The sequence below is a fragment of the Balaenoptera physalus genome (genome assembly GCF_965194825.1).
Source record: "Balaenoptera physalus genome assembly, chromosome: 16".
NCBI lineage: Eukaryota > Metazoa > Chordata > Mammalia > Artiodactyla > Balaenopteridae > Balaenoptera > Balaenoptera physalus.
Window position 1 is genome coordinate 86,234,342 of NC_138898.1, and position 56,941 is coordinate 86,291,282.

A 56,941-nucleotide genomic window follows, 5' to 3' on the forward strand; every position below is an offset into this window, starting at 1 on the left:
AGTGTCCATCAACAGATAAACAGATAAAGATGATGTGGGGTGTGTACGTGTATATACACACACACACAAAATGGTATACTAGTCAGTCATAAAAAAGAGTGAAATTTTGCCATCTGCAACAACATGTATGGACTTGGAGGATATTGTTTAGTGAAAAGTCAGACAGAGAAAGACAAATACTGTATATTATCACTTATATGCAAAATCTAAAAAATAAAAAAAACTAGTGAATATAATAAAAAAGAAACAGACTCACAGACACAGAGAACAAACCAGTGGTTACCAGTAGGGTGAGAGAAGGGGGGAGGGGTGATACAGGGCTGGAAATTAAGAGGTACAACCCACTATGTATAAAAGAAATAAGCTACAAGGATATACTGTACAGCAGAGGAGATATAGCCAATATTTTATAATAACTATAAATGGAGTATAATCTTTAAAAATTGTGTATCACTATGTTGTACACTTGTAACTTATATAATATTGTACATCAAATATACCTCGATTTGGAAAAAAAAAAAAAAAAAGAAAAGCACTGTGGCGTAAGCTTAAAACTAAATTTAAATTAACTTTGCTCCAAAAACTGTTTCAGAATCTTACAACTCCTGAGATCTCAACAGGCCATCTACTGGCCAAATGAAGTCTGTCTAAACCTACAACTTTTAGCTTCAGCATTAAAAATTTACTAGTTGAATGACAGGGCTAGTTAGCAATACCAGGAATCATGTTAGAAGCCTGGAATTAACTAGCATATTTTTAAATGATTGAGCATAGTTAGTGATGTAATTTGAGCTTCACTTGACCCATTTTAAGCAGGGCGTACTCTTGTTTTAAAATGCCATTTAGGGGCTTCCCTGGTGGCGCAGTGGTTGAGAGTCTGCCTGCCAATGCAGGGGACACGGGTTTGAGCCCTGGTCCGGGAGGATCCGACATGCCGCGGAGCAACTGGGCCCGTGAGCCACAACTACTGAGCCTGCGCGTCTGGAGCCTGTGCTCCGCAACAGGAGAGGCTGCGATAGTAAGAGGCCCGCGCACCGCGATGAAGAGTGGCCCCCGCTCGCTGCAACTAGAGAAAGCCCTCGCACAGAAACGAAGACCCAACACAGCCAAAAATAAAAAAATAAATTTAAAAAAGATCATCATGTCCAATATAGTAGTAAAAGCACAGGTTTTAAAAATAAAATAAAATGCCATTTATGTTTAGCTTTCACAGAAAGACAAGTGGAATGACAAGAGATTAGACTAAAAGCAACCTATATTCTTTCAGAGGTATTTCTTTTGATGAGACACATACTGCTGAGAGGAAACTGAGGGGAGAAATTAAACCACAATAGACAGCACAAACAAAAGATGTTTAAGAGTATTTTTTCTTTTAAATTTTAAATATTCTATATATTTGTCAGTTGATACATTAGAATACTGAAAACATCTATAGTAAATATAATTACTTCCATTTTCTTCATATGCCAAAAAAGTGAAATCCATTCACTCAACATTTGCTGAATACCTGCCATGGGCTCGACGCTAGGACTGCAGGGATGCCTAAGACAGATACACGTCTACCCTCACACAGCTTTCAAGTCGTGGGGGAGATGGAAAAGAAGTGAGTAAACAGACAACAGAATCAGTCTATCATTATTGGCATTCATTAAATATAGTACTCTGAAAGAAAACTACGTAAGTTAACTAATTTTACACACGTGTGACTGGCCCTCCTGATGAACATATTTTCAAACTCTAAGCAGCACCTTTCCTGTCACACAGGGGTTCCCGTACTGGATTCGAATAATCTAGACCAGGAAAACGCCAGCGGTCTCAAGAAAGAGCCAAACACGTAAAAAGTCTATGTGGGTGTTCATTACATGAAATTATATTGACAACAATGGTAGAGACCATAAAAAGGATGTATAAATGGCTTATAAAAGCTGAAGACGAGGGAACAGGAGTTGCAGATAATCTAAAGCTAAGGCATTTAAAAAGTTGAGTATGCTGATTTCTAACATGCGTGTCCATCTCCGTGGATCTGGCTTGACAGCACTTGCAATACCATCTCGCACACACACTCATAATATACACACAATCACAATGAAGGAAAAAGATAAAAACACGAACAGTGATATTTCTGGGTTACAGAATTATGAATGATTTCAATTTTTTAAAGTCTTTTTTTTTATTTCCTAAATTTTCTATAATGGGTATTATTACTTTTGTAGCCAGAAAAATCATAAAATCTCCAAACGGATCATAAGCAGTTTTTAACAATTAAAACAGATTTTACTTCTAATGCCCAAATTCCATGCCCTTCAAAAAAAGAAACCCAGGAAAACAAAAAAGCAGCAATTCCAGCCCATGCAGAACCTTCCAAAAAAGGTACATTTATGTTACAGTTTTTATATCAGACATTTAGTTTCACACATTTAGTAAATATGTATTAAAAACATGTATTTTATATGACTCTCCCCCTTTATTTTTGTAATCAATTTTGGTAATTAAAAAAATATAGGAAGTGGGGTTCTAGGAATAAAACCTCAATATGTGACCTTGCCTTTAGGAGAAAGTCAATAATTACCAGCTGCTAATTAGTTCAGAACTCTCGGGACGCTAGCTGGGACTCCCCTCTACTGTACCCAAATTCTGAAGCATCCTATGAGGCGCCAACAGCTATTCCCACACAGTGGACCAGCATCAGCACTGAACACCTGTTTATGCTTTCCTCTGCACCCAGTACACTACTGAAGCTCCCAAGTTCAGGATTACTTGAAAACTGAGTGGGGGTTGGGGGTGGTGGTGGGAAGCACTGCCATCTAGTCTCTTAAAATAAAGGCATTAGCACCAAAGGCTAAAATAACCTAAATATAGATGTAGCAGCGCAGGGAGCATTCCTTAGAAATCCTTTCAAGTGGACCTCCTAAGTGTTGGAATAACTTTGTAACATAACTGGTTACAAAATTTCCCACTCTCTTCAGAGGAGGGCACCCCAAGAACAGGAAAGACTGCTCAGCTTCTGGGATCCAGCCTGGGAAACTCTGCAAGACACTAGGAGTTATAACCCAGCACAGGAGGCATTAAATAGGGAGTGTCCTATATCACGTTCACATGGGATCTGTTCCCAGAAGTTGGCGAGTTCAAACTCACAGATGCTACTATATCACACAATCGCCTTTGCAAAACACATACATAGTCATAATTAAAGAAGAAAGTTTCCCTAGATGTTGCTGCTGGGCAACTGGCTGGGCTGGCTCAATAGCTCAGTGGTTTATTCTAGCACACCAGTTTTGCAGTGCCCACAATTCAAATTCATGCCTCAGCAAGGCCACAAACAAGTGGAGGGCTGGGTGCTTGGAGCCTTCTTCCTAACTGTACTCACTCTTTGGAGAGTTCATCCAGTTGCGTGGCTTTAAGTACGATCTATATACTCAACAGCCGCCAATTTATCTGCAGCCTGGACCTCTCTTCTGAACTCCAGACTCACACAACAAACTACCCACTTGACGTTGCCACCAGCATGTTCAGTGGCACCTCAAGCTTAACACGCCCGAAACTGTACTTCCCATCTTTCCCCCAAAGCTGCTCATCTTAGTTAATGGCAACTCCACCGTTTTTTCCGGACCAAAAAAACCTGGGCAACTCCATTGTTCTGTTTTTCAGACCAAAAAAACCTGGTCACCCAACTCCTCCTTCACATTCTGCACACAATTCATGAGCAAATCTCTACATCTAAGAGATTCAGAGTTCGCTACCTCCAACACTGCTGTCCCACCAGCCCATCATCTGTTGCCTGTTAAATACAAGTCAGATCACATCATTCCTCTGCTCACACCTTTCAAGGCTTTGTGTGTCATACAGAGTAAAAGCCAAAATCATCACAAGGCCAACAAGGTCTCAAAGATTTCAGCCCCTGTTGCCTCTCAGATCTCCTTGTCTCTTGTCTGCCTCTAGCAAAGCCAGTATTGGTCATGACCACATTGGTCATGTTTAGTTTGTCTAAAGGTTCATTAGGGATGCCCTCAAGGTCTTAGCTTTCGAATTTTTCTTAATAAGGTGTTTATAAAATAAAAAAGCATGTGAATAGAAAACAGAGGCTTCATTACTCACACTGTCTTCAACCACAGTGAACTATTTTAAGCTCGCTAGAAAGTTTAGCACAAGAGGCCCATCAAGGAAAAGTTCATGGTCTACTACAAGCAGAGGCCTCTGTTCTGTTCCGAGGTTTCCCCCCCCTCTTTTATGCCGATTTCCCAAAGCTTATATGCCCTTATCAAAGTGCCCCAAATCCATTCTAGAACAAGATGAGGCATAAATAAACCAAATTATTACAGTCTAACAATTTAACACGACTTACCAATTAATGCTAGAATGCTTTTGACATACTCATTCTGTACCTGAAAACTCCTACGCAGGCAAACTTGATAATTCATGAGGCACAGATTTCTACTGCTGGACAGTTCTAATTGTTACAGGTTTTCTTTAAACTGCACCAAATTCTGCATCACTTTTTATCTTCTTTCTTCACTGATCCTAGTTTGGTCCTAGACCAAAACTTACTTTCTCCGTTGTAGGCTTCCAATACCTGAAAACAGTTGTCTTTTCTTCACAGTTCTTTCAACTGCTCCTTATATAAGAGGTTTCCAAGTACCTCACTCACCAGACCACCTTTCTCTTGACAAACTATTTATAAATAAATGGCCCTCTAAAAATGTGTTTCCAAACTGGAGCATATCCCTGTTACGTGCTTTCTAACCTGAACAAAGCCCTCCCTATTCCCTCCCTTGGAACAGACACTACCCAGGACTTCTGAGGCCCAGTTTCTCACACGAGGTCCCCAACCCCCTCGGGCGAATTCTTATCAATTAGCCTTGAATTCGGACCCGCCTACTGAGAGCCAGGGAAAAAGAGAAAGCAGCCCCACTCAGACTGACGGGCCGTTCGGCTCAGGGAGTGCAGAGAAAAACTGCTCTGGAACACGAAAGAGACCAACTTTCCCTCTTTAAACCCCTGGCGGGGTGCGTGGGAGACGGGGGGAATGCTTTCAAGGGAGCAAATGCCTCCGCCGTCTGGGGCTGGGCAGGGACTGGGGGCTCCTCCCACCACCCTCCCAGGACCGGTCTGGGGAGTCCCCACAGGCCACAGCTGCCTAACCCACCCGTCCCTCCCCGCACCCTTCGGCGGACACTCCCGCTTCCGCCCGCCACGCGAACCGGAGACCGGGAGGCTCACCGTGAGTCAAAGCCGCCCGGGCCGCTGAACACCTCGACGCTCACCGCCGCCGACGCAGCCGGAAGTGCGTCATAGCCCCGCCCGCGGAGAGCTGTGCGGGGCCGCAGTGTCCCCTCTAGGAAGTTGGGAGGTCTTTTTGGCATCTCGTTGTCTCGGGTACTCGGGAGGTCGAGGAGCGAAAGCGACTAGCGGAGGCGCCCTCGCAATGTGAACAGGCGGGGACCTCTTTCCCATTCCTTTTTTTTTTTTCTAACCAAGGAGGGACCAACCAGATGAAGTCTTGGCGGTTTTCGCACCCCGCCCCCGACGCCCCGGGCCAAGGACAGGCGTGGGCTCGGCGCGGCGGCCTCGGTCCTCCTCGTGGACTTAAGAGGCCGGTTCCCCTGTGACCCTCAGGCCGGTCACCGCGTGAGAACTCGGCCCCCGTTTATGGACACGGAGCCCCACGCTTAGCCCACGAAGCCCGAGATTCAGTTATCACACTCAGATGCCCGGCGGCATCCACCTGAAGTAGCTGTGCCCTTGGGGCTTTGCGGGTTCGAAACTTCCTGGGCAGAAATCTCTGAGGCCGCCTTCCAGAGGCTCCTGATGCTGCAGGACTTGGTACAGAGGTCCTTGCCTACATTTTCCCCCGCCGCTGTTGCTCAACTGCAGGTTACGGGACTGTAGATTCTCAATGTTTTCGATCTCAGCCCCACCCCATCCGGCCCTCACTGAGTTTGCTTTCGCCTGGTCCCTCAAAAGGCACACATGTTGAGGGACAGCAACGTGCCTGCGCAGGGAATACCGTGTCTGAATGCACCATAAATTTGTAGAGATGAGACGTTTTTCCCTGATGTTTTCTATGATCATTTAAATTAAAAAAAAAAAATTCAAAGACATACAAAAGATCAACAGTGAGTCCCCTATGTACCAACTGACCAGTTTCAACAGTTATCACACAGTCAGTCTTGTTTCATTCATTCCCCCACGCACTGGTCAGACGTCTAAGATGGGCCCCTTCTGGGTGGCACACGTTAAGAGGAGTGTTCAAAACCCAGTGATCATCCAGAAATGACGAAATCATCGGGAGGTGTGAGCTCTGAACACCATGCCGTTCCACCTAGGAGAATCTGGAGAATTTTTCTTGCCTTAGGTAGGAGAGGACAAGGGGAGAATGAGAGACAAAGCAGTCTTAGTTTTCAAGTTTGTGAAGTGTCATCACTTGAAAATGAAGTTTGTCTTCTGGGGCCCAGAGGACAGAACTAAGAGCAATGAATGGAAATGATAGAAAAGTTCAATACAAGGAAGGACTTTCTAAGAGAGTTGCTCAAAAACGGCCACTTCCTGCATCATCTTGTGCTGCTTTGAAGTGGGAGAGCCCTGGGAATGGGGAGGACAGGAGTTTTGCAGAGTGAATTTTGGGGCTGGATGACCTACAGCTTGCCCCAGACTCCTGTTAGTTTTTCCCTTCACCTCCAGCCCCAATGGCATTCATTCACCATTACCACTCCCTCCACACACTTCCTCTGAGTACTTACTGTGGGCCGGTACTGTGTTAAGCACTTGGTTTCAATTCTTTATTGCCGCATAAAAAACTACCCCAAAACTTAGTGCCTTAAACACAACAATTATCCTGACTTCTTCTAACTTAGAGGCAGTAAGGGGCTTAAACTCTGAAGAAAGAGCCAAGTTTGAATCTTTTTTTTTTTTTTTTTTAAAGTTTTTTTCTTTTTTTAATTATTATTTATTTATTTATTTTTGGCTGTGTTGGGTCTTCGTTTCTGTGCGAGGGCTTCCTCTAGCTGTGGCAAGTGGGGGCCACTCTTCATCGCGGTGCGCGGGCCTCACTATCGTGGCCTTTCGTTGCGGAGCACAAGCTCCAGACGCGCAGGCTCAGTAGTTGTGGCTCACGGGCCTAGTTGCTCTGCGGCATGTGGGATCTTCCCAGACCAGGGCTCGAACCCGTGTCCCCTGCATTAGCAGGCAGATTCTCAACCACTGCGCCACCAGGGAAGCCCCCAAGTTTGAATCTTGACTTTCCCACATCTCACTTGTATGACACTGGAGAAGTTACTTCCTTTCCTGAGCCCACGTTTCCTGATCTACAAAACAGAGATTTTAATATTTCACAGGGGTAAGTATTCTCAGGATTATAATGTTTCAAAGGATTGATAAATTGAAGATAAATGTGTGTAGCAGATTGTTTCTAAAAATAGTCACAATATTATCTCCCACCCCACATGCTCTTTTGCAATGTGGCCAAGAGCTAGATATAACAGAATCACTCGGGCTGAGGGGGAAACCAGAAACCTCAGAAACCTGCATAGTTCCATGAGCCACACGTGTTTTGTTGTTGTTGTTGTTGTTGTTTGGTTTTTTGGCCGCACTGTGAGGCTTGCAGGATTGAACCCGTGCCCTCTGCAATGAAAACTCAGAGTCCTAACCACTGGACCGCCAGGGAATTCCTGAGCCACACATGTATTGATGCCTTGGCAGTGCTCTGTCCAACCTCTTAGACAAAAGGATCTTTGCCGAGTCATGCAACCAGTAAGTTGTGATGTTGAGGCTTAAAGGAAATCCTTCCCGTTCCAAGCCCATCGTTCTTTCTACAGCAAAGGGCCTAGAGTTGCAAAATACTGATGGCAAAAGAGACCTTAGGGAAAAGCTGGTTAAACTCTTGTTTTCAGATGAAGAAACCCACCTGTGGCTGAAGAGGTCAGCTCGGAGGCACACTAGTGAGCTAATTAGTAGCAGAGCTGAGAGTAGAACCCAGATGCTCTAATTCAATCCTGTGTCCTTACTATATCTCAGCAGATTAAAAAGATCAATATGCTCCCATCCAAACCAGACTGTGGTAAAATAAGTTAACTTACGTGATCCATTATCACCTATTGATATAACCACGGCCATATGACAAAACCACAAGAGAGCAGACGAAGGAAAAGTTAGCCATTGCGGCTGGTGGCTCTGCATTTCTTCTTCAGAACAGTTTTGACTTCCAAGAGCCTCATACTCTTCCAATGAACTCATTCCGCAAACACTTACCAAGAACCTACAGTGTGTCAGCCATTGGCTTCAGGCACAAGGAGAAAATGAAAAATGAAAAATACACGTAGTTCTTGGCAGATACGTAAACAAATAACTATGGACATGGTCCATAATAATACGTGGTCCATGATAATACAGACGAGAGCACTAAATGGTGACTAAGTGACGTGTCATCTTGGGGATGCACAGTGTGATGTCTCCTAACATGCAAAGCTCTGTGGCAGGGAGTTTACTAGAGGACAGTTCCCGCCTTTTGGAGAATTCTACTTGCTAAAAGTTCTTTCAATTAAAGCAAACATCTAGGGGACTTCCCTGGTGGCGCAGTGGTTAAGAATCTGCCTGCCAATGCAGGGGACACGGGTTCGAGCCCTGGTTCAGGGGGAATCCCACATGCCGCAAAGCAACTAAGCCTGTGCACCACAACTACTGAGCCTGCGAGCCACAGCTACTGAAGCCCGTGCACCTAGAGCCCGTGCTCCGCAACAAGAGAAGCCACCGCACTGAGAAGCCCGTGCACCGCAACAAAGGGTAGCCCCCGCTCGCTGCGACTAGAGAAAGCCCGCGCGCAGCAACGAAGACCCAACACAGCCAAAAATAAATAAAATAAATAAATTAAAACAAACAAACAAAAAGCAAACATCTGCTTTCTTGTAATTTCAACTCATTGATCCTAGTCTTTTTTTTTTGGCTGCACCACAAGGCTTGTGGAATCTTAGGTCCCCGACCAGGGATTGAGCCCAGGCCCTCGGCAGTGAAAGCACGGAGTCTTAACCACTGGACCGCCAAGGAAGTCCCACATTAATCCTAGTCTTGATTGATCTTTTTCTCTCACAAAATGCATGTAGTTGTTCTTGTCAGCCCTTCAAAATATTTGGAAACTACCATGTGTGACTGTCCCAAAGACCACCTACAACAGTTCTATGATCTTGTCTGAAAGTTGCTTCTGAATCTTGGAATGTGAAGTGTATAATGACCCTCTGAGGGTCCACGGTTCCTCATTTAAATGACCTCCATACTCTCCCACTTAACTTTCTCTGCATTACTCGGTTTTCTTTTGTCTTCTTTTTTTTTAATTGGAGTATAATTGCTTTACAATGTTGTGTTAGTTTCTGCAGTACAACGAAGTCTTTTGTCTTGAAAGATTATTTGGTTTGAAAAAGAAAAACACCTCGCTTTGTAGCAGAGGTCTGGAAGGGGAAAAGCTACGCTGGTTACTGCAGGTCTGGGGTCCCTCCCTCCTCTTCCAGCAGGGAGGTCGTCGTTCTCTCTAAAAAGGTTGCTTTCTGGATCTTCCTGGCTCAGTCTCGCCATCACTTACTTTTGCTGCCATCACTATGCTTGGCCAGCAGAGGGTGATCAAACCTTGGTTTCTTTTAGAACAAGGCAAGCTCCTCACCCATCACAGCTCTGAAAACTTCTTTTTTCTTCCCAGAGGGAGTCCACCTGTACAGCCTGTTGGGAAGCTGCAAAGACATTCATTCAGCTAAAGAAAATGAAAAGAGAATAAAGGTGATGTAGTTGCACAACCCCATAGCTTAGAGCTGGAGTGCTGTTGCTAATGAGCCTTAGAGGACTTGAAGATGCAGCTTAATTATCTGGAAAATGGGCATAATAATAACCTGCTCTGACAACTTCAAAGCGTTTGGATCACATGAGAGTGAACTAGCTTTGTAATTACCTGTACCAATAGTAAGGACATTTTCATCTTCAAAACTCTTGGCTACCATTTTATTTCTGATCTCTGTTTTAATGTCAGTGCACTGCCCTCCCCCCCGCCCTGCCCTAGGATGTGGCTCTGCCCATCACAGATCCTTTTTTGCTGTTGTTGTCCTACCCCCTCTGGAGAGGGCCACTTGCCTTCTTAACAAGAGACGGTAAAGTTTCCCGCCAAGGCTTTTACAAGAGCAGGTTGCCGGCTTGTTCCCCATTGTTGGTGGAAGATCCCAGAAAAAAATTGCATAATCTCTGAGTAGGAGATCACCAAGGGCATCCAGCCCAGCCCTCCCCCCTTGCAAACTCCCTTCCTGCCCAGGACCCCTGGGTGTCATACCTGACCTGATTCGATGCAGACACCTGCTCTGGCTGGCTCTGCAATGAGGTTCCTTCTCCCAGGGTTTTCCACTAGGGCCATTCCTTCTGGATGTGCACCTTGGGCCCTGCAGAACCCTGGGGCCACCAGTCATCTTCTTATCAGGAGTTGTACGGTTATCACAACTCGCTAGCACAAGGCAGGCAAGTGTCTTGAGGAAGGGGTGCCTTTTTCTAATTTGCCCAAAGTCCTGGTAGCAGCTGGGAAGAGCTGGCTTTACTTATCTGCCTTACTCACTGCAGGACCTCTTTCTTTTTTATTATTCCTGACACCCAGCACATGGCCTGACAATAATGCTTGTTGAAAGGGATTTAGATTGATTTCTTGGAGGCATGCAGAACAAACTGAATGCCTCTTCTACATGACAGGCCTTTAGATACTTGAGGGCAGAGACCAAGTTCTCATGTGTTTTCTCCTCACCAAGCAAAACCCTTTATTGCACACCTGAGGTGGTTTTGGTTTTACCATCCTGCGGTTGGTCTGCCTCTCTTTTAAAATGTGGAGTCCAGAACCAAATGCAGGGCGCACGATGACAGAAAATCCAGGCAGGGGGGAGTCGTGCTAGCACATGTGTGTTCAAGCATCTGGAGTGGAGGCCGTGCCAAAGACACCTGAGACTTAGAGGCAGTGGTGGTGACTACTGGTGAAGGGACGTGCATAGTTTGGGACAAGAAAGGCCTCTTAAACCTGTGCAGTAATGCCCATGACTCCAGAGGAAATACCATTCCCTGGAGGATTTGGAATTGCAAGAGCTGAAGAAGGATTGGGGTATGGGAAAGAATTGAGTAGGGATTGGTGCAGCTTGAGAGACTCAGAGGCCATGTGAAGTTCTGTCCATAACATAGGGGACTGTCACGGGTCCCAAATTTTCACAAAGACCTGATTTCAAGGTAACCTCTTTTAGGGACTCATGGGATGGAGGACACTGCCAGCATGTTTCACTTAAAGAAGGGAGACTTTTGTGAGGGGTAAATTAATATTCAGGAAAGAGTGAGAGGACCATGGAGGAAATAATAGCTAGTATTTCTGGAACACATAGGTCAGGCACTGCTGTAGCTGCCTTACATGTAACGGCTCATTTAATGCTTATAACACTATGTCCATTTTGCAGATGAGGAAACTAAGACACAGCACGTAAGTGGTAGATGAAGGATTTGATCCTGGGCACACTGGCTCCAGTGCCTGCGTGTGTAACCACTATGCTAGGCTGCTCCATAAACGTAGTTGTGGGATCACAGAGGTGGCGTATGTAGGTGGGAGAATAACTGAGCTCAGAAAGGACATGAAGCAGTGGATAGAACCTGATTGCTGGAGTCAGACACACCTCGCTTTAAATCCAGCTCTGCCACTCATGGGGTCAGCTGCTTCACGTTACGGGCCTCAGTGTCCACATCTGTATAATGGGGCAACTGTCTCTGCAAAGTTGATGTATGGATTAGAGAAACCTCATGGTTGTTATTATTCAGGAGTGAAGGAGGAAGAGAGAGAGGAGTTGATGGGCAGTGCAATGCAAACAACTGACAAGGTTTCAAGGAAATGTCAAATGCTCTAGAAAAGTAAGGGAGAATGAAGACGAGAGAAAGGGCTCTGTCAAGAACACTGGTGACCTCTAATGGTGCCATCTAAGTGGCTGGGATGAGAGCTGAGTTACAAGGGAATTCCCTGGCTGTGCAGTGGTTAGGACTCTGTGCTTCCACTGCAGGGGGCAGATCCCTGGGGAACTAAGATCCTGCATGCCGTGCAATGTGGCCAAAAAATAAAAAAACACACAAAAAAAGAATGTTAAAAAAAAAAAGAGCTGAGTTACAGGGGCTTTAAGAGGGAGGAGATCAGTGGTGAAGAGATGAAAACAGCAGTTCTGGTCCACGTGGCAGAGGAATTTGGTAGCTAAAAGGAAGGGTCAAAGTCAAACCAAAGATTTTTAAAATTTGCTTTTGCTCCTTAAAGCTACAAGTTTGTGCTTATTTAAATGGAGAACAGGTACTGAGGGGTGAGGAGGAGGCTGGAGGCACTCGAGAGCAAGGCCACATCCCTCGGCAGGCAGCAAGGGAGGGGCTCCAGGGAGCAGGGAGGACCAGACGGCGAGGCATCGGGATGGCCTGAGGCCCCTGGAAGAGCATATCAAGGGGGGTCTGCTGAGAAAGGGTGAGGTAAGGCCATGGTGGGCCTGGGAGCTTGGGGAGCAGGGGACACCAGGACAGCGGCCCCAAGATTACGGCAGAGAGGAGGGTAGGCTAGCAGGGGCGAGGGTCGTGGAGGGGCCACATCTGCGGATTTTCCCCGGGGCAGCTTTCTGTAACTAAGGCACAGGAATGGAGGGAGAAGGAAGCTACCAGCGTTTGAACTGGACACAGTGTACGGCTGAGATGCTCTTGGAAGGTAACCTTGACCCTTACGACTCCTGGGGCTCTTGTCTACACTGGGGACGCTGGAGTCTCTGGTCCTCTCCACACCCAGCCGTTAATGAACTCAGGACCAGAATCTCTCACAGGGCCCGTTGTCCACAGCAGTGACCAAGTTCAATAATGCACTGGATTTCTTCCAGCTTCTGTCTACCCTGCTGTTCTCTGGAATCATCTCCTAAAATAAATCATCTGCACACGAGCCCTGACCTCAGGTTCTGCTCTCAGGGAACCTAGGCTAAGACAGTTGGACAGGATAGGGTTTAGTACCCCGGAATTAAGATTTGGTTGTGATACCTAAGTAAAAATACATTGCTTTTTCACATGTGCCACCTTTTACTTTTTAAAAAATTTGTTTATCTCACCATAGCCCTGAAAAGCAAGTGAGGCAGGGGTTAGTATTCCTTTAGGATAAGGAAACTAAGAGCAGAGGAAAACAGAACACTCTGCACTTCTCTCTGGTTTCTAAATAGGGTGAAAAAAAATCAATTATTTAAATGAGACAAAGTGAAAAAAATCACATTGAGTTTGTTTCAGTAAGCTATGCAAAAACAAGGTTATTAGGTTAGAGTTCATAGTTTGAAGGTCTAAAATATCAACTTCACATGTTGCTCCTACTATTAGGATGTTCAATTTTTTAAGTCTCATAAAGTGGTCAAAGGTTTTGTTTTTGTTATTGGAGTAGAGTTGATTTACAATGTTGTGTTAGTTTCTGCTGTACAGCAAAGTGAATCAGTTATACATATATCAACTCTTTTTTTAGCTTCCTTCCCCCTATAGGCCATTGAGTTCCCTGTGCTATACGGTAGGTACTTATCAGTTACCTGTTTTATATACAGAAGTGTGTATATGTCAATCCCAGTCTCCAAAGGTTATTTTAATGGTTCCATCCTATGAAAAAATTATGTTTTGGGGGATCGTTAAAAAGCAACTTTATTCCATGGTTTTTCATTCTGTTGCCAAGAAGCTGCCTCAGCGCTTGTGAAATTACCTCGAACACGTCATTTGGGTGAGGATTGTTTGTGTCACAGTTCCAGTTTTTGACTTTGAAATTATACTTTTTTCTTTACCCAAAACATGCATTTTATGCAACCAAGGACAACAAAAAACAAACATCACAACTATTGCCACCTAGAGATGATAATTTATTGTTTTACCATGATCCTGAAGAGAAACAACATAAAGAGAATATTTATTACAAATCCCCACAATTTCCTTCCCCCACCTCACTACTCTAAAATTTGCCAGACACCATCGGCCTCCTAAAATGGACCACTGACTATAAATGCGTTACCAATTGATTTTGCTGCCATTTCTCACGACTGAAACTTTAGTGCTCAATCAAATGACTATTTTCACTGGAGGAGTTTCCTAGCTTTAAAAAAAAAACCCTTTTCCTCTAAAATTCCATTATTTACTGAAAGAAGCAGTTCTAGAAATGTTAATGAGGATTTTAAATGAACAAATTCAATCAAAAAATCATTCACTGAACATCTACCAAACATCTGGACGCTTCAAAGATCAGGGAAATGAAAAGGCCAGGTTTTAACAGCAATAACTTAATTCTGCGGATATACAAAGACAAGTCAGTTTCTTTTCGTCTAATTTATTCTAAGAAACTAGGAACTGACAAAACAGGAAAGGTTTGTTTTATCCAGTCTACAGATAAACAAGACAATGCCTGAGTTAGCTCTCTATATAGATTTAGGCTTATCGTGTTGACCTGGGTGTAATAACCTCTATTTAACTAAAAGTTAATAAAAATACTTATGTTCATGTTAAAATAATCGCTGATTTTGCTTACATATCCCGCCCCTTGCCCCTAAACTCATAGATTTTTAGAACAAGATTTTCCTGTGTCGTCACAACCTGCTTCCCCCTGCCCAGCCCTCTCACGTAAGAACCCCTGCAACCCGCAGAAGCACGTCTAAATCTAATATGCTTTGTCCTCGCTCGGCGGAATAAAACCTTACTCTGTCAAGTGGCTGAAGTGGGGGTAGGGGGTGGGGAAGGCAGGCGAGCACTGGCCCCCAGCACACGCCCAGCAGTCTCTCTTCTCTCCCTCCGCAGGGCTCCCTCACCACTCTTCCACAGCTGGGAGTCTGGCCCCTACAACCCTCCCCCCACACTCTCCTTCCTAGCAAACCTGACCTTGTCGGGAGATTAAACCATAGCGACTCAGGCAGCTGCCCCGACCCTTCCCTGGACCAAAGGAACTTGAAACCCGCATCTGAAACTGGAATGAAATCCCAGTTTCAGCATCACCTTTCAATCCCTCACAGAACTTACTCTTTGTATCTTAACGCACTCAGCCTGACTGCTTAAGGAGTGCTTGCTGAAGGGAGAAAATTTAATTTTAAGACCAATTAACTTTGCTGATTACTGTGTAATTTGAAGTGAGCCATGATTCTTTAGTGAATGGAGGTGAGCATCTCAACGATTAAAAGAAAAACAAAACAAAAAACCTGTTAAAATAACAGCAGACCATTGTTCAGAAGTCAACCTAATGCCCACTCTTTACCTTCTTCCACTGTTTTAGGATAAGAGAAAAACATGAGGTTTGTGGTATCCACTGTTAAACAGAACCAGACAATATGAAACTAAGTTCTCATGTTAAGACATTCTGTATTATGAGATGCCCAAAATAGTTCCCAAACTTTCGTTTGACCTGCAGAATTGGAGATGGCTTACCTCCCTATAACTTCAAGTTTGTTTTACAAAGCTCTGAAAAGTAAAACAGATAATTTCATTTTTAGATATAATAAAAAATTAATTTGAATAGCAAAATAAGTAACTACTTTTCAATGTACAGTAGTGTGTCCATTCTAAAAACGAAACCTAAATGTTAGGGAAACTTTTCAAATAATGCTTTTTATTATATTCTCCAGTAGTAGCTGAAATAAAAATCTACTCTTCTATGAAAAGATCTATTTATACCACTTAATTTCCTCTTCTCTGATTCGACGTTTCACTTTGCAATCTGCAGACCTTCACGTGGTTTCCCAGCTGGGGAACCATAGCCCCCTCATCAGCATTTCTGAGAAGTTGCACAGAGTGGGACCCACAAACACATGGCTCCGCTGGTAAGTACTGCTGTCACTGTGTGACTACGTTTTAATACTGTTACTCCAATTCACACGATGACTCTTCCGTGAGGATGGTAGGGTGAACCTAGTTAGCTAGCTTTAGATGAGGACGTCAGGACGACAAGACCCTGCAATAAAAGGTGATCAACTCTAGGATAAAAATTAGAAAAAAGTTCTTTCCCAGCTATGAATCTTCACAAGCCCTCTCTAATCACAGGCCAGGGGAAGTGAGTGGAGCAAAGAGGGTACACAGGAGACAGCTGAGACAGGAATATTGCAAAATGCTTCTCAAGCCTTCCTGCAATCCCAGGAACTGGATGCCTGTGTGTCTGTTTTCCAGGGAAGAGCCCATCCTGGTGTTTTCCTATCCCAAGTTTTCTAACCACAGAAATTTAAGAGTTAGTGGAGGAAGCAGGACTATGCTTCACACCATTGGGTCAAGGTAAGTGGTCCCACTGGCCCTCCCAGGACATGCCCTCTTCTTGACTGATGGGGGCAGACCTTCTTCCTCCCCCGACAAGCTCAGAGAACCCATTCTCCTTGCTTGAAATGGTGATCTGGCAGCTAAGCGGTCAACTTCCTGGCTTTGAAGAGAACACTCTCAGGAAGCTGCAGATGTTTCTAGAACTGTTCCATTTTAGTGCCCTAGTCACCTGTCTCTCCTAGCGATTCCACTCATCTCCTAAGCTCTTGGCTTGATAAGCACCAAACTATGAAGGTTTTTTTCTCGTTTTCCCCTTTCTCAGTTCTGTGAACTGACTTGTTTATGACCACATCAACAACTTCACTACTCCAAAACTTTGCTCTTTTGGAGTGATGTGTTCTGTCAAATAGATTAAAATAAAAATACATTATCTGTTTACAGGGAATATACAGAATAAAACAGGGGCTGGAGGTACAAAACACAGACACTGACATTATGGTCATACAAAATATATAGAAGTACCCAACATTAACAATTTTTGTCAGAAGTTGTACATTTTGCTATTTCTTTAGCATTTTCCCACATTTTTTTTTTTTTTTTTTTCTTCTGTGGATCCTCTGGAGTTAAGATCGAGCTTCCTCTGCAGTGTTTCTGAAATTCAATACATGATTGGGACATACTGACGGAATTCATTTTCTGTCCAAAGCAATGAGTGCTACACATTAAAGTTTTCCTCACATATAATATTAATAATGTTTATTTACAGTGTGAGTTTTCTGATGCTAAGGGCTGAGATGTGATTAAAAGCTTTGCCATATTTATCACATTCAAGAGGTTCCTTCCTGGGATGACTTCTCTGATGCCAGGTAAGATGTGAATTGTCTTAGGTATCAAACGTGTCAACCTCTCTGTACATATTTAGCACAGTTTCACTTTTATGCCTTTAATAAAATACTAAGTGCCTTCCATATCAAGATGCCTCATACATCTGTAGTCTTAGGCTTTAGCCTTGCCTGCCAGGATGAAGTAGAAACAAATGCCCCAGAACTTGAAGACTTATACTTCTCTTCCTGGCAAGGTTAAGGTATATTTTTAAAAACCCCTCAAAAACTTCCACTGGGTCAACTAGCATGCTAACAGTGAACTAGAGTACTGAACCTGTTAACATACTTCAGCCAGTCGAGAACTTTCAGATGACTATCCTGAGCACTAATTTAGATGTCGTAAGCCTTTTGGGCCATGACTCTATTACACTTTGCGCTGAAGAGCTGATAAATGAATGCAATGCAGATGGCTTTATAAACAGTGGTAGCCTGTCTTCTTCAGAAAACTTGTCTTCAAATAGCTGCTTCAAGGAGTCCATCTGCTGAAGATCTGGAGCAACGCCCGTGGCCATCCCACACAGTCAGTACGATGTCCCAGGAAATGGGAATTAAATGTGGGGCACAGGCTATAGTTAACTTCCATTAAAAAGAAATGATGGCTGAATCATGTCCGCATAAAAAAGCCAATGTGGGTGGACCTGACCAGTGTTCTTTCCCTCTTCACAACAGTCGGTGCTTCGATCGGTGTCTGGAGTTAAGCACCTCACTGCTTTCAGTTGCTTCCTGGCAGCAAGTCTTTGCTCAAAAGCATCAGCAGTTTTCTATGTGACCACCACTATGTCTCACTCTTTGAAGAAAATTCCTAAAAGCATTTCTTCTACCTTCCCTTACTATAAAAAGTTACTTAGGTGTGCTCTGTTGGAGTATCTCTCCTGTTTTTCTTAAATTGGATGGATAGAATACTCTGGTCACCAGCTGACTTCCTTAAAGTTCCCCCAGGCAACACAGATGCAACTGCTTAGGAGCTACCGGGAAGCTGGAGTTGGTCCAAGTTATAGAGAGAGGCCAGAGAAAAAGTGCTGTTTGGCCCGGAGCTGAGGCCACAGCTGCCCCCACCTCCATGGTTCCCCGTGAAGTGGCACTGTCTCATAGGCTTGGGTTGTTGGCTAGCAAACCAGTGACGAGTGACAGTTTTAGTTCTTGACGGAAAATCTCAAACTCTATGTGAGGGGTCTCCCATTATGGGGCTAGTCTTCAGGTGTGTTCTTAGTCCGTTTCTAAGTCCCTGCAGGGCTGTCCACAGTCATTCACGTGCTCTCACGAGCAGTTACCTCTACCCAAGGCCCTGATGACTTCCTATGTGACCCACGCTGCTTGGGTCTCTTGTGTGTGCATCTGAAAATGGTCTGTCGCTGGCTTCTACGCAGAAGCTAATGCATCCTCCTGCACAGATGATGGGAAAGATCAAAGTTTCATAACCTCACCTCAATCTCTAGTGATGAGAAACAGAAAAGACATTGTGCAGTATGACTACAATACGACCAACCACATCTTAGCACGTTGGTGAGCTTCTCAGAGAAACAGACACGTTTAGTAATTGCCAGCTAACGATCTCAAATGTCTTTTCCAAGTTTCTGGAAGGTGTGGGAAAAAAAATGCTCCCTCCAATGTTCCTTTTTCTGAAAAGCAACAGAAATCACATCTTTTGAACTTTAAAGTTACAAATGATTCACAAAGTGCCCAAATCATCACGTTGTTCAGGAGCTGACTGAAGAAATTCTGGTTAAGATCTTTGCCATCTTTGCCTTAGTAAGTGATCACATTGTTCTTTAAGATGACGGATGACAACAAAGTCGTTTCTGACATTTCATGGTATTTACTCTCTGATCCGTGTCTAGATAGTCTATGCTGGTGGCTGACCAGCACCCTTCGTTTATATTTAGGACAAAAATAGCATGCGACCCTAGAGCTTTAGCCACGCCTCGGGCTCACAAGCTGGGCCAGGCTACCGTATTTCAGGTACTCGTGACTCACAGGCCTTGTCGTGAATGTACAAATCCTGCTAGAAGTCAGGTCTAATGAGCACTTCTCATGTGGTCAGCACTGTGTCCAGGGCTGTCGGGGATATAAATATATCCCCCGATGAGAGAAGCATCTCTTTTGGGGAGTGATGAAAACTTTCCCACACGGAACAACGAAAGATTCAAAGACAGTATGCAATCAAGTGCTAACCTGTGGAGAAACGCAGTTAGGAGTGCGATAGTGCTTTAGGGAATTTGGGGATTTTGCGAAGGGAGAGAAGTGTTTTGAATCACGGTTGCCATTTCAGTAGGATTTATCTCAGTCATGAGGAGGGAACCATCTACATCTGCAGCCGTCCTTTGGAACTGTAGACTGGTGCGCATGCCCTCTCTTTCAGGAAGAGATAGAAATCTTTGGTTTGATACTGACAGCGCAGTCCTAGATTTCTATAGCTTTGGTAGGCTACCAGTGACTGTACAGAACTTCCTGTATATATATAACTAGTTTGAGCAGCATGTGCTGATGTAGTTTTTGTTCAAACTGTCCCTCTTTTTCGAGAAATAAGGTTCAGCAAGACGTTGGCCCAGTAGGGCGTTTGCGGCAAGCAGGTTTTGAACCTCAGTGTCATTTTCACAGAGCCGATCTTAGTCTTTCAATTATGTACTGTGGTTGCGAAGAGTTCAAGAGCGCCTTAAAGGTCTCCTCATTACTGAAAGCTTGACATTTTCCTGTGTGTGTGCTTCTATCCTGTGTGGAAACAGCATGTGGATTATCCATCCCTATGACTAGCATTTCCCTGCAGGGGCTGTGGAAGAATTATACGTCCACAGACTAGGCAAAGGCAGAACACTGCTGATGTAACTGTAAGGATCCATAAGTGTGATTTTTTTTTTTAACCTGTTGAGGCTGTTTTTTTTCCCCTCCATGGGCACACATCTCTGAAATAATTTTAGAAACGAAAAGGGGAAATGGCTTGTTGACAAATTCTCGCTTTACACACAGCTTTTCAGGAATGCTCCGAAAGCATCGAGGGAGGCGGGGCTGTACTCGGAGGCTCGCTCTCTGGTGTGGATTCTGTGATGCAGAGTGAGGGTCGAGCTCCGGGTGAAGGCCTTGCCGCACTTCGTGCACTTATAGGGCTTTTCTCGGGTGTGAATTCTCCGATGCAAAATAAGGTATGAGTTTCGGTTGAAAGCCTTTCCACATTCACTACATTCATAGGGCTTTTCCCCCGTATGGATTCTCTGATGCTTAGTGAGGTCTGAGCTCTGGCTGAAGGCCTTCCCACACTCGTTACATTCGTAGGGTTTCTCCCCAGAGTGGATCCGCTGATGCAGAATGAGATTTGAACTGTGACTGAAGGCTTTGCCACACTCATTACATTCATGAGGCTTCTCTCCTGTGTGGATTCGCTGATGCAGGACAAGGTTTGAGTTAAGACTGAAGGCTTTCCCACACTCACTACATTCATAGGGCTTTTCTCCGGTGTGGATTATCTTATGGCGAATAAGGCTTGAACTCCTTGTGAAGCATTTACCACATTCATCACATCTGTGGGACTTCGCTCCTGTCGGAACTTCTTCAGGGGTGTTGAAGTTTGAGCTCAGACTGAAGCTTCTCCCCAGTCCTTTACCCTTTTCCCTTGGACCTCGCTCTCCTGTGCTGGGGTTTTTTTTTTCCTTGACTGTAGCTGGCCCCGGATCTCTCTTTTCTTTTCCAGTTTTCTCCTCAGGGTTTCTCTGCTGCCTTTCTACTACTCTGCCCTGCTGTTCACGTTTTTCTCCGAAATCTTTCTGGAATTTTCCTGTGGTCTCCCCATGTGATGCTGAGTCTTCTGCAATTTCAGCCTTTGAGGTGGACTCCTCATTCTCATTCCTGTTTTCGCAACCTGACACGATAAATAAAAAATACAAATAGCATCTTTTTCTGTTGAATATGTGGGTTACTCAAGTGACACTGTTTTCCAGGAAGCTTCTACCTGCCTGCAAAATGACCTCACAATATTAACCGGAGATAAAATAGTAGAAAAACAAGGGAAAAAACATAGGGACAACAGGGAGTAGAATTGGGAAATGAGAGGGCAGGCAAAGCGTGGAAAGGACAACGGAGGGAGCGTGCAGAGAGGCCAGGAGCGAGCAGAGGGAACAGAACCAGGCGAGGAAGGAAGGCATGAGGAATTAAGGAACATAAGAGGTCACAACTCATGGTTCTATAATTTGGTCACCCGGTAATTAATTTGAAAGAATAAATACACATTAAAAAAATCATGGTCCAGGGACTTCCCTGGCGGTCCACTGGTTAAGACCCCATGCTTCCAATGCAGGGGGTGTGGCTTCAATCCCTGGTTGGGGAACTAAGAGCCCACATGCTGTGAGGCTAAAAAAAAAATTAAAAAAAAAAATCATGTTCCAGTTCTAATTAAGAATTTATGAGTTAAAAAAAAGAGAGAACGGACAGGTCTTTCCTAGAAAATGATAAGTGGTATTACCAGAAAGAAAGGAATGCAATTAATAAAAGAAAAGCAAATACTCCGCCAATTCTGTGAGATTTTTATTGACAAGGTGATAGTTAACAGGCAAAACAAAGAGCGCTGAACCTGGCAGGTTACGCAGACCTTCAGACACAGAAACTAGTTTCTCTCCACTAGGGAGAGCAGCACAGAGCTGACAGTGCTCAAGCAACAGGGATGAGGGTGAAGAAGCTGGTTGGGGCATTAGTACATGTAACTGAAACCTGCACTGACAAACGACTGAGAACTACTGAGAACAAAGAGACTGAAAACAATTCCAGAGACAGCCCACAAAGGACGTAATATAAGATAAGATCTTACAAATCCAGAGCTGATCTTCTGATTTTAGCAATCTGCCTGTTAAAACACTGGAATATATTCTTATTGTGGACTGCTATATTCTGTGTGTCACCCTGTTTTTTAAGTATAAACTAAAAATTGTTCAGTACAAAAACACTATTTTATATATGTTTACATTTGTCTAAAAAAAACCCAAACTATCCCAAATCTATTCTTTATTTACTTGGCCTTAAGAAACCTTTCCAAGTGAGTGTGCACTATCTCAACGCAATCACTGAAGGAGTTGAGTATCTAACTCCTGACTTGAGTGATGAAATCACCATAAATACTGACCTGATCATAAGGAAGAGGAAATTGGCCTACTTCTTTTGAATTCCAAGCCTAGGTCCTTGATGATCTGGATAGTTCCCCGGCTGTTCCCAATGGTTTTGTTTTGTTTTAAGTTAGCAAGGGGTGGGTACTACCCGGCTCACAAACAGAGATCAGTTTTTTGGCTTAATTTTCACCTCGTCCAAAGAGCAAGTACTAAGAAACAACAAACCCCAGTTATCCCTATGGTTCAAAACAAAACTTGAGGTTTCTGTAGTAACATCCTTTCTTCATAACTTCCCTTCATTCATCCTACCACTGCCCTCCCCAGGCAGAAGTCTTAGGAAGTGGCCTTCCCTATGACAGGACTGATCTGAGAGCTTCCTGCAGTACTGTCTCCCAGGGGTTAAGACCTAATAGAGACAAATGGGACTGTTTGTCAACTGTGTCACCTTGTCTTATCTGGTTGATGCCTCTTAGAACTTCTTTGTTCTTACTACACACTCAGGAGCCAGAGCTCTTCACAGAAGATCACCATTAGGTTTGAAATCTGGGAATCCTGACCATAAGGGAGGTACAGGTGCAAGTTCATGGAATTATACAGAGCTATCGTGGAGCAGCACTCACAGGATGCAAGACTGAAAGCCCATGGAAGGATGCAGTGTAGGTTCAGGAACACGGTCCCAGGTTAGGATTAGATTGATGATCAATTCTCACCTGGCCCTCTATACGAGGAAATACAGACACTTCCCCTGACAAAAGCACTTAATTGTATCCACAAGGAATGAAGCAGAATCCTCAATGGTGACAGAGTAGTTGAAGAGGTGGGGATTCAGAACATAAAAGTATTTCTGCTTTCAAACAGCAAAAACTACCTAGAGGTAAAAAAATCCACCTGGAATCAGGAACTCCCAGTACCAGGCTTTTGGGATTAAAGAAACTCAAATTGTTCTCCTTCTCTACCTGGTCTGAAGAAAGGGGCTCAGTAGTCTCTAACACATCAGAGATCCCAGAACTAACAGAAAAAGAGGCAATACAATCTTATCAGACAATAATCCTGCAGCCATCTTACCCTGGGAAATCACGTTCCCATAATTCTCCTGCCTGGTGTCCCTATTCAGATTCCTCCGAGCCAGGTTCTGACATCCCCATTCCTCCAGGATGAGGGACACGGCCATGTCCTCGATCTTCACCATTGCCTGAAATAACATGAGATCCCCACACTCAGTTCCCCCAAAGCCCAGGGACAGTCCCACTGCCCGAACCTGGAGTCAGGGACGGAGGTGACTGCAAACCTACAGGATGCTGGGTAAGAAAAGGTGACCATGCCAGGCTCTAGTGGACAGGTGGGGAGTGGGGCTACTCTGTGGGCAGGGACATCAAGAGCCAGTGTCCTGGTGAAGACCGCTGAAAGAGCCCCAGGAAGAGGCAGATGCGATGGACTCAGGAGGGCAGAGGGGCCCACAGCTCACCTGGGAATCTGCCGAGAACAGTGCAGATGCCATCGCCTGGTCTCTGGGACCCCCCTCGTGATGAGGGGCAGGAACGTGGGTGGCAGGGAGAGCTGAGGGAGGAGAAAGGAGCTGTGAGTGAAGCCAGCTCTGCTCTGGGCCTCCCCTCAAAGGGCCCACGGGCACCCTCTTTCCTGTACCAGCATGCCCAGTGTTCAGTGTTTAACTACAGAACTGAGAACTACAGAGAATATAAGAAAGAAAAGGCATGATGTGTGTCTTCCCAAGACCTCTGCTCTTAAGCAGAAGTAACAAGGAGTCATAAAAGGGTCCTTAAAATCACCTGGTCCAACTCCTTCATTTTAAAGAAGGGGAAACCGAGGCCCCAAGAGGGTAAACAACTTGCCTAACATCATCCTGTTAAGAGGGCAGAGCCAGAACTAGAACCCGGGTTCCTACTCTCAGCCACAGAAGTAGGTAACACTCAGCCCACATTCAAGTCTGGCTCATAATTTAATTTTCTCCAGTCCAACGAACAGTGTACCAGGACTTCAGAATCCTGTTCAGTTGTGGAAAATGGAACAGTTTTAAAAATCTTTAGTAGTAATATCTTGAAACACAGAGAAGGAAGGGGCTCTTCTTACTTCTGGGTAAGTTTCTGCCATTTTTTGTCCCTCTACTTTTCTCCCTCACTTAGCCACAGTTTTTGGATAAAATGCACACATGGTTCGAATGTCGATGAGACATTTACAAATGTATAAAGGTCTGGGTTGACACTCATCTAATAAAAGACATCGACAACATAGGATCACACTAACTGCGATGTGCAAGAAAAACTGGAAAAATTTTAAACGGCAAAATCAAAATCCTCCCTTGCCAAGTAATGTTAGATTTGGAAATGTTACTGGTGAACAGATGATGTTACTGCGCTGCAAAGATACTAAAAAACGAATATGAAACGGAATTAGTAAATCTTGTAACTATTTCAGAATATACGGCAGTAATATAAGCTGAAGCAAAATGTAGACAAAGATCAAGTACCTAGCACTTTAACCCTCTGAGAGTTAGGAACACTCTGGAAGATGAGCAGCACAAAGAGGAACTGAGAATAAGTGCATACGCCTCAATTCCTTCAAGAACTATTTACGACATAACAACTGTATGTTCCAGGGTCTGGAAAGCTGTTACTCTGGTAACCTGAAGCCCTAACCTGGCACTTAAAACCACGAAGATCCTCCTCCGTTTCCTGACTTCACCTGGTGGAGTGTGAAGAGAGCTCACAAACCCTACGAGGACCTAACGGGACTGGGTAGACAGCGGTGGATAAACATCACAGCGCACTGCTTGGCTCACAAGGCTTGCTCCAGCTTACGAGCGCTGGCTGTCCTGCAGAACGCACGGAACACAATACTTCCTTAAGCTCTAATGTTCCTATCCTGAATGTCATCATAAATACACACACTGGTTAAGTGTGCCTTTGTCAACTCTTGCTGAACAACCATACTTTTAGCATGTTATTTTTTTTTCTTTCACTGATATTCTAGGTATCAACTTTGATTTTAAAATTGGATAAAAATATTGTTAATATTTCCCTCAAGGAAAAAAAATTCAACTGATTTTTATTTATATGACCCTGAAGTGATTTTTTTTGCCTCATGTTCCTCAACCAAAAACAAAATACTTTTTCCATCCTTTTCCCATTCTTTGGAATTTTTGAAAGTAACCTAGAAATAGTGATGTTATACAGTATTTTATACATTTTAAATAAAATGAATTGATAAATGATCCTTTTAAAGATAATTTACAACATACTAGAGTGTTGGCTATATTTCATCTGTTCCTAGGACTTTCCTGTAAAAAAAAAAAAAAAAAAAAAACCAGCTAGACATCCAGAATACTAACAATTCAACAAATAATATAATGTCCACCCAAGTTCATCATGCACATTTCACTTACCTCCTTGGTAACATTATTTAACTCCTGAAATTGATCTGTAAGTTATATTTCCTCTGATATTTAGTAATAACGACAATAGAAACAAACCTACTTCTCTATTACAGGCATTTAGCAACACAGAGAGGGCACTCCCATCCTGAATAGTTTGCTTCTTTCCCCCCATGTGAAACCTTGCTTCTTACCCCGTGGTTGTAAGAGGCGGGGTTTCCGAGATGAATGCTTGAAATGGGACTGGGTGGCCTCATGAGGAAGGTCAAAGCTCGAGGACTCCTGTACTGGATCCAGAGGCACCATCCCCCTTGCGAGCATCTCAGGTCCATGAACTTGACCTGGGACCTGAGGACAAACAGGTTGGGCTTGTGGGTAAATCACTTTTTAAACAGGAATTTAAACAAACGAAAAAAGACAGTAAATATACCAGTGGCTGCAGGAAGGACAGGGCTAGAATACTTTTTAATATCCAAGCAAACAGGATCAAAGCACCACAAGGACTATTAATACGAACTTTAAGTCAGTAACTTTCTCTCTGCTCCAGCCTCAAAGTCCACGTGCTGCTCACACATTACAGGTTTCCCCTCTTCTTACCTGCTGTCCTGATAAATCCAGCTCCAGATCTTCCAGAAGGGTCACAGCCTCCTCCCCACTATCGGGACGGTATTCCTGCAGCCAGACCTGGAGCTCCTTGGGCAGAATGGAAAGGAACTGCTCCAGCACCAGCAGCTCCACGATCTGCTCCTTGGTGTTTATCTCTGGTCGCAGCCACTGGTGACAAAGTTCCTTCAGTCGACTCAGGGCCTCTCGAGGCCCAAAAGTGTTCTGGTAACAGAAGTGCCTGAACCGCTGGCGGAAGATCTCTGGGTCGGGAGGAGGAGACTCCTGCAGACTGGCGTCCTGCCCCCACATGTGCTCTTCCTCATCTTCCTCTTCGACCTTCACTATCACGATGCCGTCCTTCTCCTGGGCAGCGTGGGGGGACAGACCGGTGGCTTCCCTTGACTCAGCAGTCATCATTCAGGCTCAGGGACCTGACTTGATCCAAACAGGGTCTGTGCTCTCCTTTCTGTCCTGGGAGATGTTTTCTGATATCTGTTTCTGTACTATTCCTGAAGGAGTAAAAAAAAAAAAAAAGTTATTGGTACCTTTATGAAAAGTGACCTGTGCTGTTAATACTTCATACAAGGCTACACATCAAGGCATTAAAAATGCCTCTGGGGGTTTCCCTGATGGCGCAGTGGTTAAGAATCTGCCTGCCAAAGCAGGGGACATGGGTTCGAGCCCTGGTCTGGGAAGATCCCACGTGCCGCGGAGCAAATAAGCCCGTGCACCACAACTACTGAGCCCGCGAGCTACAACTACTGAGCCCGCGTGCAACAACTATTGAAGCCTGCGCGCCTAGAGCCCGTGATCCACAACAAGAGAAGCCACCGTGATGAGAAGCCCGCGCACTGCAACGAAGAGTAGCTCCCGCTCACCGCAACTAGAGAAAGCCCACGTGCAGCAACGAAGACCAGCCAATAAATAAATAAATAAATAAATAAATAAATAAATAAATAAATAAATTAAAAAAAAATGTCTCTGAATAGCAAAGGGGGAAAAAAAAGCCTCCAGAGCCACACTGTTTTCCCTGCCACTTTAGATATTAAGGTTTGCAAACAAACTTCCAACTGGCAAATCCCCCCTCAGGGTGTTTGCCTGAGCCTGAGCACCGTCCCTCCAGGAGGAGGGCAGGCTATGACATCATGTGTTTACACGCTAAGCCCAGTGAGAGCTGAACTTAGTTAGTGGGGTGCCAGGCACCCGCTCCAGCAGCACACTAGCCATCTCAGCCCCTCCCACGACACCCTTGGAGCACCATCTCACAGATGACACGACTGCGGCTCGGATGACTCAAGTGATCTGCTCAGGAGCAGGAGGCTACCTACCTAGTAGCGTTAACACTCAAGCCAAATTTGAAGGCCAGGACTTGCTAACCCACCGTTTAGCTATTTCTATTATTTTTATGGGTGCCTTGGTCATACGAGATGATCCACTTTGGACAGAGAGAGAAAATATCAGAATGTCTATTTATATTTTAAAAGTGAGAGAAAATAAACCATATTTAATGTACAAATGGACACTACCAAGCTCACTTGGTCTAAATGCTGAACTGTCACATGTCACACAAGAGACAAGCGTGGGGGGGGGTGAGCAAAACGGGTCAAATGATACAAACTTACAGTTATAAAATAAGTAAGTCCTGGGGATGTAATGTAGAGCATGGTGACTACAGTTAATAATAATACTGTACTGCATATTTGAAAGTTGCTGAGAGTAGTTCTTAAAAATTCTCATCAAAAGAAAATAAAATGTAGGGGACTTCCCTGGCGGCAAAGTGGTTAAGAATCCGCCTGCCAATGCAGGGGACACGGGTTCAAGCCCTGGTCCGGGAAGATCCCACGTGCCTCGGAGCAACTAAGCCCGTGTGCCCCAACTACTGAGCCCACGAGCCACAACTACTGAGCCCATGTGCCACAACTACCGCAGCCTGTGCATCTAGAGCCCCTGCTCCGCAACAAGAGAAGCCACCGCAATGAGAAGTCCGTGCACCGCACCGAAGAGTAGCCCCTGCTCGCCGCAACTAGAGAAAGCCTGCGTGCAGCAATGAAGACCCAACGCAGCCAAAAATAAATAATAACGGAAAAGAAAAGAAAAAAAGAAAATGTAACTATGGTGACAGATGTTAACCAGACTTATTGTGGTGATCACTTTGGAATATACACAAATACTCAACCGTTATGTTGTACACCTGAAACCAATATAATGTTATATATCAATTACATCTTAAAAAAAAGAGAGACAAGCAGCTTTAAACATTCTTTCAGAGAAACTACAATTAGGGAAATACTAACGATGCAAATACACACAAGCAAGAAAACTGCACAGCAATTTTTAACTCAGCGAGATTAGAAGGTAAAAACAAATGTGGAACTAAATCAAACTTAAGAAGTCAACCGATAAGTGAGAAAGTAGCTGCTTAAAAAAAAGTGTGAGGAAAGAACTATTATGAGAACAGATGTGTGTTGTTACATAATTTTAACTGCCAAAAATGATACTCAGTTTCCTGGAAAATATTATCTACACATTTTAAAAACTTGGAAATATTTCCTAATTTGTTTAAAAATCTTCCAAATGAGGATTTTTAGCAGGTCTAAAATCTGTTTGTTAAAATTATAAAACACCTTTTTTTTTTTTTTTTTGGCTAAACACCTTTTTATTTTTTTTATTGGAGTATAACTGCTTCACAATGTTGTGTTAGTTTCTGCTGTACAAGGAAGTGAATCAGCTATACGTATACATATATCCCCTCCCTCTTGGACCCCCCATCCTCCACCATCCCACTCCTCTAGGTCATCACAGAGCACCGAGCTGAACTCCCTGTGCTATACCGCAGGTTGCCACTAGCCATCTATTTTACACATGGTAGTGTATTTATGTCAAACCTAATCTCCCAATTCGTTCCACCCTTTATAAAACACCTTCTGATTAGTTTGTAAGAACAGGTGATTTAAGGGCATGGAAAATGGAAACGTACTAGCTGAATTTCAAGAACAAAAATTTAACGTGGTTGGTGGATAGGATCAATCCTGAGTTACTAAGCAGAGGCAACAATGTGTCGCTTCCATCTGAACTGACAAACCTTTGTGAAGCATCTTTTTTTTTCCACCTCTACGGCCATCAAAATTAAGCATCAAATTCAACTTTTAGAGACAAGAGCATCCAACTGTTCTATCACAATAAGATAAGCCAAGAGTTTTAAACTAGCAAAGTATTTTTAATTACATGGCTCTCACTGAAAAATTATTTTGATGGAAAAAGGATCACGTACATTGAAAGCACAAAAATTTTTCTAGAATAGCACAACTTAATGTATTTTTTTAATTATACAAAACACTGGTACATGTATGTAATTTTTCTAAATAGTTTTTACTGACAGGAACGTGTGACCAGAAAAGTTTGGAGACGACTCTTCTAATCGCAAAGAATATGATTTTAATCTGAGATTTATCACAGGATTAGTTTTTTTCTCTCTCTTTCTTTGGTCCTTAATGAAAACCAGAAATCCTTATTAAAATAGCAGTCTATAATAACAATAAAGAATATTACATTCAAAAAGGCTTTCTACATAAATGTAAAAACAATGTGGGAATTAAATCATTTCTCCAATGATTTTAATAAACTGGTAAAAGTCCTGTTGCAAACCATCTTCTAGACCTTCCCATCCACTCCTTCAGACCTGTTTTGCACTCCACCCACCTTGCTGCAGGAAATGTATTTTGTTTTTCAACTTCGGAGCAGCTTTACCTGGAAAGTCCTTACAGTTACGAGTATTCAGTTTCCTAACCATTTCTGCAGATCTACAGCGTGCAAAGTGTCCTGCTAGACTGAGCGGAATAAAAAGATGAGAAGCACCATTCCTATTTTTACACAAATAATTACAGTACAAAGCAGATGTGCCAACAGTTCTAAGGAGGTTACAACCTGAGTGCTGGAGAAGCCCTGAGGAGTGACTGACAGCTACAAGGCAGCTTCCAGGAAACAGCCCCCCTGGAGCTGGGGCATCGGAAGAGCCAGGACCCAGGCAGGAAGAGGCAGCGAGTAGGGAGGCCAAGGGATCACTCCTTTGGCTAGCTCTCTCCCAGCTGGAGGCTAAATAATTCCTGTAAGGCTGAGTCTCTCTATTTCATTCTGAAAAGTGAAAAGAAAGACTATCTTTTCCAGCTACGCCTCCCAGAATTGTCTTCCGCCACCCTAATCCAGGCTCCACATCTCCTGCCGATACTAGGCCTTAGCTCCATACGGTTTCTCTAGCCTCCATTTCTCCCCTTTCCAATACGAACAACATACCAAGGTCAACTTAGTATTGCCAAAGTATGCTTCTGGTCATTCCCTCCTTCCCCTCACTTACTGTCAATGAATCCTTGACATCTACCAATCTAGTGTTCAAACAACACACCCCACTCGACTTTTCCACTCCCATTACTTTCCTTAGTAGTGATCCCCTGTATTTCAGCCTATTGGGCCCATTAATAGGGTTCCCCAAGCGTAGGGTGTGACTTTGCATCTTTACCCCTTTGCCGGGACCAATGACTTTGCATCTTCACCCCTTTGCTGGGACCAATCTCCCACCTTTATGGCCAAATTTTCACTCACCCTTCAAGATGTACACTGTCTCCTGGCATTCTGAATTAAGTAAGATATCTTCCTCCTTTGAACACCCTTGGTACTTTCTCTGTTCCTACCTTAGGCACGTCTACTCTCCTTGTATTACCATTACTTGAGTTGCAGTTCCTATCTCCACCTCCCAACTAAGCCCCTCAAGGACAAGGACTTTTGTTTACTTATCTTCTAGGGAACTGGGGAGACTGTTAAACGGCACAAAAGAAGTAAGAGCAACTCAGGGACTTCCCTGGTGGTCCAGTGGTTAAGACTCCGCGCTCCCAATGCAGGGGGCCCGGGTTCAATCCCTGGTCAGGGAACTAGATCCCACATGCCGCAACTAAGACCCAGCACAGCCAAATAAATAAATAAATATTTAAAAAAAAGGAAAAGAAAAAAGAACAACTCCAACTATTACAGCTCCCCCTGCCATCTTATTGCCTTTAGTGGCAATTAGTGACCAGACAGCCCACAAATATCTCATCACTCAGGCGCAGAATCTCACCTTCCTTGACTCCTCTCTCCTTGCGTGCATTCAGTCTCCAAGCACCAGGGAGAAGTAATTCTTTGTTCATACTTATTTTTCTATCTAGCTCTGTGGAGGCCAGCCTCCTCTCTTTGGTGCCCTGCCTTCATCCCCCTCTCCAGTTCACCTCCCACCTTGCTCTCAGATCTTCTTCCTAAAACTCTAGAGCCTTGCAGTCAACACCCCCCGGAACCTGGTCCCAGTTTCCCCATCACCTGGTCCCAGTTTCCCCATCAAGCTTCATTTCCCATGAATTTCTCTCCCTCCCCTGCACGAACCTTTTCCATCCAGCAAAATGAGTCTACTCAGTACTTCCTAAATATGTCTTGTATTTTGAACACCATCCTTTTCTCCCATGATAATGCCTGGCATTTCCCTCCCAGTCTTCTCTGACTTTTCAAATCCTACTTATCCTTCAGAGCTAAGCTAAAATGCAACTTGCCCCTCATCTGTTCAAGAAGCCTCCAGTAGGCATTACAGGAAGAACCAATGTTAACTGAGTGCTTTCTATGTACCAGGCATTTCACACAACACCCTCAGGAGGTAGGTACCATTGCTGTCTACTGTATAATGACAAAACTAAGGTTTACAGATGTTAAATAACATACCCAAGGTCACAGGGCAATTGAATGTTAGAGCGAGGATTTGAAATTAGGTCTGTGGGACCCCTCAGTTCAAGCTCCAACCATCACACCAAACTCATTCTGTCCCAACGTGTGGGGTAAAGAAAGGCTTCTGTGGACACATGGATTCTTTCGAAGAGGAAGCCCTATGAAGGATGACCACTCAGGAATGGCCCTCACCTGGCATCCACTGTTTTCAATGGAGAGCTGCGTGACTAAGAAGACACGGCAGGAGATGCAAGTGGGAATCATCTAAACTCTAACCAGGTGGGACCTTCAAAAGAGACAACTGAGGGGCTTCCCTGGTGGCGCAGCGGTTGAGAGTCTGCCTGCTAATGCAGGGGACACAGGTTCGAGCCCTGGTCTGGGAAGATCCCGCATGCCGCGGAGCAACTGAGCCCGTGAGCCACAGCTGCTGAGCCTGCGCGTCTGGAGCGTGTGCCCCGCAGCGGGAGGGGCCGTGATGGTGAGAGGCCGGCGCACCGCGATGAAGAGTGGCCCCCGCTTGCCGCAACTAGAGAAGGCCCTCGCACGAAACGAAGACCCAACACAGCTAAAACAAAGAAACAAAATAAATAAATAAATAGAGTAGCTATTAATTAAAAAAAAAAAAAACGCAAATGTCTGTCTGCCTTAAAAAAAAAAAAAAAAGACAACTGAGCAGAGCTAGTGTGGCATCTAGCCTGGTGTCAGAAATCTCATTTATTGGACTCCCCTTCTGCCGCAGTGGTTAAGAATCCACCTGCCAATGCAGGGGACATGGGTTTGAACCCTGGTCTCGGAAGATCCCACGTGCCGTGGAGCAACTAAGCCCGTGCACCACAACTACTGAGCCTGCACTCTAAAGCCCTCAAGCCACAACTACTGAGCCCACGTGCCACAACTACTGAGCCCGTGTGCCACAACTACTGAAGCCCACGCACCCAGAGCCCATGCTCTGCAACAAGAGAAGCCACCACAATGAGAAGCCCATGCACCCAACAAAGAGCAGCCCCCACTCGCCGCAACTAGAGAAAGCCCACGCGTAACAATGAAGACCCAATGCAGCCAAAAATAAATAGTAAATAAATAAAATTAAAAAAATAAAAGAAATCTCATTTATGAAAATTCTGTTCCATCTTAGGCATTTAAGGAGACTAAAGGAAAGGAATCTTGATTTGTGCCCACACCTTCGCCAGTTTTGAAGAGGAGGCTGCTCCTTGGGTCAGTGGGACTCAACAGGAAGGGATTCTGAGGAGGAAGTGAGACCTAAAGGGACAGAGATGAGGGCACGGTCAGTCCCTCTTCCCCCAGTTTCGACAGGTACCCCCCCCCCCCAACATTTCTCTGCTCCTACTTTGGGCAGGAGAAAAGTCACAACAGCGGCAGAAGGGCTGGGTTTTATTTTAGGTTTCAGAGGATCTGTGCACACAATCTTTTCTCCTCTCTCTAAACTCTAAGCCCTAATGGTCTCCACCAAGCATTTGCTATTCAAGTTCCTTCTTGGTAATTTAATTTTTCATGCCGTCTTCTTCGATTGGACTATTGTTAAGAGTATGTGTCTTTGTACCTCTTAGACTACTTAGTATGACCTCTTTGCAAGCACCAGTTTTTAAAAAATACTTGACTGAATGTTACTCTTTTTGGCCCATTCATACAGCATTCAAAGTTGCCCTCAAATTACAGGTGTGGAAGAGTTTCACTAAGCTGCATCACCACTTACCAGCTGATTTTAGGTTAGTTACTCTAAGTACAGATGTTTCTTTTCTGGGTTAAAAAACAGTATTTGTCTCACAGAGTTGCTGTGAGGATTATAGGAGTTAACATATATGAAGCACTTAAAACAGTCTCTGGCATTTAGTAGGCACTAGAGAAGTGTTTTAAATTTTTTCAATAAACTTAAGAGGTGTAACTATACTTTCCAATTTTCAGCCTGCTTAAAAGATTAAGCAACAGGAGAAATCATGTAATAGTGAAAGCAGCACGGGGAATCCTAGTCTCCCATGAATAAGAGTGAGTCCCTCCCTGGGTGAGTTATTTAACCTCTCTGACATCCAGTATCCTTATCTGTCAAATTGGGGCGGGGTGGGGGAGGGAAGAGAGGAGCAGAAAACTACCTCTGGGGTCCCTTTGAGCTGAAAACCATTCTGACACACTATCCGATTTAGATAAGATTACCCCCAGTACCTGGTTCTCCCCGAAGGTAAATACGAAAGATTTTCTTACAAAAAAGGCTTGGAGTTACAAGCTCAGTTTATTCCAAAGGCTATTTTCTAAACAGGCCAGTATCCTTTCCAGGGCATAGTCTTCAAAGTTTACACTGCCTCTCACCCATTTCTAACAGAGCTCTAAGATGTTTTAAAACATGAAAAAGCTACCTTTAAAAGACAACTAGCTACCCAAAGAATACTGATAACTCAGAATGAAAAGGTAACATTTAACACTCATCTGCATTTAAATACAATATAGTTAGAAAAAATTTAAATGCTTAGATCAAGTAGGGAATCAGCAAAAGACTATGATATTAAGTAGCTAGCTTCCCTGTTTGTATTTTAAGGTTGGTGAAAACTGCATGAAATAATGAACAAGCATCTTGCATAGTAATTCAGAGACATACAAACTTGGAGAAACATTCTGGGGCAAATGATCATTATGGTTCCCTAAGTAATAAAGCTATTTCTCCACACGTGGCTGGCAATATAGTAACAGGGCTTTGTTGACTGGTTACAATGAATCCTCCACAATTCAGTTCGACAACTATTTACTGACCACCTCCAATCCGCCTAGCAATGGTCTGTACAATAAATGCTTTCTTTGGTCCCAGGCCATGTAACAGCTGCTCTCTATAATGAAAGTATCTTATTGAGTACTGGAAGCACCGCAGGAAACGGAGGGCAGGGGGTCAGTGTCAGGCTGAACTGTAGCTGAATTTTTCAATTACATTGACCAAATCAAATTATCTCAAAGTTGGAAGGGCCTTTGGAGAAAACCTAGTTAATTTGATTGATGACAAAACTGAGAGTTGGCGGAAGTGTCTTATCTTATCCAAGGTCACTCAGTTAATCAGTCTCCTAAAGGCCCCGCGCAATTTCCACAAATTCCTTTCACTCTTCACCCCTTCCAAGCCAGGCAGAATAACTACTACCCAGAAATGGAAAATCCACCTCATCTACCGGACAGCTCGTTTTCAAAAGCCTTCGAAATAGTCCATAAAGCTGAAAGAGAGTGGGATGTACATATAATCTCTACTAGATCCGAATCATTTCTTTACCCACTCTGAGTAGGTTTCAAAAGCTCTTTAATCACCGCTCGGGGGTGGGGGTGGGGTGCGGAGAAGCAGGTGATGTGGAAACGTATGCGGCACCTTGAAACGTGTCCATTTCTCAGCCTTCCGCATTTTTCACCTCGAGGTCCTGCAAGGACCCCGAAAAAATAAAAATCTCTCACTGGAATCAAAGCAAATGGCGACGAAAGCAGAGCAGAACATTCAGACAAGGGTCGGTTCGCTCGCGACCCGGTTCTCAGAAACGTCAAGCGACGATGACGACACTGCAGGAGAGGGGCCCGGAAGAGGCCCGCAGACGGCCTCCCAGGACCCCCGGCCAAGGACCGTCGCCCCCTCCCCGCCTGGGCCCGCGGTGGGGAGGGGACGGCCGGGCCTGGGGCGGGGACGCGGGCACGGACTCGCTTCACGCTGCGCCCCGGCCGCCCGGAGGGGACCCCGGGGCCGCAGCTGCAGAGCCCACCCCCACGCACACACCCCTGCGGCCCCGCCCGCCCCCCCAGAGGCTGGCCCCAAGTCTCACCGTGAGCCCCGGGAACGGCCTGGGGGCGCTGGGCGAGCAAGGGGAGCTGACTCTGGGGCTCAGGCCGGCCGAAGGGCGCCGCGCACGGACCTAGGCCCTCCCGACGCCTCGACACAGACACAATGAGTCACAAAGGCCGGAAGTGTGTCAGCACCTCGTCTTCCGGGACTGCGCCGCGCTTCCGGGTCCTCTCTAGGAGCGCGGGAGGTTTTGGCATCTCGGTTCCCGAACGCTGGACCCGTCCCCAGCCCTGCAGTGGTCCCAGTCTCCCGCTTTGGGGTCTCCGCCCTCAGCCTGTGCGCCCCGTGTTAAGGCTGGGGACGAAGGAGAAGGGATTCAGGCCTTTCGAGATACAAACAGACTGGTCAGCTCTGACACCAGTCCATCTGATAATTCGATTTCTCCTTTTTCATCTCGGGCAGTCCTTGTAGCAATTATAGTTATTGCCAAGCAATAATAATACTTAGTAATTGTATGTCTGTGGCAGAGGAGCTGAAAGAAGGGTGTACACAGAGGAAGATCAAAGTGAAGCCAGCGGTGGCTGGTTTCACAAAACTGCCGTGGTAGTTTCTCTCGGGCCCTGAAGATGTCTGACAATTGAGTGGGTGGTATTTTTAAATACTTGGCCTGTGGCTGAAGGACGTCTTTCTACACCCAAGCTAGTTATAGGTTCTATGTTCTGCTCATGTGACATATGCTATTATAGCAATTTGAAAGAAGTTTTCAGAATAACAGACACTTTTGCCTTCAAGGTGCTTTCACAACCTACAATTATGGCCTTCACCTGGCAAGATAAACCAGAAATAATACTCCGCCTGCTGAGCAAGGGTGACCACAGGCTTTAATGATTGTGACTTTGCTGTATATTCCAAGGGGTGTTTGGGGGAGAGACTGAACTTAATAGCTTGGTTGCATGACTCCTATTGCTTGGAGGAGATTACTTTTTAAAAAATATTTGAAAACTAAAAGGCAATTACAGTATCATTAAATGAAAATTGCAAAATGGAGAAAAATAATCAGCTGTAATCCCTCCATCGTAACCCAACTATGATGGCTTTAATGTATCCCTTTCCTATCTGTTTTCATATGTATATGTTTTTATTATTTTAAACATGGTTCAAAACTATGATTGTATTGGATATGTGGCTGGTGTACTTGAAGCACCTGCCACATTCATATTGTGTGGCCACTTTTTGGACCAGAGCTGATGGGAACAGTTTTGGGCACTTGATGGAAGCACAGCTTATATGCTGAGGTGGTCTGGTCTGGGAGCTCTGATGAATGGGACACTAGGGAACTAAAGCAACTAGATCTCCTTTCTTGGGAAGTTCAAATGTGAGACACACAGAAAACTGGGGCCAAGCAGAAACCAGTCAGCAGAAGGCATTAGGTGACAGAAGCCACAAAGCCGTGGGTGTCATGGGTAAGCAGTGGTTTCAGTAGAGAAAAACCAACTGAGCTATAGAAACAAAGACCAAGAGGGGCTGATGCACCACATGGCAGAGCTCACAGAAGGGAGCCCAGCCACCTAGGGCTGAGAACCCACAGCATAAGGAGGTGACAGCCTGAATAACCCTCAGGTCCCTAAGTTTTATTCTCTGCACCGCTTGACTTTGCTGCAGATGCTCTTGTATCCTGTCTCCCTACTTCCCCGTGTGTTCGTGTGTCCTTAGAATAAATCCCTTGCCAACAAAAGAGTCTCCCTTTGTTCCTTGCCACAAAGAAAAGCCCGATGTGGTTGATGAGAAATAATGCATGCTACTTGAAAAAGCTTAATATCATATCATTAACATTTAAAATTTTGCTACACAGAATGGATAATTATCATTTTAATAGCTGTATAGTATTCCGTCAAGCAGCTGTACCATTAATTATTTAATAATTCCTGTATTTCTAGACATGCTGAATACTTCAAAAGTTTCGCTAGGTTAAGAAACATTTAAATGAAGATCTCTGTGCAGATGTCTTTTGGATTATCTAAATAGGACAGATTCTGACAAGCAAGTTTACTGAGTTAAATATATATATATATATATATATATATATATATATATATACACACATATATATGTATATATATATTAACATTATTTACACTTGCCAAGATATGGAAGCAACCTAAGAGTCCATCAACAGATGAATGGATTATGAAGATGTGGTGTCTGTATACAATGGAATATTACTCAGCCATAAAAAAGAATGAAATTTTTCCATTTGCAACAACGTGGATGGACTTGGAGGGTATTATGCTAAGTGAAATAGGTCAGACAGAGGAAGACGAATACCGTATGATAGCACTTATATATGGACTCTAAAAAATACAACAAACTAAGAGGTACAAACTATTATGTATAAAATAAGCTACAAGGATATATTGTACAACACAGGGAATATAGCCAATATTTTATAATAACTATAAATGGAGTATAACCTTTAAAAATTGTGAATCTGGGGCTTCCCTGGTGGCGCAGTGGTTGAGAATCTGCCTGCCAATGCAGGGGACATGGGTTCGATCCCTGGTCCGGGAGGATCCCACATGCCGTGGAGCAACTAAGCCCGTGTGCCACAGCTGCTGAGGCCCACGTGCCTAGAGCCCATGCTCCACTACAGGAGGGGCCACCGCAGTGGGAAGCCTGAGCACCACAACGAAGACAACAGCAACTGGAGAAAAGTCCACGCGCAGCGACGGAGGCCCAATGCAGCCAAAAATAAATAAAATTTTTTAAAAAAAGCATACATTAAAAAAAAAATTGTGAATCACAGTTCCCCTGTAACTTATATAATATTGTATATCAACTATACACTTCCATAAAAAATATGCATACAACCATATTTCTTCCCCAAAGAGGTTTAATTCTTATCTTTGTCCTGCAGCAAATCTACTTACACCAGAAGGGCGGCAAATGTCCTTCCATTGACCTTGCTTAATTTATTGGGTCACATCAGAGTTATGGCAAAACTTATTTATTCATAACTATTGATCATATAATATGTATCAGGGATTATGCTTGACTTTGGAGGATACAAAAGTGACATAGCACTGGTCTTCGAGAAGTTTAAAGTCTGGTGGGGATATTAGATCAATGCATGGGTCACCAAAATACAAAGTGAAATGATGCATATATCCACAGCCATATAAATACACTTCTCTGTCCTGACTGCAGGTTTCCCAAGGCAGAATTAAGGGATCTGTGGGGCCCCTCTTCCAAAGGTTACTCTCTGGTCGTAGAAAAAGGGGTTGCCTCTTGCATAGCACAGGGAACTCTACTCTGTACTCTGTAATGACCTATATGGGAATAGAATCTAAAAAAGAGTGGATATATGTATACGTATAACTGATTCACTTTGCTGTACACCTGAAACTAACACAACATTGTATATCAACTATACTCCAATAAAAATTAATTTAAAATAAAAGAAAAAGGGGTTGTCTCAAGCCTGCTCCAAGGTCAGCTGTGACAAGGTCAGCTGTGACAAGGTCAGCTTCTCCTCCTGCTGCCCCTAAGTGCCACTGCCCGCTGTTGTCTACTCTGAGTCCCCTGGCTTGGAATAGCCTCTTCTTCAGTTCCTGGACTTATGAAAGGTCCATAACACAAGATTGTTGTGCACCTGTGCCAGCGAGGCTGTGGGCAGGGCAGGGCAGGGTGGAAGGGGCCGGGCCAGGGAAGGAGCAGTCCCCACGTGAGGACCTTTCTTAGGTCGGCCACCTCTGTGCTGACTGAGGGCCTGGCCCTCACGCCTCCCCCCTCTCCCTGCCCCTGCATGGCACATCCTCTGTGACCCCAGCTGTCCCACTGTGTGTGGCCTCTGGCCTTCCCACCTGTCCCCTCTTGCTTCCTGTGGCTCCACAGAGAGACCACCACCGGCAGCCAGCCTGCTATCTGGCCCTCGTCAGCGTGTCTGGGTGCAGTGGCTCTGTCCCTGGGCTTTCCTCCAGCATGGTCGCCCCCTCACCTGCTCCGTTACCTCTGATATGCTGTGCAAACATATTTCTGGATAAAATGCTGGGAAGAAAAAAGATTGTTGTGCACAATAGGTTTAATCCTCAGTTTCTGAATCAATGAGGAAGATGATAACATGCAATTGGAATCAAACTCAAGGTGAATATTCAACATTTGCAACCACTGCAGCCATCAGGAATTTATACCCGCCCAGCTCGCTAATGCTTAGCCCTCCCCGCACCGCCCACCACCCCCACCCCCCAAGCTCTCTGCTTTGCTCATATCCTCCCTCTCATCTTCTTCCTTCTAGGATTTTAACAATCTCTTGGAGCTTTTATTCTATTGAACATCGATGTCTCTTTATGTAGGTCCATCTGCCCCACCCCCAAGTGCCCCCAGGGGCCAGGCAGCCAGTGGCTGGGATAAATTTAATTGTTACCTGAGCTTGAAGTGGGACTGTGGGTGGCTGTTCGTCTGTTGAGCACAGGCCCTGGCCGAGGGAGGCACTCACCCTTCGGGCTATTGCCGCCAAGCCAGGTGTGGACTCAGAATTTCCAGAAAGGCTAATTCTTCCAAGGAGAAAAGAGAAATGGGATTTTTAGATGAAGTTTCTCAATTTTTACTTGGTACTCAGCAAACAAACGAGGGGCACACTGGCACTGGGCATGCACACAATACACCCCCTCTGAGCTGGGTGCAGAGAGATTTGCAGGTGGCCGTGTGTGCTACCTCTTGTCTAAAGAGCCCCAGGGCCGAGGGGCCTTCCCTTCCTTACCCAAGTCCCCTCCAGGGGTTTTCCTAAGCAAAGAGCCATCCGCACGTGAAGTGAATGATCCCCCACCAACAATATGGAAGCACTATTGCAATTCCTTCCCTTTAAAAAAATAGTCTTTTTCTTTGCACTGCATGAGGAAATTGTACATCCTGGAGGTAGGTGGGCCCTCTGGGAGAAGGATATTGAGGGATGTAGCTGGTTGTTTTGTGTTTTTTTTAACATCTTTATTGGAGTGTAATTGCTTTACAATGGTGTGTTAGTTTCTGCTGTATAACAAAGTGAATCAGCTATCCTATACATATATCCCCATGTCCCTTCCTTTTGCATCTCCCTCCCACCGTCCCTATCCCATCCCTCTAGGTGGTCACAAAGCACCGGCTGATCTCCCTGTGCTATTTGGCTGCACTGGGTCTTTGTTGCTGCGTGCGGGCTTTCTCTAGTTGCGGAGAGCTGGGGCTTCTCTTCATTGTGGTGCGCGGGCTTCTCATTGTGGTGGCTTCTCTTGTTGCAGGCTCTAGGCGCACGGGCTTCAGTAGTTGTGGCACGTGGGCTCAGTAGTTGTGGCTCACGGGCTCTAGAGCGCAGGCTCAGTGGTTGTGGTGCACGGGCTTTGTTGCTTCACGAAGCAACGGAATCTTGCTTGTGGGATCTTCCCGGACAAGGGCTCGAACCCACGTCCCCTGCATTGGCAGGCAGATTCTTAACCACTGCACCACCAGGGAAGTCCTGCAAAGTCCTTTTTACCATGAAAGATAACATATTCACAGGTTTCGCGATTAGGGCATAGATACTTTTTGGAGGGGATCGTTCTGCCTACCACAATTTCCTGGGGGAAGAATTCTTCAAACCCTCCCTGCAAGCTGTCTGTCCAGCTCCCAAGTCCTGGGCACGTCCGGACCTGCATCCCCAGGCCATTGCTTCACCATCAGCTGTCAGCTTGCCATCACCACCATCAAAGATGTTGCTGCTCCCACTACCCCCAAAAGAAATGACACCAGAATCACCTGCTGGCAAAGGAGCCTGGAAAGTGTAATTTGCACGGTCCTAGCTTCTTCCATACAGAGTGGGAGCCAGAAGGGAGAGAATCAAGCTGGGAGCTGAGAGCAGACAGGAAGAGTCCACTGCACTCATTCTCACTGTTCATCAAGATTTAACTTCCATGTGGCAGCAGCAACAACAAAACAGATTATACTTTCACTTAAGTTGTTGCAATGATCCCTCATACACATGAAATGCTTTTGCGCCTTTCCACAAAGCCCCATCAGTCACTTATTCACCATCGGGTGTTAATACCTGGTTCAGTTCCAATCTCACCTGTATAGTCTGTAACCTAAAATCTAAATTGTAAGTTAACCATTTCTGATGTAAAATTAGTAACACTCTTTATATAAAATAATAGGAGAAACAGAAGAAAAAGGACAGATTAGTGAATACATAGAAACATATAAATACATATATAACTATATACTACAAATAAGGAAGAAAATATGCATAGTTGCTACAGGTCTTACTTCTGTAACTCACTGCACGGTTGTGTTTGGGGGCTTTTTAATAACCTCTCTAAGCCTTCAGTTCCTTCATATGTAAAATAATGATAATTAATAACTGATCATTATTGATAATCATTGACAATGGTGATAATGATACTAACCTCATAAAGTCTTTGTGAGCATTAAATGACATAATGTATAAATAATGTATTAAATGCATAGCAAAATGCTTGGTACACAGTTAATACTCAAGGCCTGTTACCTATCATTATCATTATTATTGTTATTCTTATCATAATCTGAATCAGAAGAGGAAATAATGGAGCTTACATCCACCTGGGGGAAAAGATGCAAGTAAATAATCAAGATAGTTTCATAGTGGTGCTGTGAGAAAAGCAAAACAATTTTGTGCATACTCATTAAAGGCATCTCTGATGATTTCTTAAGGACAGATTCTAAGAAATGAGATTGCTGGTCCCCCAAATAGTCAGAGGGTCTATATGAAATAGTGCTGGTAGCTCCAAGGTTCTAGACCTGTTGGCAAACAAACTCAGCTAATGAGATCAGGTGGCATCACTCTGAAAGAACTCAAAGGTAAGAGTTGAGAGTACCACTCAGTGTAATGATTTACCATTACAAAGAGATGCTGTGCTTACGGACTGACAGGCTGCCCTGAACGAATAAAAGTTTCTGTAGGGCACTCTGGAAACTGAAGGCTCCCAAGTTTGACTTCCGGGCTGTGAAAGCTGGTGGAGTTGATACTGAAGGGGTGCCTCCCTGAAGGTGTTGGTGACACCAGGCACTAGGGACCCTGGGGGTATTTAATTGTGAGTTCCTCAGCGTTCTCTCTGCAGGGGTCTGTTAAGCCCTGGGTTTATAGTGAGAATCTGTGTTTGGTTCAGTCTTGTACCAGGAACATTAATAAGTTAGAGTCACTATAAACCAAATTTAGCTAGAAATCTTTGGGGTCACTGAGATAGTGTGATTTCAGATCACAAACTTTGGAGAGGGTGGTCTTGTGGTTGGGAAATTTCCAAGGCCCAAATAGCCACATCCTCATCATCCTCTTCCTTGGTGTGGATTTTATTCTTACTCACCCCTCAGAGTGTTGTCCTTTGAGGTTCCTAGCTTTAGGCAGAGGTCTCAGGCCCCAAGCTTTGTCTTCCATCGCGTCATGTGTGGCCTGTTAAAACCCAGGCTCTGGACACCAGAGATGAGAAGACACTTCAGGGAAAAGTCTCTCACGGGTGTGCTTATCCCTCTGGATTGTCCTTTCTGGCCTCCAGGGAATTCCCTTACTTTCCAACCAGCTCTTTCACATACGGTATTAATAAAAGATGCCTTTATCATGGAACCCATCGTTTTTCGGTATGCTCTATGGGGAGAGTTTCTCTAATCATCTTACCTGCTATATGGCCAGAAGTAGAAGTCCAGGAGGATATTATATATAAGACTTGTAAGTCTGAAAAATTATAGGTGGCATGGCTGGAGTAAAACAGGCTTAATCATTAAATCTTGGAACACTAGAATGAAGACGCTCGTGCAGAGTACAAAGGACAAATACCTGGAGATATTGCTTCGTAGAGAAGACAGTGATTTTATGGATCTTATTACTGGGGGACAGGCTGGAAAAATGTGGCCCTCAATGACTGTTTGCTATATAAATGGAAGGCAGGTAAGGGCAGAGTTGGATGGAATTTTTAGTTGGTTGAATTACCAGACCCAAGTTCTCTTAACAAATTCATATCAACTTTGGAGTCTCCAGAGACTGCTACCGCTGGGCTCCGTACTGCTATTCCCATTCAGGACCCTCTTATATGTGCTTTATATGACCTGTTTCCTCTTTTATCAGTGTCATACTCAAGAATGTTGGTGTCATAAAGTTGGATTAGCGCATGATCCTAAGCTAACGGTGTTAACTAATGTGTTGAAGGTAGAAAAGCAATTTCTGTCCCTCCTCCCCCGACCCCAATCCACAGACAGGGAATGGATGAGTTAAAATATAACAGGGCCAAGTGTTCTGCTTGTAGGGGGAAAAGTCTACAAAACATCCCTGTGGCTACCATCCAAGATGGAACATCAGTCTGGAAAAAATAAGTATAGAAGGCCCGGAAGTGGAAGATGTGGCCTTTTGACAGTAATGTTAGTGAACAAGGCCTGGGGTTCTTTACGGACTGTAAGCTCAAAGTGAGCCAAGGGTGAGTCAATCAAAGTTAAATAAATCTTAGGCTCCGTGAGCAGCGGCACAGAGTCCAGTGAAGTGAGAGGCATGTCTTCCTCCGCAAATGGTCAGGGCAACTGGTTGCAGGGCTTCGCCTCTGGGCACTGGAACTAACCAGAGTGCAGGAAGGGGAGAGGTAGCCACATGGGGAAGGAGCAAGGGAAGATCCCTGCTCAGTAAGAAGAGCAGGGTCTGCTTAGGCTGAAGAGGGGGCTTAGCTGGGAGCCTGTATTAGTCTGCAGTGGCCGCCATAACAATATATTGTCTTCAGGTCTGCAGGCTTGGTTCCTTCTGAGGCCTCCCTCCTTGGTTTGCAGGTGGCCTTCTTCTCCCTGTGTCCTCACTGGTCTTCCCTCTGTGTGTTTGTGTCCTAATCTCCTCTTCGTTTAAGGACACCAGTCCTACTGGATTAGGGCCCAACCCAGGGACCTCATTTAAATTTTTTTTTTAAAGTTACCATCTTAACCATTATTTTTTAATTAATTAATTAATTTATTTATTTATTTATTTTTGGCTGCATTGGGTCTTCGTTGTGGTGCGTGGGCTTCTCATTGCAGTGGCTTCTCTTGTTGAGGAGCATGGGTCTCTAGGTGCATAGGCTTCAGTAGTTGTGGCGCACGGGCTTAGTTGCTCCGCGGCATGTGGGATCTTCCCGGACCAGGGCTCGAACCCGTGTCCCCTGCATTGGCAGGCGGATTCTTTTTTTTTTTTTTTTTAACTTTTGTGTTTATTTATTTTATTTATTTATTTATTTTTATGGCTGTGTTGGGTCTTCGTCTCCGCGCGAGGGCTTTCTCCAGTCGCGGCAAGTGGGGGCCACTCTTCATCGCGGTGCACAGGCCTCTCATTATCGCGGCCTCTCTTGTTGCGGAGCACAGGCTCCAGATGCGCAGGCTCAGTAATTGTGGCTCACGGGCCTAGCTGCTCCGCGGCATGTGGGATCTTCCCAGACCAGGGCTCGAACCCGTGTCCCCTGCATTGGCAGGCAGATTCTCAACCACTGTGCCACCAGGGAAGCCCAAGCCTCTTACAATTTCTATGTGGGTTAACTGGACCCAACAGTGCAATTCTGTACCATGTGGCAGGGCTGCAGTCTTCTCAAGGCTCAACCTGGCTGGAATATCCACGATGGCTCGCTCCTGGGGCAGGCAGTTGGAGCTGCTTGTCGGCTGGGAACTCAGCTGGGGCTGTTGATTGAAGGCCTTGATTGTTCTCCACACAGCTTCTCCATGTGGCTTGGGTTCCAAGAAGGAATACTGTAAGCGTGCTTCTACATGGTAGAAGTCACCTTTCTTCTCTCGCAGTACTAGCAAGCAATTCAAAGTTCAAACCTCAGAGGATAAGGGCTGGAAAAAGTAATTTCCTCTCCTGTCTGCTTGAAGTCGATCTCCTGGTGGCCTCATTTCCTATATGAACCACCACTTGTAATCTTGGTGACTGAAATGGTAACCTACCACTTTCAGGGGACACACTGGCCTCTCAGAGACCTCACCTAGGCAAGCAATTCAGAGTTGAGCTGACAATGCCAATAGTCATTCTAGGGATACACACTTATATAGATTGCAAAGGGGTGGGGTGGGGTGGTGGTACATTTCATTGCAGCCTCATGACAATCACTATCTTACTATTGTAAGAGAACTCTGCAAATGGGCTACATATTTACACACTACTTAAGAACGAAATAGACATGGGAAAACAAAAAAACACAAATCAACCAATCTAGTATATGTCCATGTCAACTACGTTAAATACTTCATTAATATTTTATGTCTTTTTTAAAATTTTATTTTATTTTTTATACAGCAGGTTCTTATTAGTCATCAATTTTATAACATCAGTGTATACATGTCAATCCCAATCTCCCAATTCATCACACCACCACCACCACCCCCTGCCACTTTCCCCCCTTGGTGTCCATACATTTGTTCTCTACATCTGTGTCTCTATTTCTGCCCTGCAAACTGGTTCATCTGTACCATTCTTCTATTTATTTATTTATTTATTTAGGCCACGTTGGGTCTTCGTTGCTGCATGCAGGCTTTCTCTAGTTGCGGCGAGCAGGGGCTACTCTTGGTTGCGGTGCGCGGGCTTCTCATTGCGGTGGCTTCTCTTGTTGCAGAGCATGGGCTCTATGCGTGTGGGCTTCAGTAGTTGTGGCATGTGGGCTCAGTAGTTGTGGCTCACGGGCTTAGTTGCTCCGCGGCATGGGGGATCTTCCTGGACCAGGGCTCGATCCCGTGTCCCCTGCATTGGCAGGCGGATTCCTAACCACTGTGCCACCAGGGAAGTCCGATACCACATTTTCTTTATCCACTTATCCATTGATGGACACTTAGGTTGTTTCTATATCTTGGCTATTGTAAATAATGCTGCAATAGACATGGGGTGCATATATTTTTGAGTTAGTCTTCAGTTTTAAGTGCAGAAATGAGAAGGAACAGTGGCTGGACTGCAGTGAGGTGACCCAGAAGGAGGAGGAAGTCAAGTCCTGCTTGGTTCTGCCCAGCTGGGGCCACTGGTGGTCCTTTCACAGGTGAGCTGCCCCCTTGTGTGCAGGCCCGTTCATATCAGGGAAAGATGTGAGGGGACCCAGCTGACCCTTAGGTCTCAGCAGAAGGTCACTCTGGTTGCTCTTGGGCACCAGTTCTATGACCTGATTTTCTGTTTAGTTCCAAAGACCAGGTCTCCTTAGATCTGAGTTCCCGTGTCTGGAATCCTGACTTGTCCCTGTGCCTGAAGTCCTGGTTTAGGATTTTTCTAGAACTCTGGTCCATTTAGGGCTGGCACAGGGTTTTGCATGCCCCTCTATGAAATTCTAGGACTCAACTTTAGGACATGTTACTAGGACTTCTCTGATCGTCAGAGTTTCGATCACGGGCAAGCTGGGAGTCACCTTTCACAATGCCTCCCCTAAACTGCCTTCGGTATAATGCCAAACCTATAGGTAATAGAACACAGGACGTGTCTGAGTTGGGATAGAACCCAGAGAGCAGCAAAACTAACCCAGAGCTTCCTCTAAACATCTGTGTAGTTTATAAAGGAAAAGGACTTTCACAGCTGCAAGGAGCTGGCAGGGTAGAAGCAACGTGCGGATGTGCAAACACACCGAGGCAGCACGGGGTGGCTGGCCGTGCAGTGAACTGTCATTCATGGCCACCTGATCCTTAAAGCTGCCGGCTCCAGGAGTCACATTTGAACAATCGATGACAGGCTCTGAATGTTGAGAGAGAAGAAAGAGACAGGAGAGGGCTATTTAGAATTTTTGGAGGAAAGGAAGTGAGACCTTCACATTAGGAAGAATGCTTGAAAGTGTATAAGGAGCAATTTATCAGGAAGGTAGTGAAGATCTTAACGTAGGTCGATTAAAAGAATAGGGCTTCCCTGGTGGCGCAGTGGTTGAGAATCTGCCTGCCAATGCAGGGGACACGGGTTCGAGCCCTGGTCTGGGAAGATCCCACATGCCATGGAGCGACTAGGCCCGTGAGCCACAACTACTGAGCCTGTGCGTCTGGAGCCTGTGCTCCGCAACCAGAGAGGCCACGATAGTGAGAGACCCGCGCACCGCGATGAAGAGTGGCGCCCGCTTGCCGCAACTGGAGACAGCCCTCGCACAGAAATGAAGACCCAACACAGCCATAAGTAAATAAATAAATAAATAAATATAAAAAAAAAAGAATAATGGCAGGCAGAGCTCAGGTGCATTGAAGGCAAAGACAAAGAAAAACAACTCACAAACAACCAGTGTTAGAGGGACTTCCCTGGTGGTCCAGTGGTCAAGACTGCACACTCCCGATGCAGGGGGCCGGGGTTCGATCCCTGGTCAGGGAACTACATCCCACATGCCGCAACTAAGACCCGGCACAGCCAAATAAATAAACAAATAAATACACAAATAAATAAATATTTAAAAGAACAACAACCCAGTATTGGTAGTTTAGGCAGGGGATGAATAGAGATCCAGCAGGGAGGAGAAGCTAACTCCTAAATGTGAGTCGGTATGAATGTTTATCTATATGCACGTAGGCAAATGGACTTTGCAAGCTGTAAAACATGGTAGCACATTAGTTGTCACAGGAAAGTGGTCCCTGAAGGATGGATTGGTGAGAAAAGAGGGGAGATAGGATTTGACAGCGATGGGAAAGACCAGTAAGTGAGGTCGGCCAGGTGCTGAGTCAGGTGCTGGAGCTGGGCTAAGTGTGGGTGGGAGCAGAGCTGAGATGTTCCAGCTGACCTCACAGGTCAAAGCAATTTGGATGGAGCAGGGCAGCTGGACTTAAAGGACAGAGCTGGAACTCAGGTAACGGCTTCAGGTAGACACGCACAGGTTTGAATGCAGGGGTACAAGCCCAAGAGGAGGCAGGGAGAAATGAACCTGGAGGAAAGCTTCAGTGGTCCTATAGCACATTCCCCCGCCGCCATGATTCCGCTGGTGGTAGAAGAGTGTGTACATTCCATGTCGTTTCACCCGGCTGGTCCACATAAGGCTCTGTCTGGTGCCCGGGGAACGCCCCATTGGTGGCACCCATGGACAGACCCCGTGGTCCGGGCACAGTGCCCTGCAGCTCACACCGCCTTTGCTTTCCGCTAGGTCCCTGAGATGCAAGGCTCTCTCCCAGGAGCCACTGGAAGGACGTAACATATTGGAACAAGGTCTCCGCATACCTTGCTTTACAGCCAAGTGGGAGGCAGGGGACGGAGTAGAAAAAGCTCATAACCTGCAGTCACTGGGCCTCTGCCTCTTGTTGGGTGTGTGGTTTCGTGCCAGTGACTTGACTCTCTAAGTGTCAGTTCCTCATTGGTAAAACAGGGATGATTTTGGCCACAGCTACCCACCTCCTCGCTGTCTTGAGGGTCACGTGAAACGGTGGAAATGTAAATGCTTTGTCAACTGTACCTCGTGTGTGAAACATCACCATTCCTTGAGTGCTGAAAATGGCATTTCTCCCCACTTTGAAAGGTCCTAGATGATTTATTTGGCGTGGGTATGAATTAAAGGGGAAAATAATTAGCACTGTTTTGAGAATTTTTCCCAAATCCGCCAGATTCACTCTCAAAGAAGAGATGAGAGCGTCTCCAAAAGACTGTGGTCAGGGGCCTGCCTTCCCCGAGGCCCTGGAACACAGACGGGGCCTGACCTGCGAAGGTCCCCCGCCCGCTTCCCCGCTCAGCCAGAGAACGGCCAGATGGCACTGCCACCTCCCTCCCTGTGCAAACATCTCTCACCCAGCCGAGTAAACAGGCCTCCTGGGTAGCGGCGCCTCCGTGCTGCTTCTGAGTGATGTACCCCAGGAAACGAGGAGCCTTGGCTCTGGACCTGGGTTCTGTTTTCAATCCGGGCCCCCGGGCGACGGGGTCATCTGTCTTGGCTCCTTCTCTCTTTATGTAAACAGGGCTGGGGGCCCCTGTGGCTTGAGTACAGCCAGGCCCCTGCTCTCACTCCTCCCCGTGTAAACACATTACAAAGAATCTTTGTAACTGTCCAGAGGAAGGGAGCTTGAATCAGGAAGCGGGTGGTGGTGGAGATGGGGGTGGCTGCAGGGCGGGGGGAGAGGGGAGGTGGCGAAGAGGTGATGCCCATCAATACTCCCTGTGCCGTGTGAAGCAGAGAGGTCTGCTTTGCCCAGTGTCTGGCCATGGGAGGAGTGGGTCTGTCCCCTGCAGCAGAAACCAAGCGGGCTGTGAGAAAAGGGGGGGAACAGACCTGATATCCTTCAGCCCTGACACCTTCCCTACTGTAGAATTTCAGGTGTGGTAAGAAAAAGAAGTAAGACCTCCTCTTCCAGCAGTGCAGGGTAGAAGAAAGAATATCAGCTGGAGAGTCGAGAAAACAAACTCTATTCCTGCCTCCACCCTTAATGAGCTGTGTGCCTTTTGGATGGTGCCTTAACCTCTCTGAGTTTCCTTGTCCAGATAAATTAGAACTATACTCTCTGCCATTTGTTGAGCCCCTTTGATGTGATGGGGACTTTAGGGGGTATGTTATTTTATTAATCCACACAACTACCCAATGAGGTAGGGAATGATTATCCCCATTTTAGAGATAAAGAAATTGAGGCTTAGCAGGTAGACCTGACTTGCCCCCAGAATGCACATTAAGAATCGGAAGATTGGGATTGACATAAACACACTGCTATATATAAAATAGATAACTAATAAGGACCTACTGTAGAGCACAGGGAGCCCTACTCAATACTCTGTAATGACCTACATGGGAAAAAGAATCTAAAAGAGAGTGGATATATGTGTATGTATAACTGATGCACTTTGCTGCACACCTGAAACTAACACAGCCTTGTAAATCAACTAGACTCCAATAAAAATTAACTAAAAAATAAAAAGAAGTGGCAGAAGCAGCTCTTCTCTCTGCCAAACCCCCATTTTGCCCCCGCAACTGAGGATTTCTTTCCTTGACAAGTTGGAAGCTGAGCTAAGAAGGTCCTGGCCTACGGAAAGCAGTCTTTCTTGCCGGAGACAGAGGTTCTGACTCATAAGCTCCAGGCCTGGGAGTCAGGGCTCTGTCTCAGGGGCCCCACCCTCCCCAGACGTCTCCTCTCCCTGCACTCCTGTATCACCTTGGGTAAAATCCAGGGAAAGAGAACAGTCAGCGACTTGTTCCACCCGGGGTAGAACTTGGCAGGAACTCTCGGAATCGCTGTCACCACCTTTTCCACTCCAAGGCAGTTCATAAATGTCTACGTTTCCATGGCACATCTTGGAGGCTGCACGAGGGAGAGAGAACCGGTAACCCTTATACCTACAGATAAAAATCAGCGCTGGGAGCATTGCTAAGGGGAGGAGTAAGAGAGCTTCGGAGGCCTTTGACAATAAACCCTCGACCATGATGCTGTAGGACTGGGATGGGCAAACTTCCACCACTGGGCCAACTGCAGCTTGCTACATGTTTTGTAGAGCTAGCGACCTAAGAATTTTATGTTTTTATTTTTATTTTTTAAAATTTTATTGGAGCATAGTTGATTTGCAATGTTGTATTAGTTTCAAGTGTACAGCAAAGTGATTCAGTTATACATATACATATATTCATTTTTTTTCAGATTCTTTTCCCATATACGTCATTACAGAATATTGAGTAGGGTTCCCTGTGCTGTACAGTAGGTCCTTGTTGGTTATCTATTTTATATATAGAATTTTATGTTTTTAAATGTTTGGGAAAAAAATCAAAAGAATCATTGTTCATGACATGTGAAAATTATATTAAATTCAAATTTCAGCCCATAAATAAAGCGACTTTGGAAGGTAGCCACGCTTCTTCGTTTACACGGTTGCCTTTGCGCTAGGATGGCAGAGTTGAAGAGTTGTAACGTCGACCACGTGGCCTGCAAAGCCTGAAATATTTGCTGTCTGGCCCTTCACAGAAGAAGTTTGCCATCTCCTGTCCTAGGAAAAACTATGTGCCTGGGACAGGGGCTTGGGGGGAGGGTCTCACCATTCAGGAGGTAGATATTTACTTCACCCCTTGTTTTTGGTCCAGCACCCACACCTCAGCTGCGCCTGGTGGCCTCGACCCAGCTGGGTCTAGTTGGTAGCCTGAGGGGTGCAGGCTCCCAGACCCACAGTGGATGAGTGGCCTTGTCCTTCAGCCCCTACCCTTCAAGGGTCAGGTCCTTTCCTCCCCTGGCATCCGGAGTACTGGCAGCCAGGCTTGGACTCCTCAGGAGGGAGACTGGAGGGTTTTCCCCCTGGAGAAACTGACCAAGAGACGAGATCTAGATGCTGACAGTTGGGAGTTGAGGGAAGCTCGTGGTGGACAAGGGCTGCCCACACCCAGGGCCTTCCAGAGCCCCACGATGACATGTGAGTGGACGGTCGAGACATGTGAGCAAAGCCCCCATCTTTAGGTCTGGTGAGGTGGAGAATTTCCGGGCTGACCAAGGAAGAGACAGGACCACGACGTGTCAGGATCACAGAACAGGCCTACTGGGTCGGGACTGCGTGAAAAGAACCTTACAGACAGCTGCAGGAGACCTTACAGGGGCAGCTGCGGCACCCAGAGGGGGAACAGGGCAAGGGAACTCCCAGGAGAGAGTGGAATTGCACAAGGGACTTTTGTGTCTCTGTGGCATCCCTCAGCAGTGCAGTGGGGAGTTTCCAGGTCAGAGAACCCTGAAGGGCAAGAGCGGATTTGGGGTCTTTAATGGCCCCAGGGTTTGTCTTATCTAAGGTAAGCTGATGCTGAGTGCAGTTTTGCAAAGCGGGCAGGCTCAGGTGGCTAAAAATACCCTTCTTTGGGCTATATTTAAAGCAATCGGATGTGTGAGGATTTGAATTTAGCACTGGTGGGCTTGGAGCCTGCTGTGAAGAAGTAAAAAACACTGAGGTCATCTCCAGCCCATGAAATAACAGCAGCCACAACAAGAGAAAGACCAGGAAGCCATGACAATGCAGGGAGCAGGAGAAAGTCGTGAACAAGAACCTCTGCTGTTAACGTCCTGAGATATGAGAAGAAATTGCAGGGCGCTCTATAGAAGGAACACTCAGAAAACAAAAGGAGTATCTCTGAACTGGAAATTAGTGGAGCAAAAATGGAAAATTCAACAGAAGGTGAAGGAAATAGGACAGCAAATAGAACAAAGAAGACAAAGAAATTTTAAAAAATGAGTGGAAAATGAAAATGAGAGAAGCAAGCCAGGAGGTCCCACATCTGAATTTTAGGAATTTTGGAAGGAGAGAACAGAGAAAATGAAGTGGGGGAAATTATAAGTAAAAGGATTTAAGATAATTTCTCAGAAATAGAGAACATGCACAGCCCACTGAATACTCAGCAAAATGAATGGGAAAGAAACAAACCATGGATGCGAAATTTTTGAGCCTAAAGATTTCCAGAAATCAAAAAGAGTTCTCATATAAAGGACGAAGAATCAGAATGTCCCTGGGTGGCTTAATCGCAATATTAGAAGTTAGGAGACAAAATTCCATGGGAAAATAATTTCTAAACTAGAATTTTATGCCCAAACTAAAAAAAAGAGTTTTTTTAAAGGAGAGCAAAAAGACATTTTCAGATATGCGAGGTCTCAAAATACGAACTCCAACAGGCACTCTATCTCAGGATGCTTATAGAAGAGTATGCTTCACCAAAAGGAGGAATAATCAGGAGAGAAAGGGGATCCCGAAGCAGGAAATCCAACATATGGGGGGTGGGGATGGTCCCAAGGTGACACCAGCGCGGGACTGAGAAGCAGCCGGGCATTTCTGGGGCAGGAAGCGAGAGCTCTAGAATTTTTCTAAAGAGTAAAATACATGCCTGTATTCAGGTGATAAATTGAACTGTTCTCAAAACCGAAAGAAAACATTTTAGCCCCAGTGGAAAAGGACTCCTTTGCATTTCTTAAAAAAAAGAAAAACTTTTTTTTGCTGTTGTTGTTTAGCAGTTTTCAAAAAAACCAATCAAGTCCTTCTGTTTTTCCATGCCGTTTGTCATTTGTGCATCTATATGATAATATGAAGAAGACAAAATTTGGGGTAAAGAATATTCCAGCATCTCTGGCTATCTCTGGAACGCAAGATCATACTGCCCTCTTGTCTTAAACACTTCAATTTTCCTCTTGAATATTGTGCAGCAAAACTCCCCCTAATGCATAGAGCCCATGGGTTTTCCAGATGGCTTGGGGCCTGTTCTAAAATGTGAGCACAGTAAGAGCCTATATCTGGAGGATTTTAGTGAAAAGAGCCTAAGCTTTGAACCTGAACAGACTAGCCTCTGCCACTCTGCAGCTGATGCATTTTGGCAACTGTTCTGACTTTTAAAAATGATCCTGTGCTCGCTTCGGCAGCACATATACTAAAATTGGAATGATACAAGCATGGCCCCTGAGCAAGGATGACATGCAAATTTGTGAAGCGCTCCATATTTTTTGTGTATCATGGGATAAAGTAAATGAATGATTATATTGATTTTTTTGAGAACTGAGATTTTCAGCATGAGCCAAAGAAGACATATATGTAAGATCGATGCAGTTAAATAAAAACTCTACAGTCTTCAAAAAAAAAAAAAGATCCTATCGTGGCTGCAAAGCATCTAGTACCATGGGTGGGTCCTAGAGATGCTTAATGCCTTGTGGCTGTGACATGTGTTAATGATCTGTAGTTTCCACAGTGTTGTCATCTGTCCTTTCTCATCGACTCTTCATTGAGGTGGGAGGGCGAGTTTGATGTCTCCACTTAAAAACAGACAAAACCAAGGCTCAGCACAGTCTAGTCCTCTGGGATGGACCCTTTGGTGGCGTAGCGTTTCTCGTCACTGGGCAACGCTCTACCACAGATAGAGCCATTGAGAAAGGAACTTCCTTGAAAGAGCATTCATCCCTGCTGTGGTTTTACTTCCCGTCCTACCATCCCAGCAGCAGGACCATGTGGTTGAGAACAGACTGTGATTACAGACCTGCTCCCAGAAAGAGGGTGTTTTGACGTTCCAAGTGGGACCAGGAGGGATAAGTGATGACAGGACAGAGTGGATCCAAGAAATAATGTTTTCCTATCCATTGCCCAAAGGAAATTGGAAAACAAGTGTGTATGAATCACTTCACTCCTGTAAATACGTTTACTACATAGATGGGATAAGAAATATCAGGGCAGTCTGCAGAAATAATAAGGACAAAGCCCCAAGCAAAGGATAGAGCTTTTATTCTTAAGCAGGCTTAGAGTTCCTCTTTGAACATAGCTAAGTAAACATTTGTGTTAAACCATGTCTTTAAAATGGTGAATGGGAAGGATTGTGCCAAGAATGCCATTTTAAACAAATTCAGACTTCTCGAGTCATTTAGAAATAACTTAAAAAGCTTCAGAGACTATTATAATAACTGCCATGAGAGCAGGATTCATATTCAATTGTCTGAGCAAATTATCTGTGTATATGAGACTTCTGTTTACTTTTTCTTTTAAAAGAAATGTACAGGACTTCCCGGGTGGTGCAGTGGTTAAGAATCCGCCTGCCAAAGCAGGGAACACGGGTTTGAGCCCTGGTCCGGGAAGATCCCACATGTATTTTATTAGTTTCAGGTGTACAACATGATTGATAGTATATATATATTGTGAAATAACCACCACAATTACTTAACACCATCACCTCACATAGTTAACAATTTTTTTTTTCTTGTGATGCAGACTTTTAAGATCCACTCTCTTAGCAACTTTCAAATATATAACGCAGTATTAACTATAGTCATCATGCTGTACGTTACATTCCCAGAATGTCTTATAACTGAAAGTTTGTACCTTTGGACCACTTTCACTATTTTTAGCAGAAATCTCTAGAGCAGGGATTTGTGGCCACACATTTTTTAATCTCCACTACCCAGTGCAGAATAAACATTTAACAGAATGGTATTGAAATATTTATCGCTCTCTCTGCTGTACTCCCCACCCTTTCACCTTTAGGCTTTTGCACCAGCTCTATCCGGAATATCCTTGGCTGGTAGGGCATTGCCACAGATCCAGTTCTTACTCTCCTTCGAATACCACCCCCGCCCCAACCCCCCTTTGCAAAATCTTCAGGATTTGATCTCAGCCGCCGCAGCTCTTTATCGGTATCTCTCCATCTCTCGGTTGTATCTCACATTATATCGACAACACATGTCAGTTCCCTTGCTAGAGCGCCCAGCTCGGGAAATGCAAAAATCTAGCCTGATGTTTATTCCCCCTACACCCAGGCCAGTGCTCGGCTGATTAAGTGCATGTGGAAGAATAAAGAACATGCAAAGCCGAGGGATAAAGCGTGTGTTCTGCGGTTCAACAACCTGGACTTCCCACAGGGTCGTTTCAAAAGGAGTTTCTGTGGACGTGGGAGGGGGCGGGGGCGGCCTGAACTCCGCTGCCAGGCTGGCTCCAAGGAGGCCAGAACGAGGGGTCAAACCTCGGACCCACCCCCGCTCCCGCCCCAAGTCTCCGTAAGTCCCCCCGGGCTGGCTGGGAGCACAAAAGGAGAGCAACACCAAAAATGCGAGGGTAGGAAGGGAGACGTGGTGCCTGCAACTGGCCGCCGGGCCTTCTTGAGCACCACAGGCCGAGACCAGCACCCCGTAACCGGGTAACCCACGCCTTCATCCTGGGGGCCTCAGGGCCACGCCTCACCGCGCATCCCCGCAGACGGGAGCGCGGAGAACTGACCCCCCGGGCCGCCGTCGACTGCGGCACACAAAGGCCGGAAGTAAGTCGGCGTCAGCCTGGCGAGGCGTCCTCTCTAGGACCCAGGAGGCCCCACACCTCAGTGGTTCGCCAGACTCGCAGGTGGCGGGAGAGGACCAAGACCAGACCCGGCAAGACCTCGTCTCCCAGGGCGTGTGCCCCACTCCAGGGGCAGCAAAGTGAATCGAAAGAAACAACTTGGAAATCAAATCCAGAACTTTTATGTGCAAGAGAAACTCCCCTTAAATGTATTCAGGCCTGTTTCAGCTAAGGGTTTGGAGCACAGTGGGTTATCCTAGCTCCCCGCAGAGGAGGAGGAAACAACCTGGAGAAAGTTCTCCGTGGCTCAGGGCTCAGGGCCTCTCACTGACAGAGTGGGTCAGAACCCGGACCTGTGCCACCACAGTCAGTGCACTTTCTGCTGCCCGGGGCTGCCTCTCATCAGAAAGACTCAGTAGGCACAGGAGAGTGTCTTAAGTAAATGGTGCTGGGAAACTGGATTACCACCTGCAGAAGAATGAAACTGGACCCCTATCTTTTACCACTCACAAAAACTAACTTGAAATGGATTAAAGACTTAAATATAAGACCTGAAACCATAAAACTAATGAAGAAAACACAAGGAAA

General features: G+C 45.2%; 2 protein-coding genes across 5 annotated transcripts in view; both read right to left on the bottom strand.

Annotated features, from left to right (window-relative positions):
- ZSCAN21 (zinc finger and SCAN domain containing 21) overlaps positions 1-5,363 on the bottom strand; it is a 9,338-nt gene extending 3,975 nt beyond the window's left edge. Inside the window, exon 1 of one of the 2 annotated variants that reach the window (XM_082431321.1) lies at positions 5,218-5,363. The gene's annotated coding sequence lies outside the window, so the exon portion shown is untranslated. The other variant, XM_082431322.1, reaches the window with a different exon arrangement.
- An 8,499-nt stretch (positions 5,364-13,862) lies between these two features.
- ZKSCAN1 (zinc finger with KRAB and SCAN domains 1) lies at positions 13,863-35,995 on the bottom strand. Of its 3 annotated transcripts, XM_082431303.1 has the most exons (7): positions 35,750-35,995; positions 33,134-33,212; positions 26,205-26,722; positions 25,802-25,955; positions 23,685-23,776; positions 23,285-23,411; positions 13,863-20,982 (listed from the first exon to the last, which is right to left on the bottom strand). In XM_082431303.1, the coding sequence occupies exons 3-7, from the start codon at positions 26,628-26,630 to the stop codon at positions 20,087-20,089; spliced, it is 1,695 nt and encodes a 564-aa protein (XP_082287429.1). In that variant the 5' UTR covers positions 26,631-26,722; positions 33,134-33,212; positions 35,750-35,995; the 3' UTR covers positions 13,863-20,086. The 3 variants fall into 3 exon arrangements, with proteins under 3 accessions (XP_082287429.1, XP_082287428.1, XP_082287430.1); XM_082431302.1 differs by lacking the exon at positions 33,134-33,212 and having other exon boundaries at positions 35,750-35,892; XM_082431304.1 differs by lacking the exons at positions 23,285-23,411; positions 23,685-23,776; positions 33,134-33,212 and having other exon boundaries at positions 35,750-35,990.
- Between the last annotated feature and the right edge of the window lie 20,946 nt (positions 35,996-56,941).

What these genes read in the sequence shown, in the direction of transcription:
- ZKSCAN1 (XM_082431303.1), bottom strand. Translation starts at nt 26,630, where the DNA reads ATGATGACTGCTGAGTCAAGGGAAGCCACCGGTCTGTCCCCCCACGCT. An exon ending in TGGATTTATCAGGACAGCAG is followed by an intron (nt 25,956 to 26,204) that starts GTAAGAAGAGGG and finishes GTTTGTCCTCAG; the next exon opens with GTCCCAGGTCAAGTTCATGG. An exon ending in CCGCCTCTTACAACCACGGG is followed by an intron (nt 23,777 to 25,801) that starts GTAAGAAGCAAG and finishes CTCCTCCCTCAG; the next exon opens with CTCTCCCTGCCACCCACGTT.